The sequence below is a fragment of the Acomys russatus genome, chromosome 19 (genome assembly GCF_903995435.1).
Source record: "Acomys russatus chromosome 19, mAcoRus1.1, whole genome shotgun sequence".
Taxonomy (NCBI): domain Eukaryota; kingdom Metazoa; phylum Chordata; class Mammalia; order Rodentia; family Muridae; genus Acomys; species Acomys russatus.
The window spans coordinates 6,363,045-6,435,133 of record NC_067155.1 but is presented as its reverse complement, the minus strand read 5'-3'; the positions used below and the strand labels follow the sequence as shown (position 1 = coordinate 6,435,133).

Here is a 72,089-nt window from a genome sequence, read left to right as displayed (position 1 = left end):
GTGGGTGTTGGACACACAGCTTGTAAGGACACAAACTTTGTTTTTGTTGCTGTTCAGAAATAAACAGAGAAATGAGGGATACAGAGAGGTGATTATGATTCCTCTTTCTTTTCAATATATGTTTAATTGACCATACTCATGTGTGAATCATCAGAACTTGATATTCTGTTTGTCTGTAGTCATTGACACAAATAGCACAGTTAACACCACCCACTGGGTGATCTCAACATGTTCCCTGATGATTGTACTTTGGGTCAGTATTTCTTGATGGAGTGTGTTGCTCAGGAGTGGAAGGGGTAGGAGGAGTCAAAAGGAAGTGGTGACTGAGAGTGAGTTGAACTGTTCTACCTACACACATTTACACACAAAATCACAGAGGCAGACCCACACATGAAAATATCCACACCCCAACATATATGTGTACACAAATGTATGAATGCATATGGAGTAAGAGAATACTGTGAGATGCTATTTGTCAGTATCTTTGCCGCCACACAGAGTCAGGTTCAAAGATCCCATACCCATGCGCATATGATCAGCACTGTTCAGACTTAGACTTACAGAGCTATTATCCACCACAACAGTAATGATATAAAAAGGGAACATTGCTGAGCATTGTGGCACACACCTTCAACCCTGGTACTTAGGAGACAGAATTTTGTGAGTTCTAGGGCAGCCTGGTCAACATAGCATGTTCCAGACCAGCTAGGGACACAAAGAGAGAACCTATCACAAAAAAAGACAAAATCACCTTAAAAGACATGAAGTAGGAGTGATAAAAATCTTACAATGAGGATGATAATGGAGGAAACAAATAAAATTCGTAATCAAATGCAGGAAGACGCAGACAAACAGGTGAGAGACATAAAAGAAGCACATAGAGTGGAACTGGAAAAATTGCAGGAAAATGCAAACAACCAGATGAAAGAAATAACTAAAACGGTTCAAGCTCTGAAGACCTATAAGAGGCAATGGAAGAAACTCAGGAATATACAAAAAATCAGATGAAAGAAATCAAAAAATCAGTTCAAGATCTGAAAATGAAAATGGATTCAATGATAAACACACAGACAGAAGAAAAACGAGAACGTGAGACCTCAGAGAAGAAGGCGAGCAACACAGAGGTGAGCTTTTCTAACAGAATCCAAGAGATGGAAGAACGAATCTCAGGGCTAGAAGATACAATCACAGATATTGAATCAACCATTAAAGAAAATGCCAAATCTGGAAAACTCCTGACACAAAACATCCAAGAAATTAAGGACACCATGAAAAGAAGAAATTTGCGGATAATAGGCATTGAAGAAAGAGAAGACATCAGACTCCAGGGCCCAGAAACTATTCTCAACAAAATCATAGAAGAAAATTTTCCCAATCTAAAGAAAGAGATGCCTATAAACATACAGAGGCCTACAGAACACCAAATAGAATTGACCAGAAAAGAAAAACTGCCCGCCACATAATAATCAAAACACAAAACATGCAGAACAAAGAAAAAATATTAAAAGCTGCAAGGGAAAAGGGCCAAATAACATTTAATGGTAAACCTATCAGAATTACACCTGACTTCTCAGCAGAAACCATAAAAGCCAGAAGGGCCTGGACAGAGATCCTGCAAACCCTAAGAGAACACAGATGCAGGCCAGACTACTTTACCCAGCAAAATTATCAATAACCATTGATGGAGAAAACAAAATATTCCATGACAAAAACAAATTCAAACAGTACCTATCCACAAACCCAGCTTTACAGAAGGTACTAGAAGGAAAACTCCATCCCAAAGGGTCAAGCTACAACCAAAACTACCCAGGAAATAGATAACTATCCCATGGCAAAAACACAACTACACAAACGCTCGACTGGAAACAACATCAAAATTAAGACTCTTAACAGTCACTGGTCATTAATATCTCTCAACATCAATGGCCTCAATTCTCCAATAAAAAGACACAGACTAACCGAATGGGTACATAAACAAGACCCAACATTCTTCTGCATCCAAGAAACACATCTCACCCATAATGAAAGGCATTACCTCAGGGTAAAAGGTTGGAAAAAATATTCCAAGCAAATGGTCACAAGAAGCAAGCAGGTGTAGCCATTTTAGTATCGAACAAAATAGACTTTCAACCAAAATTAATCAAAAGGGATGAGGAAGGACACTTCATACTCATCAAAGGTAAAGTCAACCAAGATGACATCACAATTCTGAACATCTATGCTCCCAATACAAGGGCACCCACATATGTAAAAGATCTCCTAAAAAAGCTTAAACCACACATCGATCCCCACACAATAATAGTGGGAGACTTCAACACCCCACTCTCACTGAAGGATAAGTCATTGAAACAGAAACTAAGCCGAGAAATAACATCATTAACCAATGCCATGGGTCAAATGGATCTAACAGATATCTATAGAACCTTTCACCCAAACAAGAAAGAATACACCTTCTTCTCTGCACCCCATGGAACCTTCTCCAAAATTGATCACATCGTAGGTCACAAAGCAAGCCTCAACAGATACAAGAGGATTGAAATAATACCTTGTATCCTATCAGATCACCATGCTCTTAGGCTGCAATTCAACAACAACAGAAATAACAAAAGCCTACACGTTTGTGGAAACTAAACAACTCTCTGCTAAATGACACCTGGGTCAGGGAAGAAATAAAGAAAGAAATCAAGGAGTTTCTGAAATTCAATGAAAATGAAGAAACAACATACCCAAATTTGTGGGATACATTGAAAGCAGTGCTAAGAGGAAAATTCATAGCACTAAGTGCCTTTAAAAAGAAATTGGAAACATCGCACATAAGCATCTTAACAACACAACTGGAAGCCCTAGAAAAAAAAGAAGCAGAAACACCCAAGAGGAGTAGACGCCTGGAAATAATCAAACTCAGGGCTGAAATTAACAAATTAGAAACTAAGAAAACAGTCCAAAGAATCAACAAAACCAAAAGCTGGTTCTTTGAGAAAATCAACAAGATAGACAGACCATTAGCCAAACTAACTAAAAGGCAGAGAGACAGTATTGAAATCAACAAAATCAGAAATGAAAAGGGAGACATAACAACAGACACTGAAGAAATTCAAAGAATCATAAGATCCTACTTTGAAGGCATATACGCCACAAAATTTGAAAATCTAAGGGAAATGGACGATTTTCTTGATCAAGTTCACTTGCCAAAGTTGAATGAAGAACAGATAAACAAGTTAAATAGTCCCATTTCCCCTACAGAAATAGAAGCAATCATCGATGGTCTCCCAACCAAAAAAAGCCCAGGGCCAGATGGTTTCAGTGCAGAATTCTACCAGACCTTTAAGGGCGAGCTAATACCGATACTCTTCAAGCTACTCCAAAAGATAGAAATGGATGGAAAATTACCAAATTCATTCTATGAGGCCATAGTCTCATTGATACCTAAACCTCACAAAGACTCAACAAAGAAAGAGAATTTCAGACCAATTTCTCTTATGAACATAGATGCAAAAATACTAAATAAAATACTTGCAAAACGAATACAGGAGCACATCAAAGATATCATTCATCATGACCAAGTAGGCTTCATTCCAGGCATGCAGGGATGGTTTAATATACGGAAATCCATCAATGTAATCCACCATATAAACAAACTGAAAATAAAAAACCACATGATCATCTCCTTGGATGCAGAGAAAGCATTTGATAAAATTCAACACCCATTCATGTTTAAAGTTTTAGAGAGATCGGGGATACAAGGCACTTTCCTCAACATAATAAAGGCTATATACAGCAAGCCAATAGCCAAAATCAAAGTAAATGGTGAGATACTCAAGGAAATTCCTCTCAAATCGGGAACAAGGCAAGGCTGCCCACTCTCTCCATATCTCTTCAATATAGTACTCGAAGTTCTAGCCAGAGCAATAAGACAACAAAAGGAGATCAAGGGTATCCAAATGGGAAAGGAGGAAGTCAAATTATCCCTCTTTGCAGATGATATGATAGTGTACATAAGTGACCCTCAAAACTCCACCAGAGAACTCCTAAAGCTGATAAACACCTTCAGCAAATTGGCTGGATACAAAATTAACTCAAAAAAGTCTGTAGCCTTCCTATACACAAATGACAAGCTTGCAGAGGAAGAAATTAGGAAAACCACACCCTTCACATTAGCTACAAGCAATATAAAATATCTAGGAGTTACCCTAACTAAGCAAGTGAAGGACTTGTATGAAAAAAATTTCAAAACTCTGAAGAAAGAGATTGAAGATGACCTGAGAAGATGGCGTGATCTTCCTTGCTCATGGATCGGGAGAATTAACATAGTAAAAATGGCCATCCTACCAAAAGCAATCTACAGATTCAATGCAATCCCTATCAAAATAACTACACAATTTTTTAAAGACATTGAAAGTTCAATTCTGAACTTCATATGGAAAAACAAAAAACCCAGAATAGCTAAAACAATCTTGTACAATAAAGATGCTCTGGAGGAATCTCCATACCTGATCTCAAACTGTACTATAAAGCAATAGTACTTAAAACAGCATGGTACTGGCACAGCAACAGGCTGGTTGATCAGTGGAATCGAATCGAAGACCCAGATATGAATCCACACACATATGGTCACTTGATTTTTGACAAAGAAGCCAAATCCATTCCATGGAAAAAGGATAGCATCTTCAACAAATGGTGCTGGTCTAACTGGAGGTCTATGTGTAAAAAAATGAAACTGGACCCATATTTGTCACCTTGCACAAAACTCAAATCCAAGTGGATTAAAGACCTCAACATAAAACCAGAGACACTAAGCCACTTAGAAGAAAAAGTGGGAAAGAGCCTGGAACATATTGGCACAGGAGACAACTTCCTGAACAGAACACCAACGGCCCAGGCCTTAATGTCAACCATTAATAAATGGGACCCCATGAGGCTGAGAAGCTTCTGTAAGGCAGGAGACACTGTCAAGAGAACAAAGCGACAGCCTACAGACTGGGAAAAAATCTTCACCAACCCTACATCTGACAAAGGTCTAATATCCAAAATATATAAAGAACTCAAGAAATTAAACACCACCAAACTGAATAACCCAAATGAGAAATGGGGCTTGGAACTAAACAGAGAATTCTCAACAGAGGAGTATCAAATGGCTGAGAAACACTTAAAGAAATGCTCAACCTCCTTAGTCATCAGGGAAATGCAAATCAAAACAACTCTGAGATTCCATCTTACACCCATCAGAATGGCTAAGATCAAAAATTCAAGCGACACCACATGCTGGCGAGGATGTGGGGAGAGAGGAACACTCCTTCATTGCTGGTGGGAATGCAAACTAGTACAGCCACTTTGGAAATCTATCTGGTGCTATCTCAGAAAAATGGGAATAGGGCTTCCTCAAGACCCAGCTATTCCACTCCTTGGAATATACCCAGAAGATGCTCCAGCACACAACAAGAAAATTTGCTCAACCATGTTCATAGCAGCCTTATTCATAATAGCCAGAACATGGAAACAGCCTAAGTGTCCCTCAGTAGAAGAGTGGATAAAGAAACTGTGGTACATATACACTATGGAATACTACTCAGCTATTAAAAACAAGGAATTCCCGAAATTTGTGGATAAATGGATTGAGCTAGAAATGATCATAATGAGTGAGTTAACCCACAAGCAGAAAGAATCAAATGGTATATACCCACTTATATCTGCATACTAGCCCAAGGGGCATGCCTTCACTTACCAGGAAACTGGGACAGAGGGGAAGGCATCCTATTGGGACTCTAAATGAGAGACGCATGGGAGAATAGCAAAATAAAAGGATCCAGAGGGTCCTAGAAATCTACAAGTAGAACAATATGATAGGCAGATTTGGGCCCAGGGGTCCTGCTCAAACTAAGGCACCAGCCAAGGACAATACAGGAGGTAAACTTTAAACCCCTTCCCAGATCTAGCCAATGGTCAGAATATTCTCCACAGTTGAGTGGAGAGTGTGATATGACTTTCTCACGTACTCTGGTGCCTCACATTTGACCATGTCCCCTGGAGGGGGAGACCTGGTGGCACTCAGAGGAAGGACAGCAAGTAGCCAAGAAGAGACTTGATACCCTATGAGAATATATAGGGGGACATAATCCCCCTCAGGAACAGTCATAGGGGAGGGGAATAATGGGAAAATGGGGGGGGGGAGGAATGGGAGGATACAAGGGATGGGATAAACATTGAGATGTAACAAGAATTAATTAATAAAAAAAAAAAAAAGAAAAAAAAATCTTACAATGGTAGGACGTGAGGGTAGTTGGAGAGAGGTATTGGTGAGGTAGACCAGTTCCAAACATATTTTCACAGAAGTGAAACATAAATTTAAGAATATTAAATATTAAGAATAAATCAAACATAGATTTAAAAAATATTAATTAAAAAAGGAAAATACTCATATAAACTTACAGAGACTGAATGGGCAAGAACAAGGCCTGCACAGGTCCATACCAGGTCCTCTGTGTATATATTATGGCTTTCAGTTTAGTGTTTTTATGGGATGACTGAGTGTGTGAATGAGAGTCTCTCTGATTCTTCTGCCTTCTCTTGAGTTCTTTTTTTCCTGTTAATTTGCTAAGTTCAACTTTGTTTTTTTTCCATTTACTTATTTATTTTTAATTTATTCATTTTACATCCTGATCATAGGCCCTCCCTACTCTCCTTCTAGTCCCACACTCCCTCCCTCTTCCCTCTATCTGCCTTCCTCTACTGCTCAGATAAGAGGAGCCCACACCAGCACTCAAGTCACATCAGTACTAAGTTCCTCTTTTCCCTCTGTGTCCTGGAGAGGCAGCGCCACCAGGGGGATCATGATTGAAAAAACAGGCAACAGAATCCACATCAAAGATAGACTCCTCTCCCCTTTCTAGGAGACTAACATGAAGGGCAAGCTACCCATCATCTATGTATTTGTACAGGGCCTAGGTCCAGTTCATGCATGGTACTTGGTTGGTGCATCAGCCTCCGAAAGCCTCCCTGGGCCCAGGTTAGTTGGCTCTGTTGGTCTTTGGAGATTCTATTCTTTCCCCCACTCTACCACAAGACTCTGTGTCCTACTCCCAGTGTTTGACTGTAAGCCTTAGCATCTGTTATTTATTAGGCCATAGTCTTTCGTTTTGTTCTCTATGAAGCACAACCATCTCCATTGCTGTGGGAAAACAAGGGATCATGGTTCTAGTGGGTCACAAAAGAAGGCGGGGCTGAAGGTCCCCAGATGCATGATGTTTGGCTGTCCTGACTATGTCAGGTTGTGCTTCTTTTGCTGTGAGCCAGTTGAGGATCAGACGTAGGTACCCAGCTCCAAAGAGTTTATGTGCACTGGGCTGGAGAGATGGCTCAGTGGTTAAGAGCACTGACTTCTCTTCCAGAGGTCCTGAGTTCAATTCCCAGCAACCACATGGTGGCTCACAACCATCTACAATGTGATCTGATGCCCTCTTCTGGCCTCCTGGTGTACATGCAGACAGAGCACTGTATACATAATAACAAACAAACCTTTTTAAAAAAAGAGTTTATGTGTGCCAAGTGTTACTATATTTTGCAGCCAATGTTTACATTATCTGAGTACCTGCTTCTCTACCATGGCTATTTTTTTCTTCAAATTGTTCAGGGATGTCAGCCTGATTCACAACATTCATCTTCTTTCCAAGTCTGTATTTATCTATTACTTTTCAATAAGATCCCCATGGGTTCTTCCAAAGTCATGTGGGCAGAGGTGCTCAGGTGGCATAGTTACTCTTAGCAGAGGCAGCCATATGGACAGCCAGAACCTGTGGAGCCACAGGTCCTTCTATTCACTGCCTGCCATTCTTTTTAAGACTCCCTATCGTCCTCTCAATGTTTGGCTGTGAGTCTCAGCACTTGTTTCAATCCTCTGCTTCATGGAGCCTCTCAGAGGAAAGCTATGCTAGGCTCGCATCTGTAAGCAAAGCCGAGTATCAATAGTGTCAGGGGTTGGCTCTCTCCCATGGTGTGGGTCTCAGACTGGGCCAGGATCTGGTTGAACATCCCCTAAATCTCTGTTCCATCTTTTTCCCTGCACATCTTTAGGAAGAGTAAACTTTTGGTGGAAGATTTTGTGGAGTGTTTTGTGTGCCCCATCCTTCCCTAGGAGTCCTGCTTAATTAGAGAATGGCCTCTTCACTCTCCATGACCTCTGCTACTACAAATCTCAGCTATAGTCACCCCGTATCCTCCCAGGATCCTACCTTGTCATAGGTCTCCAGCATCTATACCTCTGGAACAAAGTGAAATGAAGGTCCACCTTTTGAGAAATGTGTCTAGGGTTGAGGGAAATGAGAGAGAAAGAAAATAAACTACTATACAGAGACTCAGTGAAGGAAAGCATCACATCCTAGTAACAACCTTAACACCCCAGGCATTGTGGACATGAGGACCATTGGGAGAAACAAGAAGAGGTAGCTCAGAAAAGAAAAAGCAGTATTTGACTGGTGACTCAATGTTGCTGGGGATGAGATTATAACGTCATTCTCATGTGTACACTGAATTCCTGTTCTGTGACATAAATGGACCACTGTTGGCTCAGCATGGTTGTAGGTAAGAATACACCACTAAATGGGATCTATCTGGGTGTTTGTAAACTGGACAGTACAAATTTTCATTCCATCATAACATGCCCAGTGGAGTCTCAGTGCATTTGGGTCTGTAGAAAAAGGCTTGATGATGGCAATGCCCAGTGCTCAGTTTCTGAATAGAAGTGAGTGAGAAGCTGTGCTGTAGACTCCAAAATGCCAGAGTTTGTGTTTACCAGGTGACAGGAGAGCCCACAGATGCCAGGAATAAGTTGTCCTAGTCTTGGGCCACTTGGCAGTTCCCACCTTCCCAAGGAGAGCTCTTGAGTTCCAGGGAACATGGTCCCAACCTCTGGCCACATGACTCCCAGGATCTAGGGAAAAGGTCCAGCTTCCAGTCCATAGCTCTACCCATCTCCCCTGAAGATACTGGCCAGAACTCAGAAACTTATAGGATCCCTTTCCATGATGGCAGCTTGATCTCAGAGACCATGGAGCAAGTGAACAAGTGACGAGGCTTCTGACTCCAGGAGTTGCCCCTATTGAGAGGAGGATACCTGGGTTCCCACAGAAACTCATTGTTCCCCACGATCATAAAAACTAGACACCCCAACTCCAATCTCCTGTCTGTGTGTCTACCTGGGACACAGTCACCTGAGGAGAATGGTGTTGTGGTTAAATTATCAGTATGGCCTAATAATGTTTATTATCAGGCCTACAATTATTATTATGGCAGCATTTTCTAAACTACTAGGAATCAATCAAGACACAGACACCTGTTATATTTTAAAATAGCCTTAGTTAACCTGGGGCAGGGCAGATATTAATCATCTAAACTACTTCCCATAGTGGGGCTGGTATAGGATACCTACCCCAATCCCATGCCATCTTCTTCTAATAATTTATATTCCATAATCCCAAATACTTGCTAATTATCACCATCTGGGACAAATATCCATCCAAGCCAGCCATGTGTTTCTCCTCCACCCATGATGCAACCTTCTTCTCTCTTCTTTCCTCTAGTCTCTTCTTCTACCAAGATTCTTTCTGTCTGCCAAAGCCTGAGGACCTTAGCCACACCTATCCCATTTGCCCTGCCCAGTGTGATGGCCTTTTATTGGTCAAATAGATTAGGCTCTTAGGCAGGGTATAAGGTGGGGCACAGAGAAAGCAAGCAATAATTAGCATCAAAATATATCAGACCAACCTCCAACAGAATGGTGGACTCATTCCTAAAATCCAGCAGCCAGTCCACTACCACACTTACAATCCCAAGGAGGTAATGCTCCAGGAACACCCAGCCTCCTGTCTAGGACTCTTTCCACACCCTCGAGAAATCCAGAGGGCACCAGGAACAACCAGCCAATGGCAGAGACAAGCAGATGGCTAACGGCCTGCATTAGCACACAATCAACAAAACCAGGACAATATGGCACATCCAGAACCAGTTATCTGATAGCAAACAGCTCTGGGTATTCCAACACAACTGAAACACAAGGAAATGACTTTAAGTCTATGCTTATGAAGGTCATAGAGACATTAAGGAGGACACGGATTAATCCTTCAAAGAAATACAGAAAATATAATCAATCATATAGAGACCCTTAAAGAGAAAATGAATAAATCACTTAAAGAAATACAGGAAAAACAAATAAATAGGTGAAGGAAATGAATAAAACAATCAAGACCCAAGAATGGGAATAGAATCAACACAATCTGAGCAAATCTTTGAGATGGATGGATCCAGAGGGTCCTAGAAACCTACAAGAAGAACACTATGATGGGCAGATCTGGGCCCAGAGGTTCTGCATGATCTATGGCACCAACCTTGGACAATATGTGCAGTCATCATCAACCCCTATTCAGACCTAGCCAAGGTACAGACTATTCTACACAGTTAAGTGGAGACTGGGGACCGACTTTCACATGAACTCTGGTGCCCCTTATTTGGCCATGTCCCCTTGATGGGGAGGCCCAATGGCACTCGGAAGAAGGATAGCAGACTACCAGGAAGAAATTTGATACCCTAGCATCATATTCAAGGGGAGGAGATCCACATAGGTCACAGTCATAGGGAAGGGGAATGGGGTGAAAGTGGGAGGGAGGGAGGAATGGGAGGATGTACAGGATGGGATAGCAATTGAAATGTAATACAAATGATTTTATTTTTCAATAAAAAAATTTTAAAAAAAGAAAATTTAGGAAAGAAAACTACAGAGGTAAACATCACAAACACAATATAAGAGATAGAGGAAGGAATCGCAGATGTAGAAGATACAATAGAATATTTTGATACATATGTCAAAGAAAATGTCAAAAATGAAAAATTTCTGACACAAAATATCCAGGAAATCAAGGACACCACAAAAAGACAAAATTTAAGAATAATAGGAATAAAAGAAAGAGAAGATCTCCAGCTCCCAGGCTCAGAAAATATTTTCAACAAAATCATAGAAGAAAAATTTCCCAACCTGAAGAAAGAGATGCCTATAGACATACAAGAGGCCTACAGAACAAAAAATAGATTATATCAGAAAAGAAAACACTCCTTCCAAGTAATAAGCAAAGAACTAAATGTACAGAGCAAAGAAAAAATATTAAAAGGTGTAAGGGAAAAAGGCCAAGTATCATATAAATATAAGTTAATAGAACCACACTCGACTTCTCAAAAGAGACTCTAAATGCCAGAAGGGCTTGGATAGACTTTTTACAGACCCTAAGCAATGACAGATATCATCTCAGACAGCTACACACAGGAAAACTTTCTTTCATTCTTTTTGTTATTAGTTTATTTATTCACTTTACACTGTGATCGTACTTGTTCCTCCTTTCTACCCAGTCCCTACTCTCCTTCCCTTTTCCCTCATTCCCCTTCCAATGTCCCTCAGAGAAGATGAACCTTACCTACTGACCCACCTCAGCTCATCAAGTCACATTAGGACTGAGCTTGTCATTTTCCTTTTTGGCCTGGCAAAGCAGTCCTTTCAGAGGAAAGTGACAAAAAGCAGGTCACAGAATCCATGTCAAGCACAGCCCCTGATACCCTTACTAAAGGTTTCACATGATACCTGAGATGCCCATCAGCTACATCTGTGTAGCAGGCCGAAATCAATAACTTAGAAACAAAGAGAACAGTAAAAGAATGAAAGAAACCAAGAACTTGGTCTTTGAAAAAGCAGCAAGATAGACAAACCTCATGCCAAACTTACTAAAAGGCAGAGAGACAGTATCCAAATTAACAAAACCAGAAATGAAAACAGGGACGCAACACACTAATATCCAAAATATGTAAAGAATTCAACATTAAACACCACCAAACAAAATAATACAGTTAAAAATGGCATTCAGAAAACAGAAATTCACAGCGTAAGATTTTCTTTTTTTTAAGTTTAATTTTTTATTAACTTATTAATTTAATCACTTTACATCATGGTCATAGCCTCCTTCCTCCTCTCCTCCAAGTCCCACTCTCCCTATCCCTTAACCCTCAAAAAGGGGAGCCCCCTTACCCACCCACCCCCTCATCAAGTCACATCAGGACTGAGTTTGTTCTCTTTACCTGTGGCCTGGCAAGGCAGTCCCATCAGGAAGGAGTGTTTGAAAAGCAGATGGCATAGTCTATGACAGAGACAGGACCCACTACTCTTACTAGTGTACCCACATGAAGCCTGAGCTGCCCATCAGCTACATCAATGTAGAGGACCTAGGCCCAGTTCATTCATGGTTCTTTTTCTTGAACATATATATTTCTTTTTATTACACATGTATAAAACAAACTACAGGGAGAACCACGAGACAGTCATGAGTTATATAAATGTTACATTCATAGTGATTTGGCTATTTGTAGAAGCACTTAAATAAGTGCTTAACATCATTAATCATCAGTGACATGAAAATCAAAACAACGCTCACATTGTCTTACACCTTTCGGAATCGCTAACATGAAAACTCTAGTGACAGGGAATGCTGGCAAAGATGTGGAGAAAGGGGAACACTACTTTACCTCTGGTGAGAGTGCAAACTTGTACAAATACTTTGCAAATCAATCTATTGCTATTGGAATCAAGCTATTGGAAAAAGCTTATGACTCAGCTATATCACTTCTGGGAATATATCCAAAAGATACTCCACCATACTGCAAGGACATTTGCTCATCTATATTCATAGCAGCTTTATTCATAATAGGTAGAGACTGGAAACAACCTAGATGTCCCTCAACTGCAGATTTGATAAAGAAAGTTCAGTAAATTCACACAATGGAATACTACTCAGCTATGCACATGGAATGATACATCTCTAAACTGTCATCAGAGAAGCTTGTTTATTCAGAGATCCACAGCTGTCCAACTTTCAGAGAATAAAAGACTGAAGAATGCTCAGCTGTACATGGCTTATTTGCATACAGCTCCATCTTCTCAAGACTCAGAGATAGGCATGGAAGAGGAGAGTGGAAAGATTAATGCAATCAAGAATTTTTTAAAAATGGCCCACAGAAATTCCTACAGGTCAATCTGATGTACACAATTTCTCAGTTGACATTTCCTCTTCTTGCGTATGTCTGAGATCCTTTAATGTTGACAAAACAAATTTATTTAAGCTGGTAAAGATCTTTACAAACCAGGATAAAAGATGTTTTAAATATAAGTAGAAAGGAGGTGGGGGGAAACTATAGGTTTTTCTTCCTTAGGCTGGGACTTCTCCCTGCACACTCCCTTCCACCCACCCAGTTTGCCAGTTTTCTTGTTTTTTGTTTGAGAGCACGTGACTCTCCAGTGTTAGCCCCAGCTTGTGTTTGAAATGTTTGGTCTTTTCAAGGATGTCCCTTCTGTAGGCTTAGTGACCACAGCACACAGAGGGAGACCTACAGATGTCTATGTTTTCACCCTAAGTACCCTTTTGAACCATTCATTATCACTGAACATAGTGACAGGGGAGGGAGCATCTATCCTGAAAGATGCTCAGTGACCCAACATTTCCCACCCTGTATCTAGTCAGCACATTTTTAGTGAAACACAAGGAAAAAACCCTAAATGTTTTGTATTATAGAGAATTCAGTACATGGAATTGTGTACTGTGGCAGGCAGGGCAAGCAGCCTCCAATGGATAAGCACATTCTTAACTGTGGCCTGTACATAATTATGTCACATGATCTAATGTTGAGATGTAGCTTATGTCCCAAACATGATAAACAGAGTGATTGGTCTCTAGTGTGAACATTTTGAAATACAATATTATGTAAGAGTTGAGGACTAATGCTTCATGGCTGAGCTAATAGTGGAATTGTCTTAATAAAGTACCTAATGTAATTTTCATAGGCCAATGATTTGTTCTTGCCATTTTTTCTTGTTAGACACCAAAGTCAATGATGCAATGGGTTCTTTCTGTACCAGAGCAATGAAGCATAGACACATTATTGGGCTTAAAGGGGCTACAGACACTGAAAGTTACATGGAGACACTAAGTTACTAAGGAGAACAAAATGGAGGAAGGGATTCCCTGTTTTTCTAGGTCACACTGAGCTGGGTGAGGAAGAACAGCTCAGCTCATAACAATCTACTTTCCAGGAGTCTACAGAAAGTCCTCCCTCTTGGCCCTACTAGCTCCCTATGAATTCAGGAGGGAGAACGACAGTACTATACTGTTCAAATACAGTATTTAAGGCTTTCATTCTTTTTATGCAGATGGAGGGGGTAAATAAAGACTGACCATCTGTACCTTGTGGATAAACCTTATGTTGGGGGCTTTTAGGCCGACATCTCCATGGCTCCTGAGATTGCTTCACATGTTGACTTTACAGTTATTTCAGTCACCATCCCTATGCATGGCCAGACCCAAGTACTCCCCTGGACATCAAGATCACAGGTCAGAGTGTCCACATTTGTCCTTCACTATGGTTAGGAGACAGACCATGTGCTGTAGAGCATGGAAGTCCTGGGAGGTGATAAAACGATGACAAGAGGATTTATGTGGGGAAAGTGAAAGCCCTGGTGAATCTTTATCAAGAAAGACATTGAAAAAGGAGGCTCGAGTACAGAGCATTTAACATAAAGAACAGTGCATATACAAAGGAAATATAAAGGTGTCATACTTGGGTATAAGGTTCAAGGAGAGACATGGTGATGGAACATATGGATCAGCAAATGGTATCCTTTCTGTACCTGATAAGAAACCTGAACAGTTCAGAAGTTTAGTTTTCACTTTACTATTATTCTCATTTTCCTGTTAGGAGAACTGGACACATCACATGTCTAAATTGAGTTACAGTGTTGAGCTTGCCTTGTCTCTGGCTGATTACTCAGGGATCCCTAGATTTCTCTTCAGTTTTATATCAATAGGTGTAGCTAGTCTGTTTCCTCCTTTTTTTTTTGTTGAGATATATGCATAATTTGTCCTTGTTAAAGTTAATATACGGTACCTGGAGGATGTAGGTTCAATCTTCTTTGTGGTCCTTGGTGAAGTATCCATTCTACCAATAATTGAAGTCAAATAAACAAATATAGAAACACCCTGCACACACACACACACACACACACACACACACACACACACACACACACACACACACACAGTGAACCAGATGCTGAAAAAAGAAAAAGGGTCTCAGAACAAAAGTGAGCATAAAATTGGAGATGATGATTAGAATTGGCAAGGAAAATAGCTAAAAACTGGAATCCATAAGGTAAAAAAAAAAAAATAAAGACAGAGATAAGCTCAGATCCCAAAACAGCTAGAGAGATTCTGAGAAACACTAGACAGAAAATAATGCTCATCAATGTTAACCTAGAATAACACACAGTTTGTGTGCAGAGAAAACATAGTAATGAATGGAAGTTTGGTGTACAGTTAAGTGGCTAAGGAGTCATCTTCTAGATGCCTTGGGATTGGTACTCAGAACTTTAAAGATGAAGGAAACAAAGAAGCAAATTACCTTGAATAAATACATCCATATAATTGGAATATATATGAATATGCTTTTCATTTAAATCTATTGATGAATGAAGGTAATAAAAGTGCAGGTAAAGAATCAGAAATTTAACTTCAAAAATAGCTTTCCATACTTCTACAAATCAATCAGTATATAAAAACATAGTTGTTCACAGTAAATATTAAGTACATAATTTGATTGTCAATCTACAAAAAATCTGGGTAAAATATAATGATCACAATCCTTAAAATTGTAGGTTTCCAGGGAAGAAAGTGAACAGGATCCCCCTAGTCTGCTGGCAGCCTGAGGTGGCTGGGGCATGAAATGGGGGGTGGAGTGGGGTGGGGGGGAGGTGGGTGGCAGAGATCAGGGAGGAAAAGGGAAGGGGCAGGGGAGAAGAGCAGAGAAAGGCAGCCAGGTGTGGGGCTGGGGTGTGGGGGAGGAATCTGGCAAGGGTTAGAGTTTTAGCGAGAGTTTGTGGAAGATGGCGCTTGTTGTGACAGGGAAGTTTGGTAACCGGCCTCCAACTAAACGACTCACTAAGGAAGCTATGTGAGATTATTTAAAAGAACAAGGAGACCAAACAGTGCTCATTCTTCATGCAAAAGTTGCAAAGAAATCTTATGGAAATAAAAAACGATTGTTTTGGTCTTCCTCCTTGTGTGTATCTTATGGGCAGTGGTTGGAAGAAAAAAAAAAAAGAATAAATGGAACGAGATGGTTGTTCTGAACAAGAATCTCAACCCTGTGCATTTATTGACTAGTGACCAAGAAATGCAACAGCTAAATTTGGAAGGGAAGAACTACTGCACAGTCAAAACATTGTACATCTCTGATTCAGACAAGAGAAAACACTTCATATTGTCAGTAAAGATGCTCTGTGGCAACATTGATGACACTGGCTTATTACTCAGCAAATGGATCAAAGTCATCTCCAAACCTCCCAAAATTAAGTGGTTATTGAAAAATGCTGACTTGTGTATTGCCACAGGAACAAAGGGGACTTTGTTCAATCGACTCTGATCACAGACAGTTAGTACCAGATACCTGCATGTAGAAGGAGGAATTTTTCATGCCAGGTCACAACAGTGGGGGAGCATCTTATATTCATCTCTTGGATGGTGATGAATGAGGAGAGGCATTCACAGTTAGGGAGGGTTACATCCATTATAGACAAACTGTAAGACATGTGTGCTCAGTTACTGGTAGGGCACTCCCAAGATTGATAATTATGAAAGTTGATAACCAGACAACATAGCTGGATGCAGATGACCCCATATCACAACTCCATAAATGTGCACTTTGCCTTAAGGGTACAGAAAGAACGTACTTGTGCCTTTCTCAAGAAAGAATAATGCAATTTCCAGCCACTCCATGTCTGAAAGAACCAAATAGAGAAATGATAAATGGTAGAGCTTCCTGGACAATCATTAGCACAGATAAGGCAGAGTATATATTCTATGAGGGAATGGGCCCTGTCCTTGCCCCAGGCACTTCGTGCCTTTCATAAAAATCTTCATTTGAATGGTGTCGGGGATGTAACAATGCTTGAACTCACAGGAAAGAACTTTACTCCAACTTTACGAGTGTGGTTTGGGGATGTGGAAGCCAAAACAATGTACAGATGTGGAGAGAGCATGCTCTGTGTGGTCCCAGACATTTCTGCCTTCCGAGAAGATTGGAGATAGGTCAGGCAGCCAGTCCAGGTTCCAGTAACTTTGGTCCGTAATGCTGGGATTATTTATTCCATCAGCCTTACCTTTACCTACACACCAGAACCAGGGCCAAGGCTACACTGCGGCATGGCAGGAGCAATTCTCAGAGCCAGCTCAAGCCAAGTGCTCACCGTTGAATCAAACACAGCAGGGAAGTTACACAAATGCTAGCACAAATTCTACCAGTGTCACATTGTCCATAGCAACTGTGGTGTCCTAATTACCACCTTTTTGCTGGCACTTAAACTGACTTGAATGTGGCAAAAAGTTGACAAGAGAAAGAAAGAAAGAAAAGAAAAGAAAGAAAGAAAAAGGAAAGAAAGAAAAGAAGAGAAAAGGAAAGGCAAGGATAAAATGAAAAATCTTTTGTGATTTCTTGAGAAAACGTTTTGTAGCAGGTGATCTATTAAAAAAAAAACAAACCATTACCTGCAAACACTGATGTGAAGTGCAGAAGCCACATAAAATGAAAAACATCAAAATGTATAAATCATTGGAAATGAAGGTTTTCAGCTGTCTCTCTCACACTCCCCTTTTTAATTGTTTTTTTGTTTGGTTTTGATTAAATGGTCAAGAAACAGATATGTGATTGAACCCCTACTCAGATCTAGCCAAGGGACAGGTCATTCTCTACAGATGAGTGAAGAGTGGGGACTGACTTTCACATGAACTCAGGTGCCCCATTTTTCACCATGTCTCCTCGATGGGGAGGCCAGGTGGTACTCAGGGGAAGGATAGCAGGCTACCAAGAAGAGATTTGATACCCTATGATCATATACAGGGGGAGGAGGTCCCCCTCAGTCACAGTCATTAGGGAAGGGGAATAGGGTGAAAGTGGGAGGGAGGGAGGAATGGGAGGATAGAAAGGATGGGATAACAATTGAGATGTAATATGAATGAATGAATAAATTAATTAAAAAATTATAAAAAAAGAAATAGATACGTGGCTAAACTATAGGTTAGGCTAGAAGACACACATCTAACATTTTTTTATGAACCAAGGAACTTGCATGAGCTTTAGTAAAAGGCACACTTCACCATGCCTTTTTTATACCACAGTGTGGAGTACACCTTGTTACCAAATAGACTGTGTTCCCCACTCTTTGAGCGTTGGCTCAGAAGTATATTCAGGATCGAGCCTGACTATGCTTGTTCAATCTGAGTACCGAACACTACCAGGTTCTTTCGGCCTAAGGCTGGAACATTTTAAAGCTGAAGTCTTAATGACTTTTTCCACACGTTGGAATTGTTTGATTTCAGCAAGTCAAATTTTGTAAAGGCCTGCATATTTTTTAAAAGATTATATGAAGTCTGCAAAAGCTTTCAGTATGCCTCTGCCTTGCCTGTAATACATGCAATGTATGTTAACTTAGTCTATTCTCAGATACTATGGGTAGGTATTTCTGTATTTTCCTTTTTTTTAAAAAAAAATGTATTTATCTCAGCCATTTGATACTCCTCTGTGGAGAATTCTCTGTTTAGTTCCAAGCCCCATTTCTCAATTGGGTTATTCAGTTTGGTGGTGTTTAATTTCTTGAGTTCTTTATATATTTTGGATATTAGACCTTTGTCAGATGTAGGGTTGGTGAAGATTTTTTCCCAGTCTGTAGGCTGTCGCTTTGTCCTCTTGACAGTGTCTCCTGCCTTACAGAAGCTTCTCAGCCTCATGAGGTCCCATTTATTAATGGTTGACATTAAGACCTGGGCCGTTGGTGTTCTGTTCAGGAAGTTGTCTCCTGTGCCAATATGTTCCAGGCTCTTTCCCACTTTTTCCTCTAAGTGGCTTAGTGTCTCTGGTTTTATGTTGAGGTCTTTAATCCACTTGGATTTGAGTTTTGTGCAAGGTGACAAATATGGGTCCAGTTTCATTTTTTTACACATAGACCTCCAGTTAGACCAGCACCATTTGTTGAAGATGCTATCCTTTTTCCATGGAATGGATTTGGCTTCTTTGTCAAAAATCAAGTGACCATATGTGTGTGGATTCATATCTGGGTCTTCGATTCGATTCCACTGATCAACCAGCCTGTTGCTGTGCCAGTACCATGCTGTTTTAAGTACTATTGCTTTATAGTACAGTTTGAGATCAGGTATGGAGATTCCTCCGGAGCATCTTTTATTGTACAAGATTGTTTTAGCTATTCTGGGTTTTTTGTTTTTCCATATGAAGTTCAGAATTGAACTTTCAATGTCTTTAAAAAATTGTGTAGGTATTTTGATAGGGATTGCATTGAATCTGTAGATTGCTTTTGGTAGGACGGCCATTTTTACTATGTTAATTCTCCCGATCCATGAGCAAGGAAGATCATGCCATCTTCTCAGGTCATCTTCAATCTCTTTCTTCAGAGTTTTGAAATTTTTTTCTTACAAGTCCTTAGTCATCAGGGAAATGCAAATCAAAACAACTCTGAGATTCCATCTTACACCCATCAGAATGGCTAAGATCAAAAACTCAAGTGACACCACATGCTGGCGAGGATGTGGGGAGAGAGGAACACTCCTTCATTGCTGGTGGGAATGCAAACTAGTACAGCCACTTTGGAAATCTATCTGGTGCTATCTCAGAAAAATGGGAATAGGGCTTCCTCAAGACCCAGCTATTCCACTCCTTGGAATATACCCAGAAGATGCTCCAGCACACAACAAGAAAATTTGCTCAACCATGCTCATAGCAGCCTTATTCATAATAGCCAGAACATGGAAACAGCCTAAGTGTCCCTCAGTAGAAGAGTGGATAAAGAAACTGTGGTACATATACACTATGGAATACTACTCAGCTATTAAAAACAAGGAATTCCCAAAATTTGTGGATAAATGGATTGAGCTAGAAATGATCATAATGAGTGAGTTAACCCAGAAGCAGAAAGAATCAAATGGCATATACTCACTTATATCTGCATACTAGCCCAAGGGGCATGTCCCACGAAAGCCTTCACTTACCAGGAAACTGGGACAGAGGGGAAGGCATCCTATTGGGACTCTAAATGAGAGACGCATGGGAGAATAGCAAAATAAAAGGATACAGAGGGTCCTAGAAATCTACAAGTAGAACAATATGATAGGCAGATTTGGGCCCAGGGGTCCCGCTCAAACTAAGGCACCAGCCAAGGACAATACAGGAGTTAAACTTTAAACCCCTTCCCAGATCTAGCCAATGGTCAGAATATTCTCCACAGTTGAGTGGAGAGTGTGATATGACCTTCTCACGTACTATGGTGCCTCACATTTGACCATGTCCCCTGGAGGGGGAGACCTGGTGGCACTCAGAGGAAGGACAGCAGGTAGCCAAGAAGAGACTTGATACCCTATGAGAATATATAGGGGGAGGTAATCCCCCTCAGGAACAGTCATAGGGGAGGGGAATAATGGGAAAATGGGGGGGGGGAGGAATGGGAGGATACAAGGGATGGGATAAACATTGAGATGTAACAAGAATAAATTAATTAAAAAAAAAGAAGTTAAAAACTAAAAAAAAAAAAAGTATTTATTATGGTAATCTAAGAGATTCTAACATTTACATGGGGTTCGGTGTAGCCATTTAGTCATTTCTGAGGTTAACTGCACCTAGCATCACTATTGGAAGGGTATGCGCCTCTGCGTGCTCATCAGTTTGTCCCTGTTCCAAGATTCGTTCACATTTCCTTCCTCCTCCAAATCTTGTACATAACTTGTATTATGTGTAGGTTAAACATTTTATCTTTAACTTGGAATGTTCCCAGTGATTACGTTCAACAGGGAGTTTCCCACCTTGTTGGCAAATGACAAAAAAATATCATGAGAATTATTTGCTACCAAGATGGTGCCCTTAGGGTAAACTGAGGAAAGTCTCTGCAGGATCATTTATTGTACTGCTTTTCCTTTTTTTTTTTTTAGCCTAGGCCAGAACATCATTATAATTTTAAATATAAGGCCATAAAATGTGTTTCTCCTACACCTAGCCCATGGCCCAGTCACCTTCTCCTCCCCCTCTAGTCTGGTCTCTCCTCCTAAGAGTCTCTCTCTCTCTCTCCCCCAGCCTGGGAACCTTAACCATGCCCGTCCCATTTGCCCTGTCTAGGTGTGATGGCCTTTTATTGATCAAATAGGTTAGGCTCTTCGAGAAAGTACAAGGTGGGGCAGAGACAGCAAGCAATACTTAGCATCAAAATACATCAAACCAACCTCTAACACCTAACTATCTACTTTTGGTGGCCAACCAGGAACAATGGCAGCAAATGATATATTTTGAGCCTTGGAAGTACCAGCAACCTCCCTGACCAACAACTTGAGTTGAAATATACCACACCTGGTACTTTGCAAGCTATTTCATTTTCAACTTGTTTTCAATACTCTAATTAGCTTGCAAAAACACCATGTGGATTTTTTTGTGCCTCGTTAGTTTTTATTAACCCCCACTTACTCTGAGGATTGCAATCCAGATTCAAAACCTTCCAAGTTCCAGGACTGAGTGTTCCTCAGACTATTTCTGAAAGGCAGTACATTACCTTCACCCTTCCCTGTGGAAAGCTATTACATGTTTGAGATCGAATAATGGTAAACGTTATTCCTTATATCCATGGAAACAAATACATTTCTTGCAGCAGGTATTAGTGTCATGAGAACTAGGACTGAGTTTCCACTGTTGACACATCATGGTCTCCTGTGGTCAGGAGAAAAGAGGTACTAAAAAGAAACCATGAGGAAGTTTAGACAGGGTACTGTCACCGACAGTAATGAGGATGTAAGAGGAAGAAAACTATAAGCAACCAAAGCAAAAGACGGGTCTGGAGAAGCTTAACTTTTCTCTGTAAGAAAATAAAGTCTTGTTATTACCTTTGACTTCCTCCTGGTACCATCAGTGGTGGCTACATTGGATTCCCCGATCAAGTCAGACAGAGGGTAAGTTCAGTTCTTCCATGTTTTTTTTTCCATTTTTTTTTGCATCAATTATAAAGAAATCCCATCTCAAGCCCCAGATAAGTTTTTTGTCCACATTCAGTGAAATTCTAGTTGACATGTAGTAGCATTTTCCCTAATGCAAGCTCCTGTGACCACACTAGCCCATTTCTCTTAACACTTCTTGTAAGGACCCATGCTCTCCTCCATTCCGAATGGAGGGCTCTATCTCAGCAATATATCACAGAGTGCTTTTTTTTTGCCATAAATGATCATTTAAATTAGTCTACTTCCTCACAGACCCATATCATTCTTGTTAGAGGGGGAATTCAACACAGGTCACCATCAGTTCCTGACAGACATACATTTTCAGTCACTAATTCATTTGTGTCTTTCAGAGTCAGCCACTGGCAGCAGCAAGAGACTATCAAATACTTTAAAAACTTCCTCAGTGTGATAAGGACAGAGAACCAACTCACTCAACTGAAAGTATATTCATTAGGTAAAATTATGTTAGGGATACACAGAGACCCTACACAACTTACAATACTAATGGGAACATTGGATAGATTCACAATGTTGTGGCTTTTCATCACTATTTTCTGTTATTTACAATTCTTTAACATTCATTACCCACTTACTGGTGGTATTAAAGATTTATAATTTCTTTAATTTATCGGATACTTGTGGGTAGAATAATCTAGGCTGAGAGTTGTGGTCTTTCAGGATGTGGAATATATCTCTCCAGGTAGTTTAAAGATTTCTTTCAAATAATCCAGTTTCTAATGGCTTTTATTTGTCAGTGGCCTTTGTCACGGCTATTAAAACCCAAGTGGCTAGGTAGACATATGAAGGTTTTTTTCCTTAATTAAGTCATTTGGAGTAGGAAGGGACACTTTTAATCTGGATCTTTTCCGGTGTGAAGATATACCTTTAATCTAGATTTTTTGAGGTGGGCCACAATTTCTTATGGCAGCCTATATAAAAGACGTGAAAAAGGAAACTCTTTCTAACGGCCTGCTTGCCCAAACTACCTACAAGGTCTATTCCTTCAGTGTCATTGGACTTTAATGCTTCATGATTGCAGAGTATACTGAAGACCAGCTGAGATATCCAGCCTATGAAACTGCACAACTCATGACTAATCCAACCTTTCACTTTTGCAGCTTGTAACACTATGTTTTTAAAATAGTTTGCGGTTTTAATTTTTAATTGAAATACAGCATGTATAATTACTTTCTGGTTCTGTCTGCTTAGTGTTCTGCAAGCCTCTAATTACCTGTTGAAAAGCCGTAGGAAACATACTCCTCTAGAAGTTTTCATTTAGACAGAAAAACAATATAAAATGGAGTTACCCTATACAGTGAAACATTATCCCTACTTGATACCACAGAATAACAAATAAACCCATTTTCAATGCTGGGAATGGGTTGCTTCTTTTGAATTGTTGGCCAGAGATATTCCATAGGTTCTTAATCACGCATGCTACTTCCCCGTGGTTCATCTCCAGAACTTAATAGCAATACCTTGTTGCCGAATATACCACACACTTGAGTATGGAACACTAATAAATCTGTTACTAGCCATGAAGCTTATCTCTAACAGCTAAATTTCATAGCTGTAAAGCACTATTCACACTACTGAAGGAGAAAAGTAGTGATCAATTTACCCAGTTATAAACAACGCAAACTACAGTAATGGCAATCATGGAAAGATAGGCGCACAGGTGCAAAGTGGCACAAATTCCATGGGAGTCATCAACTATTTTCTATGAGGATTTATGTCCTGATCCACATTATGAAACTCATTTTTGGCACCATTTTTTCTTTTTACATACCTTTATTAATGCTTCTTTTTAAAATATTTTAAAATTAATTTATTCTTGTTACATCTCAATGTTTATCCCATCCCTTGTATCCTCCCATTCTTCCCTCCCTTCTAGCCAAGAACCTATGGTCATTGACCCAAAGAAGAAAATTACTACTATTATTCTTATAAGTGAACATAATCTTAAACTTACTTTTCATGATTTATTGTTATAAACAGAGATGAAAACATATCTAAAACATAATAAGAGAAGATTATTTATGGAGTAAATAAATGGTGGTTAGCACAGAGATCACCAAATGTCCATGTTTTGAAAAATAAGAGACTGGGGAATGCTAAGGTATAAATGGCACATCTGTATCACAGACTCATCATTTCAAGTCTCAGAGATAGATATGAAGGAAGGTATAGAAAGGTGGTTAGAGCCAGCCACGGCAGATAACTAGAAGGAAACAGTGTCGTCTGGACACAGCACAGCAGCTTCATACATAAACTCAGAGTAGTGGTCACTGTACGTACAAGAACTGTACAAGCTCAAACTAGACCAAGTCCAAGCACAGATATGAGAGAATTGCACAAATGATCACTCCTGGACATGGAGATATTGGTAATCAATAGTTTCCAAGAAAGGGAGAAAAAAAATGTAGATTCTTATAAGTCAACCATGCTCACGTGAAAGGCCACACATCCAAGCTTAAATTGAAGAAGATGTGTTTTGAAAAAACAAAACAAAACAAAACAAAACAAAAAAGACACAAAGTTGATGGATTAGGAATGGGAGTAGATCTAGGAATCATTCGGGGATGGCTGAATATGATCAAAACATATCCTATGAAGTTCTTAAGGAACTCATAATATTTTTAAGGTTTTCTGTTGAATTATTTATGAACTTCTGGGTTCATACATTCTTCAAGAGTGAGATGGGGCTTCAGAACTCAGTTGGTTTCACTTTTCTTTTTTTTTTCCAGAGGCAGACCCATTCATTCATTCTTCATTCATTCATTCACTCATTTGTTCAATCAATCAATCATTCATTCATATGCCTTTTCTGCCATTTATTTATTCAAATCATATGAGTTGAGCTACCACCATTCTATACATTATATTATGTGTTTTCTATACACTATCTTTTTTTTTATTCATATTACATCTCGATTGTTAGCTCTTCCCCTGTTTCCTCCCATTCTTCCCTCCCTCCCACTTCCCCCCTTCTCCCCTCCCCTATGTCTGTGATTGAGGGAGACCTCCTCCCCCTATATATGCTCTTAGAATATCGAGTCTCTTCTTGGTAACTTGCTATCCTTCCTCTGAGTGCCGACAGGCCTCCCCATCCAGAGGACGTGGTCAGAAAAGGCACCAGAGTTCATGGGTTTCACTTTTCAAAACAGCTGATGATCCTCTTTACTGTGTAACTATGCTATTGATATCCATGACATCTGTTCATGCCTGGGTCCTTCCCTTCTCTAATGGGCCTGCAACCTAATGATTCAGTTCACGGGTTTAAAAAAAAAAACTAAACAAAAAAATAAGGGACACTAAGTTGATTGGGTATGAAGGGGGTGGATCAAGGAAGTGTTGGGGGAAGGGCTGAATATGATCAAAACCTATTGTATGAAGTACTTATGGAACACATAAAATTAAGACTTTCTACTGCCTTAGCCATGAAACCTCAGGACACATATATTTAGCAAGGGTGAGACGGGGCCTTAGAAACCGGTTAGTTTCACTTCTCTAAATAGCTGATGATCCTCTTTACTGAGAAACCATGTCCATGTTATCCATGACATCTGTTCCTGCCTGGGTCCCTAACTTCTCTATGGGTTTTTGTCATAAGGACTCAGCTCGTTTAACTTTTTTTCCTGGGTGCCAACTTCTCACTTTTCTGTGACCTTGTTGTATAGAACATTATAGAACTATTCCCAATGTTTACCTGCCTATCTTCATCCTTTGAGATCCTTGAGCTCACAGAAGCAACTTACAGATGTTAACAAGGACATTTATTACATGCCTGGTACTGCACTTACATAGTGAGGGCAGAGTAGATAGTGGGTTGGGGCATGGGGAGTGGAAGAAAAGAGCAATTCTTACATTCACAGGGTGTCTGGAAGAGATGATACTTTGTTTGGCATGTAAAAAAAATCTATAAGAATTTCAGAATTATCTCTACAGGAACTACACAGAGATATCCTTGGTGTCTATCTGCTGCTTTGAACCCACCCAATAACGTCAGTTTCCATATTCCTCAGTGTACCTTCAGAGGTGTAGATATGAATGAGGATGGTAAAGGCCCCATGATATTGGAGCTATGGACAGTATGAAGTAAAAAGTCCTTGTGGAGGCTTCTATTCCTCACTCACTGAATGGAGAGTCATTTTTCAGGAAGAGATGATATAAGTTTGAAATTATTATTTGAACTTAGAGAGATAAAAAGACCTGAACCTGAGTGAGGCCCTGTTACTCAGAGTCTCTAGTGTCAGTATTAGAGATTAGGCTCAGTCTTGTGCAAATAGCATAATGACTCATGTGGAGGGCATTTCCTCATATTTCTGTTTCCAATGCTGTTTGTGCAATGTAGGGCTTTGTTCTGGCTCAGCAAGCCGTTGTATAGGACTTCCTCTTTGTGTTTCAACAGTCTATACATAAAGCACAGTATGTACAGTGGTCACCCTTTTTCCTGATTTGTCTGGAGAGTCACAGGAGTCTCATTCTTCTGCACGGAGAGGACCCATGGAAAGACACATAACGATCTCTACATTCACAGTGCTGTTCCATCTTGGTGAGATTTGAAGGATGGAGGGAACACTCAAATCTGGGAGATACCTCAGGCCATATTAAAGGTCTGGCTTGTCAGCGTGGCATTGTAAAAGAGAGAATCGACTCAAACTTCAGGAGGAAAATCTCATGAGAAATCTTTTTCAGGGCTTAGCCTGGAACCTAGGACCACAGTGATGGCAGGTGAGTCAGTCCCCCTATCTTACCAGATCCTGTTTCCACCTTGCAACCAGAAGACCACTCCTGAGCACTGGATATGGATCACAGCATATGTGGGTTGATACTGGGGACAGCTGAAGGATCATGGGACTCAGAGGTGGACTATGAGGTATGAATACCCAAGGAAAGAATGTTTTATTTCCTTGCAGGAGTACTCCCCATACCCACTTTATGGGCTGACCCAAGCTCTGTGGTCAGCAAGGGACAGTCTGTTACTATGTGGTGTCTTGGGACCCAGGGAGCCCAGGAGTACTCTCTGTACAAACAGGGAGATTCAACAGCCTGGAAGACACAGACCTTTCTTGAGCCTGGGAACAAGGCAAACTTCTCGATTTCATTCACGACAGAGTATCATGGAGGACTATACCACTGCTATTACTCCAGCCCAGAGGGCCAGTCAGAACACAGTAACATTCTAGAGCTGGTGGTGACAGGTAAGAGGACTGTCAGGGATACGCAGAGAGCATGCCAGCACAGTCCGTGGTGCCCCTGGAGCCAGCCCCAGAGACTGCAACACCGCCACCTCAGCCACCACCGGAGGAGGAGGAGGGTGCAGTAGCCTTGCTGGGCGGGGCACTGCAATGCCAGACCCGTGGGATCCCGGGCCTTGATATGGAAGACGCTGAGGAGGAGGAGGAGGACGAGGAGGAGGAGGGCGGTGGGGGTGCCCCATAACTCGTACCAACAACAGGCAGGGCTCACATGGTCAAGGCTGGAAGCACAGCTTAATAAAGTACTTTCCCAGCCCCCCAAAAGAGGACTGTCAGGGGTTCCAAACTCAGGTTATTCTGTGAGTAAGGGATTCTACTCTCAGGGCCCGTTTCTCCCATAGTCCATTCTTTAGACAATGTGGAAGGTCTTTACCACTCAACATGCTTATCTCCTCTTTTAGGATTCTACAGAAAACCCAACATCTCAGCCCTGCCAAACTCTCTGGTCACCTTAGGAGGGAATGTAACCCTTCAGTGTAGCTCACATCAGGGATATGGAAGGTACATTTTGATCAAGGAAGGAGAACAAAATGTGTCCTGGATTCAGGACTCACAGAAACAACCCAATGGACATTTTATGGCCCTGTTTTCTATGGGCCCAGTGACTTACAAAGACAAATGGGCATTCAGATGCTATGGATACTACAAGAGGACTTCCCAGGTGTGGTCAGTACCGAGTGATACCCTGCAGCTACTTATTTCAGGTGAGCAATTCCACCGTAGCTATGTATTTGAAGCCAATGAACTTGTTGCTTTGAGCCCTGTTGCTATGGGAGTCTGAAGGAGAGTTGAGGCAAGACTTTGAAGAAAGTATGGGAGAAGAAGGTGCTTGGCGTGAATTACTCCCTCAATATCTGGCCTATATTCTTTTTGAGAACATCTAGGGATCTATCCCCTTTTCACTGTCTTGTGTGAATACTTGGAGAGATTCTGACCCTCCAATGTCATGGTAAAACTGCCTATGTTAGATTAGTTACATTTAATGAAGGGACATATTACATCCCATACTGCCTTAGCCAGCAGCCTCAGACTTAGCTCTCTCAGGCTATTGTCACATGTATCCCTGCTAGCAGCTCTCAAATTGATCAGTACACAAGCTATGGATATACCACAACCTCTATGTGGATATTTGCCAATGGCCTCTGGATATCTGAAACAGGTGAGGATCCCTGGTCCTGTAAGGGACCCAGATCTTCAAAAGTCATTTTGGGGAGCCCATATGGTCATTACTAAGATAAAGTGTGATGTCTCAGGAAAGATGAGAGATAGAAAGATAGGAGTTTTGTAAATCTAAATTAGTGACAATAATAGGCAGAAGAGGCTTGTCTTTTGTGGAGTCATAAAACAGATAGACCCGGAAGCTTTATGCCTTTGTTTTAGAGACAGAATATCACCTGGTATGGTGCTTACCATGTAGCCAAGACAGGCTAGCCAGTGAGTACCAGGCATCAAACCATCACTCTTCCCCAGTGCTGGAATTACAGGGGCCACCAGCACACACAGATTTTGTTTGTTTTGTTATTACTTAAGTTCCTGGTTTCGGGGGTTGTGTTTTTATATAATATTCCAAAATTTTTCTTTATTTTTATGGTTTAAGATGTGAAATATGATCACATTTATTCACATAGCGTGCCTTTCCAACTCTTCACATACCCCACTCCTAACTTAATAGAGGTTTTTATAACCCAGTTGGTCAGTTACTGCTGCCCATATGGGCACAGTTCTGGGCCCACTGGAGCACGGAAAAATTAACTACTGGACATACCTCCAAATAATAATGATTCTACATTTCCTACCATCTACCAGCAGCCTTTAACTCATCAGTAGTAAAGTCATGGAACCCAGATATGACCTAGCCTTCTGTGCCAGAATTTTGGCAGCCTTGATCTTGTGTAGATAGTCTTTAATTTTTGAAACATTCATGCATTCATAAAATGTATGTTGATTATATATTTCTTCCACTACTACCACCTTCCAACTACTTCTAGCTTCTCCACCCAACATCCCAATTTCATGTTTAAAATTATTAATATCCCATATCCTTATGTGTATGGGACCACTCGCTAAGGCTTCTTCAACCTATCAATGTTAACATCTGCAAAGAAGATTGAGTCTCCCATCCCCAGCAATCATCACTGACAATAGCTTCACAGCTAGGGGTGAAGCTGTGAGGTTCCCATTCCTACACATGCTGATCTTTTCTTACTGGATTAGTCTTGTGCAGGTATCATTGAGGTAACTACAGTTTCTACGAGTTGATTTGTGCAACAGTAGATATAAGTCAAGAACCAGCATTCCATAGCTTTTCTCCCTGTCTCCTGGTTCTTACCTTCTTTCCATTCCCTCTTCCATGATGTTTGCAGAATCTAGATTATAAGGACGTTGGTACTGATGCTACAAACGAATAAGCACAGTTAACTGGCACTTTGACCAGTAAGGAGTCTCTACCTTAATCATTACCCACCTAGGAAAGATGTGTCTCTGGCCAAAGTTGAGAGTAGCACACGTAGTTTGACAGTGTCTAGACTAGAATATAGCTTGACAATATGATCATTTATCAAAAGAACAAAAGTGAGCTTTCCAAGCCCTATGATCTCCACAGCTATAGCCTTTTGTTCGTGTTTACAGTGCTGTGCATGGCACCATTTCTACGAATCAAACCTTGAGTCTAATTACAGAGCCGATTACACTCATGACTGCCGTGTACATACTGTACAGTAGACATTCTTACGAATAAGGTCACTATTAGAGCATGCAGGATGCAGAGATAGATAAGACCACTGATGTCATTTCTCATCTTTCAGGCTGCGTAGCACTCTATGGAGTTATCAAGGAGAGCTGGCAGGAAGGGATATGCCTAGTCAGTTTGAAATTGCTTCCTTTATATGCTGCTACCCAAGTGAGTGGTATCTTTAGTAAGAGGTAGTTACAATCTAGTTATGATGAAAAACTAAAAGCAATAGCTCTTGTTTGGTTTGGGTCCTTTTTGTGTGTCCATAGCCAATAACACATAGGGAGGTATTGTGTGCCAGGCAACAATATTTTCATTTAAGAACCATATTTCTTGAAAGTATCATTATCCATTGATGCAGGATGCTTCTTTTTAAAAGTCCCCATTAAATATATTATACACAAACTACAGATTTCCTTAGGATGTCTTCACATATCTTTAATTTTGGTTATCTTACCCTTTACTCTCATTTTTCCTCAGCCCCCCATTTGTAATTAAACCTTTAACCCCAAGTATTTTTTTCTCATCCTTGTTCAGGAATTACATTAGTGATTGAACTATGTTCTCAGCCTATACTGTATATTATTTATGAATGTATTGTGTATTAATAATAATACAATATTTTGAAGTTGATGATGAATACACTCATAAATATTAATGAAATTTTCAACTACTTTAATAACTGGAACATAAAGATTTCCATGACTTTATATTTACCAAATATTAAATATACTCAGAGGAAGGACAGCAGGTAGCCAAGAAGAGACTTGATACCCTATGAGAATATACAGGGGGAGGTAATCCCCCTCAGGAACAGTCATAGGGGAGGGGAATAATGGGAAAATGGGGCGGGGAGGAATGGGAGGATACAAGGGATGGGATAAACATTGAGATGTAACAAGAATAAATTAATAAAAATAAAAAAATGAGTAACAGAATAAAAAAAACTTGACTCGGGTATATTATTGTCTCTTATTGATACAGGTGACTGATTCTTCTACTTTTTTTTTCAATTTGAGACTGTACTAACTTATTGTCTTGATCATCCAAATACCCAGATTCACATACACAAGATCATACTGTGGAGAATCTCATCAGACTGTCTATTGCTGGCTTGGTTCTGGTGTTTCTTGGAATCCTTCTCTGTGAATCTCAAAACACGTATAGAAAGAAGACCTTAAGATGTGGAGAGGAGGTTAACCAGAGAGTTTGGAAACTTGGAGATGAAACCAATAAATAGAAGATATTATGGGTGAAAGTTGTGGCACAAGTGTTTGAACGGCCATGAAGACCTTGAAGAGAACAACGTATTTAAATGCAGGGGAAATTTCCAAGAGATTTGCAAAGAGACACATACACACACACCCATTCGGCTGATACAGATATGGTGGCTTGAATGAGATGGCTGCCACAGTCTCAGTCATTTGAATACTTGATCCTCAGTCGTGGTGGTGTTTGGAGAGACTTGGGAGGTGTGGTCTTGTTGGAGAAATTGTTGCGACTAGAGGTAGCCTTGGAAAGCTTAAACTTTTCATTTCCAGAACACTCTCGTGTATTCCTTTCCTCCAAGATTGAAATGTTCCATGGTGTAGGAAGTCTTCTTAAGCCAAAAGGTAAGCAATTCAAAATAACTCCAGGAAGCCCCCTGAGCCTGATCAAATTCACTAATTCTTTTCTTCCCAAGAATAAACAAGAAAAGTTTATAAGAGTCACTCTTAGACTAGACAAGCTGCAGAGAAGAATCTGAGAACAGAGCAGATGCCTGGAAGAATTAAAAAACTGGCCGAAGACACAAAGAAGAGGTTTATATCACAGTCACTTGAAAAGCACATACTAGACCTATTGAGCTTGTTGAAGGCTCTGCAGTGTACTCTTTGATAGATGCCACCCATACTGGAGTGAACGTTTGTGATGCAGCTGTCTTTGAGCCAATTTTTCTCCTGTAAGTAGCCCTAATAAATCTCATTGGTATGGCAAATTAGACTTTGATGGCATCTGTATTTTTGTCTGTCTTGGGCTCACTATCTATAGTGAGTATACATATTTATTTTATGTCCCAGAAAAATTTTTACCACCCAACAATTCTTTCCTTTTAGTGCATGTGATTCAAGATGTGATCTGCCAGCTTTCTGCTCTCTCCACCATGCCTTCACTCTACTACCATGGACTCTAATCCTCAGGAACTGTAAATGCATATAAACTGCTTTCCTTCTATAAGTTGCTTTGGTCATGATGTTTTGTAACAACCAATGAAAAGTAAATAATGCTGAAGTTAGTATCAGCGTTGGGATAGTGCTGTGACAAGTAACCCCACCTTGCTTTTTAGAGGAATGTGGAAAACCTTGTGATTTTGCAATAGAAAAGGGGTCCTTTGATTTCTATAAGCATGGATTAATGGGCCATCCTAGTGGGAGCCCTGAAAGACAGTTGTAAAAACAAAACAGACTATAGGGGCCTGGATGAAGATATTTTGGAGGGAATAAAGGACACTAACACCAACCTGGCTAGAGGCTATTTCTTTGATATTTGGGCAAATGATATGTCTGACTTCTCCTCTTCCCCCAATAAGTTGTCTAAGCCTACACTGAGACTTAATAGATAGCATGCATGTGAACACACTAACTGGGAAAGATGGAAGGTAACTGAAAACCTTCACAACTCAACTCTCCACTTGAAATTCAATTCCTCAGTCTCATTCCTAGTTTTGCAACAGAACACCAGGTTAATCCTTCCGCACTCACTGTGCACATCTCCTGTGGATCCCAGAGGTCTCCCCCTTCTGAATTCCACTCCCCATTTGTTGCTGTATAGCATCCTCCAACTACAAAAGGCACCCCTGCAAACCCATTTTCCCTGCCTGTCTGAAAGCTGGATATGATAACTGCAGATGTTATCACCTCCATTAACCCTCAGATCCAATCCTAAGTGTCATCCCCAGCTGTGCAGAAGATCACTTGTGGCAGCCTTCCCTGTGCCCTGTTTCCATCTCCCATGAAACCTACAGAACCTCTATGTCTATCCAGCTTTGCCTACTCATTGCTTTGTAAAAGAGCCCATCCCCAGCAGGCAACCCCTGCTAACTCAAGGTTCTTTCATGCCAGGAAAATTAAGTTGAAGGAGGAGCTACTGCTGTCCTGCCCTTCCAGAACAAATCCCCAGTCTTACCTCTACTTCTGTAGCAGAAGCTCTGGAGTGAAGTCTCTTCATTGTCTCCCCCCATTCCAAGAATTCAAAATAAGCAGATACTGGTTGAACACTCTTCTATACTCCCCTAGACTATCTCATTTCTAAGCATCACCTCCTTGTACTGAGAAACACATTTGATATGGAGCCTCCAGTGGTCACAACTACTGGTACAAAGAAAATTTATACAAGGCAACACACAACTGTCACATTGTTTAAAAATAAAGATCGAAAACAAAAGCCAAAGAACAAATAACCCATCAAAGATAATTCCAGGAATCAGCACCTAGACCTATAGTCATCCCAATGTCAGATGCATAGACACCTAAAAATACACAGTCATGACAACATGTCTCAAAAAGAGTGCAGCTATTCTGCAATGTAGCTGAAGCACAAGGAAAAGAGCTTAAGAGGTTCATGAAGGAGAAATGAATGAAGTCCTTAAAGAAATTAAGAAAAACAAGTAAACTGTGAGGAAATGAACAAAACTGTTGAAGAACTGGAAATAAAAATAGAGTCAATAAAGAGAACTCAAACTTAGGGAATTTGGGAAGTGAAAAATTTAGAAATACAAACAGGAACAACAGAGGCAAGCTTCACCAACAGAATAGTAGAGATGGAAGGGAGAATCTCAAGCAGTGTAGGTAAGATAGAAGAAATGCATTTATTGGTCAAACATATTATATCTAAAAATTTCATTACAAAATATTCTTGAAATATGGGACACCATGAAAAGACCAAACCCAAGAAATATAAAATGAGAAGAATTCCAGCTCAAAGGCCCAGAAAATCTTTTTCTTTTTTTAAATTTTAATTTTATTAATTTATTCAGATTACAGCTCAATTGTTATCCCATCACTTGTATTGTACTATTCCTCCTTCCCCTCTGCTTTCACCCTATTACCCTCCCCTAGGTCTAAGACTGAGGGGGACCTCCTCTCCCACTATATGGTCATAGGCTACCAAGTCTCATCTTGGTAGCTTGTTTATTCTTTCTTTGAGTGCCATCCAGCACCAGAGATCATGTCAGAGTCAGTCCCCGCTCTCCACATAACTGTGGAGGATATTCTGTCCATTGGGTAGATCAGAGTACAGGTTCAATGTTTACTACTTGTATTCTCCTTGGTTAGTGAAACAGTTTGAGCAGAACCCCCCTGGTCCCCAATCCATGATGTTCTTCTTGTACATTTCTAGGACCCTGTGGGTCCTTCTATTTCCCCACCTCCTATATTTCTCTCACCTAGAGTCTTAGTAGGATGGCCTAACAGCTATCCCAATCTCCTGGTAAGTGAAAACTTTCATGGGACATGCCTTTTGGGCTAGTGCCCAGTTATAAGTGAGTATATACCATTTGAATCTTTCTGCTTCTGGGTTACCTCACTCAGTATGATCATTTCTAGTCCCATCCATTTGTCCACACATTTCGGGAATTCCTTGTTTTTAATAGCTGAGTAGTAGTCCATAGTGTAAATGTACCATAGTTTCTTTATCCATTCTTCAACTGAGGGGCATTTAGGCTGTTTCCATGTTCTGGCTATTATGAATAAGGCTGCTGTGAACATGGTTGAGCATATATCCTTGTTGTGTGGTAGAGCATTTTCTGGGTATATTTCTAGGAGTGGAATAGCTGAGTCTTGAGGAAGCCCTATTACCAGTTTTCTAAGAAAGTGCCAGATAGATTTCCAAAGTGGTTGTACAAGTTTGCATTCCCACCAGCAATGAAGAAGTGTTCCTCTTTCTCCACATCCTTGCCAGCATGTGGTGTCGCTTGAATTTTTGATCTTAGCCATTCTAATGGGTGTAAGATGGAATCTCAGAGTTGTTTTGATTTGCATTTCTCTGATGACTAAAGACATTGAGAATTTCTTTACGTGTTTCTCAGCCATTTGCTATTCCTCTGTTGGAATTGAATTAAAGACCCAGAAATGAATCTGCACACATATGATCACTTGATTTTTGACAAAGAAGCCAAATCTATTCAATGGAAAAAAGATAGCATCTTCAACAAATGGTGCCGGTCTAACTGGATGTCTACATGTAGAAAAATGCAATTGGACCCATATTTGTCAACATGCACAAAACTCAAGTCCAAGTGGATTAAAGACCTTAACATAAAATCAGAGACACTGAATTGGTTAGAAGAAAAAGTGGGGAAGAGCCTAGAATACATTGGCACAGGAGACAACTTTCTGAACAGAACACCAACAGCCCAGGCCTTAAAGTCAACAATTAATAAATGGGACCTGATGAGGCTGAGAAGCTTCTGTAAGGCAGGAGACACTGTCAAGAGAACAAATTGACAGTCTAGAGACTGATTTTCTTTTTTTGTTTTTTTCTTGAAATATCCTGGCAATATTTTCCTGCGGCACTCAAAATTGACTACTTGCAGTTTTATCTGGCAAAATTATGCTAGTGTGAAGTGGGAAAGTATTTACTGTAAAGTATAAACAGAGAAAAAGAGAGGGTAGAGACACAGAAAGAAAAGAGGAAAATAAAGAATAAGCAGTGGATCCCTAGGTCATGAAATGATTTTCAGGTGATGCTGCAATGGAAATTTACATGATTTGTTTTGGACTTTGATTCAAAGGGCGGATTTTATTATTCTAAATAATCACACAAGTTATTGACTTGAAAATGAAATAATTATAAGCTTACCCGATCTAAAAGTATCAGCATAAATCTCATGCTGATCTACAAGTTATAATTATTCTATCAAATGTATTCCTTCAATGTGAATTCCTTAATTTCTTCTAAAAATACAAATAGGTACAGATTTGATATAATTAACCCTTTTGATGACTCTGAAGTGAGGAACTGAGGTAAAGACATGATCTAGTACAGCCAGGGTAAAAGCCTCCAAAGCAAGACTTGTAGTATTGAGAATTTTCTGAGAGCCACCTTAATTTGTGAGCCACATACACCATGCAAGGAGCACACCAGCACCAGCTTTCTCTTTGGCTGTGGTCAGCTGGTGAAACAGATGAGTTGGGCCCCTCAGGAAATCCTGTGTGGTTGGGGATCTGCCTCCTGTCAGCAGAAGCAGCAACATGCTGCCCATGTTCCTTAGCCTGGTGTGTCTTGGTGAGTTCTGCTGGGAACTAAGGGTGTGGAATAGCATGCTGGGAATATCAGCCTGGGAGGATAGATATTTCCACATCAGAGAGCCTGGATTCCATATGATGTTGGATGTTGGTGCATGTGGACATAGTCACTGAGTGGACTCTGATTTCTTTTTTTCTTTTCTTTTCTTTTTTTAAATGTTATTTTATTAATTTATTCATATTACATCTCAGTGGTTATCCCCTCCCTTGTATCCTCCCATTCCTCCCTCCCTCCCATTTTCCCCTTACTCCCCTCCCCTATGACTGTGACTGAGGGGGACTTCCTCCTCCTGTATATGCTCATAGGGTATCAAGTCTCTCTGATTTCTAATTTACAAAGCCCATTAAAGTCAGGGGGACAGAGGGCTGGGTCATTGGGAGGATATAGATTAGCTATTATCTGTCTTTCTCTCCAGGATTCTTCCTGTACCAGAGGACGTGGGCAGAAGTGGGTGAGTCTGACCCCAAATCACTGAGTATTTTCCATGCTACAGAGAAAGATCTTCCTGTAACAGTAAAGAGAACAGCAGAGGGATTTGGTTGTTATATAGACTAACAGGAAGACCTCTTTTAAATGGAAAAGTAGAAGACCTGGAACTATGCTCTCTGACTCTGTTCTGGAAATCCCCAGATATGCTCTCCTTAGTTGACTCAATTATCACTTAAGACTGTAAGACACTATAAGAGTTCTGAGTGTCTAGGAAAGGTGAAATCATCTATATGATGAATAAGGACATATAGCTTGGAACAGCAGTCCCTCTCAAGACCAGATGTGGATACAAGACCCCCAGAACATCTATGATGGTGGAGTACGTAGAAGTCACCTGTTATTGTACCAGAAGAGGTATGGGAGCTTTGTACTGTGCTCTTGTACTTACAGATTATTCTAATGCAGATTCAGCTGCTAATTGCTTTTCTGAGGCAACCTGATGTCCTTAATTCTTCATTAACGGCTACATTACTATATGTAACTGATTTTCATAATGCATTTGATCCATTATGTAGTATTTGCTGAAATGTTTCAGTAGGGTATGGCGCTGCCAGGAATTATGGGTTTACAGGCTTGAAAGGAACCCCAGAAACAAAAACAAGGAGAGATACTGAGCACCATGAAGGAGGTGCTGCTCCTTTTTCCTCTCTAATACTGAGCCATTTTCTCTTCACAGAAGTTTCTACCAAGGTCATTCTGTCTGCCTGGCCAAGTCCCATGGTCCCCATTGGAGAGAATGTGACTCTGCATTGTCATTCTCAGCTTGGGTTTGAAATGTTCCGTTTGTTCAAGGAAGATGTGGTCAATATTCGAGAGTTCCAAGACATCTTATTCCAACAGTACTTTGATATGTACCCTGTGACCATGGCACATGGGGGGACTTATAGATGTCAGGGCTTTGATCCTAAAGCCCCATATGCATTGTCAGAAATCAGCGACCCTCTGTTGATAATAGTCACAGGTGAGACAGCTCCTCTTAGAGGTTTTCTTCATTATCTCAACATTTCTATTGACATCGTGAATCTGACTATTAGATTAGGCATCCCTAAGAATAGCAGTTATATTCTCAAGTTTCTCAGGATTCAGAGACATAATTACAGGTAGTCAGGACAGTGTTTTCCTAATAATATTCATACCTCATCCCTACTTACTATGATTATTTTTCATGTGGTTTGATGGTTTGTTTTTTAACCTCTGCCAATATATCATGTGCAAAAAAAAAAAAAATTCTTAGTTCCAATGTTGGATGTGTTGTGACAGAGATAACTTTTAAGAGGTGGAGGTTAATATGAGATGGTTAGGTGATGAGAGATGCTGTATTCAGAAGGAACTAATATAGTTCTCCTGAGACTCTGGTGAGTTCTCATCAGATAGCTGGTACAAAAGAACTCCCATATGGAAGGGGAATGGAGTTGAGGATGCAATGCATGTTTTAATCAGTTGATTTTAAGATGAATAAAATGCCCTGGATGACCACGGTTGTTACAATATCTCATAAAGTAGGAGGAGGATAGTGAAAGTGAGAGCAAAGAGGCTTCAGACATACTCCGTTTTTCTAATTCTGAAAAATAGATGCGCAAGTCAGAGAATGCAAGATGCTTCTCCAGTTGGGAAGAGGAAATGAAATACATTCTCCTCCTGGGGCCTTTGGAAGAAATGCAATCCTTAAGCCATGGGACTCATATCAGTGAAGTCATTTTAGACTTCTCACCTCCAGAACTGTAAAATATTGCATGTGTGCTCTCTTCCTGTGTCATCTTTGTGGTCATTTCTAAGATCTAAAAAACATACCCAACTAGTACCTAAAAAAAATACCCAACTCAAAGACAAACAGGAAGAGAGTTACCAAATGGCCAGGGTAATCAGGTTGAAAGGAGGTGGGGCCTCATTGGATTCAGACTCAGGGCTGTTCTCTGTGAGCAGGGACCACAGACAGGTCCCAGAAACACTAGGTGAAGCAGTCCAGGAACAGGAGGGAGATGCAAGATACACCCTGTCAGCTGTTAAGATACAACAAGCCAAAAATTCCACTTTTCCAAGAAAAGAATCTATGGAATGTGTCCAAATGTGTCCTGAAGCCCAGCATGTTATGTTTTCTACCATGACCCATCTTGGAAAATGGATAAGAGGTCTGCGGTAGATAATTGTAACAGTCGCCTGTGTGTGGCAATTCCGGTAGGGCGGAGTCTGAAACTATTAATGAATTTGAACAAAAGACAGAAAAAAAATTGATATGTATGTGGGTAGGGACTCATAGCCAGAGAAGAGAACATGGAGATATCAGTAGGAGGAAAAAATTGAGGTGGGAGACCCTCAGTTATTTCAGTTTCCATTAGGTGACTCCCAAACTTACAATCATTTTGTTTTTAGGCGCCTACAGAAAGCCCTCCCTCTTGGCCCTACCTGCTCCCTCAGTCAAATCAGGAGAGATGGTGACATTGCAATGCTGTTCGGAAACCATGTTTGAAACCTTCATTCTGGTTGTGGACAAAGAAGGGGTAAATGACATCAATCTATATCTTGTTGGGCAGCCTTATGCTGGTGGCTCCCAGGCCAATGTCTCCATAGCGCGTGTGACCGCCGCACATGCTGGGACCTACAGATGTTATAGTGCTCGCAGACGGCATTCCCCTGTGTGGTCAGAGCCAAGTGACGCCTTGGAACTGGTAGTCGCAGGTGAGTGTCTCTAGACATATTCTCTAAACTCTGGTTTATATAATATTAAATATTCTAGAATTGGGAGGTCTCAGGAGACCGGGAGGATAGTGACTGTTGGGCACTTACGGAGAGGAGTCACATTGAGAGCTTTAATGACAGGAAGGGAAATGTAATATATTGTAATATCAATAGTAAAAGACATAGGATTTCAAAACATAGAAGTATTAGAAAAACTATGAGCAGGGACTGAAAAAAAAAAAAAAAGAGAAACCAACGTTATACAACATCTTGGTGAGAAAAGCTCTTTTTAATCTTACCTTACAAAGAGATCTGGGAAGTTCATAAATTGAGTTTCTACTTTACCACACCTCTCTTCCTGACTAGGAAAAGCAGGCATGTCCTGTATCGAATGTGGTCCTCACCTGATTCTTCACCATGTTTCCTCACACTGCATTTAGTTTGATACTTACTCTTTTTTTAAAAATTTATTTATTTATTTATTTTATTAATTTATTCATATTACATCTCAATTGTTATCCTATCCCTTGTATCCTCCCATTCTTACCTCCCTCCCATTTTCCCCCTTACTCCCCTCCCCTATGACTGTTCCTGAGGGGGACCTCCTCCCCCTTTATATGCCCATAGGGTATCAAGTCTCTTTTTGATAGCCTGCTATCCTTCCTCTGAGTGCCACCAGGCCTCCCCATCCAGGGAACGTGGTCAAATATGGGGCACCAGAGTTGGTGTGAAAGTCAGACCCCACTCGCCACTCAAACTGTGAAGAATGTCCTACCCATTTGCCAGATCTGGGTAAGGGTTTGAAGTTTACTGTACGTATTGTCCTTGGCTAGTGTCATAGTTTGTTGACACTCACTCTTTTCAGTGGCTGAGTAATAATGGTCTTACATTTTGGTCCTGGGTGACGTGGCTGAACTCCAATGCCTGTGTGTTTGTCTTTCTTCCCTACATCTCAAAACTAGCTTTTGAAGTTTACATTCTAAAGTGATCACTGTCTCTTTAGGAGAAAACCACATGTTTTCATTCAGAAGAGATAATTGGAGTCAGGATAAGAGCACTCTGCTGCTCCTGCAGAGGACCTGGGTTTGGTTCCCTGCACCCATATAGTGGTTCAAAACAGATTGTACCTGTTGCTCCAGAAGCAGTAATGTTCTCTATGGCCTCTTTATGTGTAAGGTGTGAATTTGGTACCTGTACATACATTTAGGCAAAAGACACAGACACACAGTAAACAATAACTATTTATTTGTAGTAAAATGCAAGTGTCTTGGGAATTTATCTCCTTTGTACAGCATCTGCCTAACATTTGAAGGCAAGACAAGACCCTAGATTTGATCCACAGAATAAATATTTTAATATGATTAAATATTTAAATGTATACAGCATAAAAATACTCGGAAATAGTGCTGAAAGTCGAGTGCCTGTATCTGTCGTAACTCCAAAACAGTACTTCAAGCTTTCATAAACAAAGAAACTCATTGACACATAAGTTGTTTACAGAAAATCCTTAGAATACGTTACTCCATTAATTCACAAACTAAAGTAGATAGAGTAGTTAAAAAAATAGCATGTTTCACTTCTTCAAAAGTGATAATAAATGTATCCTTTCTCAGCCTGTCCTGGCACAATATTGCTACCAAACCCATCACAATATTAAAAGTCAGGGACTAAATTACTATCCAAGAGAATGACAGCATGAATTAAACTCAAAAGAGGGTCACTAGTATATGGCACAAGTATAATTGAACACCCTTACAGAGAAGTGACTTTACATAAGGAGCTAGGCTGAAAACTGCATACAAAGAATCAAGAGCCCATCTTCTCATCCTCTGCTTCTTAGGTCCCATTGCTGCCAACTCTTCATATCCTTTTAACCTTACACAAGGTAAGTAAGCACTATGAATTCTCAGATCAAGGGATGGGGTCACAGGAAGTCTATGAATACAGTGGGTAGTCAGCATGCACAAAAGACTACAAGATTCCTCACAGCTGATCTGCCCTTTAATCTCTCTCTCTCTCTCTCTCTCTCTCTCTCTCTCTCTCTCTCTCTCTCTCTCTCTCTCTCTCTCCCCTCTCCCCTCTCTCTTCTCTCTTCTCTCTTCTCTTCTCTCTCTCTTTCTCTCTCTCTCTCCAAGTTCTTGTCTCTGTTTTCCATTTGAATATAGCTAGTGGAAGGTTTTTTTTATTGTCTTATTGGTCTCATTTTTAGGAGGAAAGGAAAACGAGTCCTTAATGTTCACAAGGAAAATATTTGAGCCTAAGGACCATGGTCCCCAGTGACCTAGCAGCATGAGCTACTGTAACTCTAGGGTACAACAAAGGGCTTTCTGGAGATCAGATACAGATCCCTTAAGGGTCTCAAACCCTGAGTCCAGCAATAAGAGCCTCATACCTAGCACAGTTGGTGAGGAAAAAGGTGACAGTCATGAACAGGCTCGTGCACCAACTCAAAGAACAGAAAGTGAAAAAGAATCTTGTAAGGATGAGTGAACATGGTCGACACTGAGAGACTTATCGTGACATTAGGGCAGAGGACAGTGAACACATAGAATTATTTTAAGGTAGACATGAAAGAGCTGCATTTTGAAGTTCTTGTGACAGATGGGACTGTTCCACTCATAAATGTTTCTGTTCTTCTCCCAGGCTCTGTCATCCAGAACTACACCCTGGGCAATTCAATCAGAATGGGTGTGTCAGGCTTGGTCCTGCTGATTTTGTTGATTCTATTGTGTGGTTCCTGGTGGAACCATGAGAAGTCATCACAGGTTGAAATGAGGGAAACTTCTGCAAGAACCCAGAGAACAGATGACCTAGTGGAATGAACAGTGGAAAGAAATCGATCACTTTGATATCCCCAATGGATATGGAATACACTCAGGATTGAGTTTTAGAAGGTTTCTAGGGTTATTTGGAAGAATAGGGAAGGAAAACACCAGAGATATTAGGTGAGCTCATTAGAGGTACCAGAGAAGAGTACTGACAAGCTTGAATGAATTAGCAGAAAGCATGTGAGTTTTCTTTTGGCTTGTAGAATATTCATGAAATATTTCCCTCCCATTTGCTTGTAACAGAATGTATCGTTTGTGTTTGTTTTTTGTTAATGCTGTAGTTATATTTCTGCACCTTTAAATTTCATTCTCCTTTTACTTTTCTTTCACATTTATTCCCCTTCTCCCTATTGTTATTCCTACGTTAATTTCTTCTTATTTTCACCTCATTTATGTTTTCATTAATACCCTCATAAATTTCACTTTTCTCTTTACTGACTCTTGGTTTCTGCTCTTAAAAAAAAAAGACAGTATCTCACTGTGTAGGTCTGGCTGTCCAGAAACTCACAGAGATCCCATTGCTTCTATCTCCCAGGTGCTGGAGTAAAGGCATGTGCCGTTATGTCTGGTGTTTCTGTTTTTTTCTAAAGCATGGATCCAAATGTGTAAAATAAATCAACATTTTTTTTTCATTTTACCCTCATTATCATCTGTAAACAAACTGGAAATGTTGCAAAAATATATAAAAAAAATACCATTTTTCTGAGTATACCCATCAAAACTGAAGTCTTTCAGTGTAACATTTTGTTTGTGGAATAAATGATTATGAAAACAATTAAATTTGTATTTAAATCTGTCATGTGAACAAATTATCTTTAACTTTTAATTTATTAAGATAATTTTGTTCCTAGGTGATGATTAAAATGGTCACTTTTCTTTGTGATTTCTCTAATTTCTTATGGAAGTATTACCTGTTCTTAATACGTCAAATTGCCTTATGTCTTTTTAAAATTGAAATTTCCAAAGAGGATCTCATAGATGAGAAAGGGAGCAAGGGGGAGAGCAACTGACTAGTTTGCTTTTGAGCCAAATTTTCTTATTTATTGGTTATTGTAAACACTTTGGAATTTAAAGAATCTAACTAATTGTTCATCAATTATAGAAAAAAGTGTTTAGTACTTCCCAACAGAATGCTATCTTTGAAAATATTTGACCCCACTCTGATAGGAATATTAGCTTAATAATGTAGTTATGAATTAGTTGATTAATAGGATAGATTTTCTTATTTTGTATACAATTCTTAGAGCTTAAAAAGATAAGACATGATATTGAGCAACTTACTGAGGAAATAATTTTCAATTTTTTATTAATGTATATTTCATGTTCAAAACAATGTATTTCATTATGTCATTTTTATGAAAACAAACTGGCTACCTTGAAAACACTGGCTTCAGCACGTCCCCTGGATGGGGAGACCTGGTGGCATTCAGAGGAAGAATAGCAGGCTACCAAGAAGAGACTTGATACCCTATGAGCATATACAGGGGGAGGAAGTACCCCTCAGTCACAGTCATAGGGGAGGGGAGTAAGGGGAAAATGGGAGGGAGGGAGGAATGGGAGGATACAAGGGATGGGATAACCATTGAGATGTAATATGAATAAATCAATAAAATATATTTAAAAAGTAAAGTACGCTTCAGACTCTGTGTCTTTATTTAGCGTCTTAGGCTGAACCGGTACATATTTAATGTAACAACTGGTCCTCATTTTTCTACACTTTACTTTGCAGAGAGAAACACTCCAGTAAACTTCTTGTGGCATTCTGGCTGAGTCTTGCCACTTCAGCTGACTTGTGCCATTTTAGCAGAGTCTTGCAGTTTCTGCTGAATCATGCCACTGCTGCTGATTCGTGTGGCTGTTGGGTGTTTGTTATTTGGCTGGACTCTTGGTATCCCGCCAATGAAGAGTGAAATCTCCCTAAGGATTATGTCAAAAATGTTTCACAACCCCCTTTCCTACTAATCTTATTCCCCTGTCTCAAGTCAGTGGGTTCCTATGGAGATAGAAGCATTTAAGAACTCTAAATAAAGTGGGTTTTTGGAAAATCTAAGCCTACAACTCACCTAAAGAAAATTTACTCTCTGTTCTCCAAGGACCATCTCTGTCTCTCTACGTTTCTCTATCTCTCTTTGTCTCTGACTCTTCCCCCTCTGTGTGTGTGTGTTTGCACATGTATGTATGTACATGTGCATGTTTTAATTATCTGAAAAAGCCAGAAGAGTACATCAGATCTCCAGAAGCGAAAGTTATAGGTGGTTGCGATACACTTTATATGGACACTAAAACTTGAATTTTCTCCTCTCTATGCAAGAGCAGTATGCACTATTAACTACTTACTAAGCCATATATCTATATTTCTAGTATTGAGAAGAACATTTGGAACTAAGGATAAAGATATTTTTAGAGTCCATATCAATACCAAAGCCATCTACCATTTCCATATCAGCAGATAATTCAGGATATTTTCATGCTTACAATGACTTTGAGTTAGACATAAACTCAGCAGTGCACAGCCTCAGGTTCTATCCTATGCCCTATGTCCAGAGAGAATGCAATAGTTTTAACTGTTGACCAGACACAGCTTAGAGTAACTTGGGAAGAGACTCTCATTGAGGATCTTCTACATAAGGTTGGCCTGTGTGCAGGTATTTTGGGGATTGTGAAGAATCGGCTCACATTGGGTGGCGCCATTCCCTAGTCAAGTAGGCCTGAAGTGAGCACGAATAGGTAATTCAAACAACATAAGCAAGCAACAAACACTCACATATTAATTTTTCTCTGCCCTTGAGTGTAGATATGAAGTGACTAGGTTCTTCAAACTCATGCAACTGTCCCTTCTGGCCTGTGGTAGACTGTAAAATGGATCTGTGACTTAAATTAAAACTTTCCACCTAAGCTGCTTTTTCAAAATTGATCTATCACTTTTTTAAAATTTTATGGTTTTTTTTATTAATTTATTCTTGTTACATCTCAATGGTAATCCCATCCCTTGTATCCTCCCATTCTTCCCTCCCTCCCATTTCCCCTTATTCCCCTCCCCCATGACTGTGACTGAGGGGGACCTCCTCTCCCTGTATATGCTCATAGGATATCAAGTCTCTTCTTGGTAGCCTGCTATCCTTCCTCTGAGTGCCACCAGGTCTCCCCCTCCAGGGGACGTGGTGAAATATGAGGCACCAGAGTATGTGTGAAAGTCATATCCCACTCTCCACTCAACCGTGGAGAATGTCCTATCCATTGGCTAGCTCTGCGTAGGGGTTTGAAGTTACAGCCTGTATTGTCCTTGGCTGGTGCTAAGCTGCTTTTTGTTGAGGTATTTTATCAAAGCAACAAGAAATGAAACTAGAAAAGATAACAAAATAAACCACCATGTAGAAAACGTCCTGTGTCAAAGACCAGAGCGAAGGCATTGAGAGAGAAGGCAACAGCCTGCACACACATTGTAGAAGTGTGCAGCAGGTTTCTGGGAATGTTTTCCTTTAGTGCTACTTAGAGCTTCATGTTGTTAAGTTCTCACTGAGTAAAGAAAGGGTCAAGCTTGTTTGCCAAGGCTACAGCACATGTTTCCTGTGGTGTGTATATGAAATGGCCCAAAAGAGCTCATGTTTTGAGCACTTTGTGTCCAGTGGGAAGTTTGTGGAATCTTTGGGACACATGTCTAGTTGGTGTGTCTATGAGAAATATAGCCTGACCTTGTTCCCAGCCATGATCCCAGGCTCCTGATCCACTAAAGTATGAAGAACATACACTGAAAGCTCTTGTGCCCACTGACCTTTATGTGAGTCTTCAATTTCAGGAACTGAGCTCCTGATGTACACCTGGTAAATGTTTAATTTCTAAGAAAGGAGTTTGCCATGTCTAAGCAAGTCTACAAGGGGAAGTGACTCGGTCAGGTCACTGAGGCTGTGGGAAATTGAACCAGAGGCGGAACTTTCCCTAACACCTGAATTTGCTGCCTGTGTTCTGAATCTCTTCAAAAAAAAAAAAATCTCAAAGCAGGTTTTCACTGAACCCTTGTAAGGATGTCAGATCAGTGGAAACTGTGGACACTGGCAAAGTTGGGGGGTGGGGTGGGAATGTGGTTATTGGATGTGGGATGTGGTTATCAGTGTGGTGCAGCTGCTGCAGTTACAGTGTGCCTAGTTCTGCTTTTAAAAGGCATTATAGTTTTATAAGGCCCAACAATCTTGATCTTTGCTATCTGCTGACAGGAATTGAAAACCACCATTTACATAAATGCCTTGCTCGTGGAAATGGGAAATACATGTATCACTAAGTAAAAGAAGCTCATCCCAAAAGACTATGGATGGTCTGATTTCAAGTGCGCAATGTTCTAAGGAAGACAAAACTCATGGAGGCAGCCAGTTGTTGGGCTTGTAGCCCAGTATCAGAGCACTTGCCTAGCACGTGTGAAACCTTTGGTTCTGTGATCATTACTCTTCATTGGCAACTTGGTGAGACTTAGTAACACTATGGGATCATAGCCCTGGGTGTGTCTACAAAGCAACATTTTTAAACCTGTAGCTACTTTCCCTGAATGGTATCCTAGACTGTATAGACAGAGAAAGTGAGCTGAGATCCACAGGCATTCATTATCTTCTGCTTTCTGCTTGAGGATGTGGTGTAACCAGGTACTTCAAGGTTTTGCTATTGTGACTTGCTCACCAGAATTGATTTTACTTTGAACTGTGAGCTAGATTGAATCCACTTAGTTCTGTTTGCTAAGGAATGCTATCTCAGCAACAAGAGGAAGAAGTGACAATGTGCTTATATCTTCTCTCTTGTGTCTGCTTCTTGTTAATAAAATATGAATAGAGCCGTGCATGTCATTCTTCAGCTGGTAGCTTTATTCCCCCTGAATCTTTAGTGAATTGTCATTCATACAGTGGTTTAGAATAAGGCAAATTTATTGACTTTCAATTTGGAGATCAGAGTCCCAACTGATGCTCCTTGTGGAAGAATCCAATATAGAGTCACTTTACTCTGGTATCTTCAATGGGATTTTTAAAATGTTTGTTTCTCGGATGCTGAGATTCAGAGCCAAACACTGGGTGATGTTTAGGGTGTCTTATGGAAGCGTAGACTTGCTTTGTAGGCCAGGCTGGCCTCAAACTCATAGAGATCTGCCTGCCTCGGCCTCCCCAGGTGCCAAGTCAATATTATTTCATAGTCAAAGCCGTTGTCCCTAGCAGGGCACATTTAATGTGTGAAATATCTGGTTGAGTTTTTTACAAAGATCATAACATCAAACATTTAGGGGACTCATTTTGATTATCATTTTAAACATGAGGGAATATGAGCTTTGTGTGTTGAAATGTCTTGCCCAAAGATCGGTGACCCTCACTTTTTACATTGGAAAAGTGACATATATATTCTTATCATTCCATATTTACAAAGAGACAAACACCTGAGCTTAGGGGCCTGACACGTTCTTTAGAACCTGGCACCATTTTGTGAGGCCAATTACTATGGGAAAGAGTGGAATTTTGTGAGAAACTCCTTCTTTTTATTTTTATTTTTATTTTTTATTAATTTATTCTTGTTACATCTCAATGGTTATCCCATCCCTTGTGTCCTCCCATTCTTCCCTCTCTCCCCTTTTCCCCTTATTCCCCTCCCCTATGACTGTTCCTGGGGGGGATTACCTCCCCCTGTATATGCTCATAGGGTATCAAGTCTCTTCTTGATAACCTGCTGTCCTTCCTCTGAGTGCCACCAGGTCTCCCCCTCCAGGGGACATGGTCAAATGTGAGGCACCAGAGTACATGAGAAAGTACTCAACCATCTTTAGTTTTTCAAAATCGCAAGGGTTATTATGTATTGTTGAGTACCCTTGTTAAGACTTTTTTCTTTTTCTTTTTTATTCTTTACTTTTTTCTTTAAAAACCTGTTTTTTTAAAATGGAAAACCAGCTCATGTTTAATTGTCATATTTTAAAATTGTACAGTTTTTTTTTACATCTGCTGTCTCACCCCATATTTAGACTCTTAAAATGACAGGGGAAAACCACCAATCACAGGTTGAATGGTTCAACAAGTTCACCCCTTCACTCCCTATACGAAGCATGCAGTATCCCTTCAAACACCAGTCAGACCTGGCACTGGCCAACAGTGAATTTCATCTTCAGAGTTAAGAAGTTCAGATCCTCTGAGCATTCTATGACACAGTGGCACTTGTCCAGAGCTGGCACCTGCCCCATAGTTTGGGAACTTAAAATGTACCAGTGGGGGAAAAAAAGCTGTTTCCCCTTTAAGGGGAAGAAAGAAAATGACTCATCAAAACCCAACCATTTGGGATGAGGTCTATCTGCCTTGTCTCTTCAGGATCCTTTTTTTTTCTTTCATTTTCTACAGCAGAGCAAGAGAGACCAAAACCTAACCTGAGTTACAAGGAAAGAGGACAGTGATGGCTATAGAGGGGGTGACCTAGAGCACCTGGAATGCTCCTTTACACGCCCACATCCAGTGTATGTGCTTCACAGAAAAACAGTAACAACAAATTCACAAAACACAAGAGTCAAAATTACAAAGCCCATTCATCCAGGGATGCTAGAAGGCAGGAGGAAGTGGGGTATGACACAAGGAAAGAGGAAGAAAAAGAAAGTACTCACATCAGTTCAGGCACAGGAGCTGGCAAATGCTAAAAAAAAAAAACAAAAAACAAAACAAAAAAAAAACCTGCTGGAAAGCTCTGGTCCTTTCAGACCTAGGGTAGTGGTAAAAATCCACATATTGGGGTAAGGAAGATTCCAATTCAAAGAGAAGGAGACATGTAGAGGGCCCTTGGCAGTGGGTTCTGCCTTCCATGGCAGGGGAGGAAGACAAAGAAAAGAGCTGCCACATCCTCCACCCAGTCCCACCCATCCCCTTCACGCCAGGACTCAGTGACCTGCAGCACTTTTCAGTTTGGCAGGAGAAGGATGTGGCAAAGGGGATTTCTCTGCAGAGGTTCAACTGCTCAGGGCTGACTGCAGGAAGACTGTCTTGTGGAAAAGTCCATTGCTTAAAAAGACAACCAAGGAGAAGAGGCACAATGGAAAAATATATGCTTTTCCAGGAGCCTTTGCTTCATTGATGCTGATGATGAATAAAAAAAAACAGGATAGAAAAAAAGCCAGGCATGGTGGTGCACACCTATAATCCCAGCACTCAGGAGGCAGAGGCAGGTGGATCACTGTGAGGTCGAGGCCAGCCTGGTCTACAAAGTGGGTCCAGGACAGCCAAGGCTACACAGAGAAACCCTGTCTCAAAAAACAAACAAACAAAACAAAACAAAGAAAGAAAGAAAGAAAAAGAGGCAGCCACTCATAAGGGAGAAAGTTTGCATTGCTGTGAGAAAAGCCAAGGGCAATCCAAAGTAGTAAGGCCAATTCTTTGTATGTTTGAAAATCACTGGTCCATGTAAATTCCTTTGCTGAACCAACGGTACTCAAAGCAGTACAGTGGGTAGAGAAGAGACATGTGCAGCAGACTAACCAGCTGACCCACGAGATGGATGGGGAAGAGACTCGGAAACATCCCCTGAACAAGGAAAAGTGCCTGTAGCAAAAAGTTGAAAATTACGCCAGCCGTTATTTTGCTGACACTGGGGGGATGGATGAGGTTTCCTTCCCGATCCGTCAAGTGCCAAATCAGCTATATCTTGGAACCCACTGGCATTTGCAACTTTTGCTAAGTGCAAACAGGGGAAATACCCAAAGAGCACCAAAAATTGATGTGGGGAAGAGTTCTAGCCACGACAGGAACAGCTCCTTGTTGTGATGGATCAGCAATCATCCAGGCTGTTACTGGTTAAAGCATAGGACTAAATACTCGATAAAGCAAGAGGAGATTGAACCAGAATTACTCCACCATTCCAAGCATGACACTGGAAAATTCCACTAATGATGCACGGCCCACTCTATGGCTTCTGCTCTACACTCTGGGCTCTCCCCTGGGCCAAGATGCTACTTGCCCTTCTTCAATGCTGCTCCTCTCTTCTGCTGGATCCAAGCATCTTGCTTTGAGATGGTACAGAGATGGCCAAAATGAAGTCTTTGATTCCCCTGCCAAGGTCTTTCAGGGAGGTTTTGACACTGTCAGCCATCTCTTCCCTGCCCAGACTATCAATTACACAGAGAGGAAAGTGTCCCCAAATCTCTCATCATGGACGGCCACGCAGCTTACCACCATGTCTCCAGCCCAGGTGCTCACCGACTGAGGCTCGCCTGCTCCTATTATTAGCTCTGTGATAGTTGCTTTTTTTTTTAATTAATTAATTTATTTTTTATTATGTATACAATGTTCTGCCTACATGTGTGACTGTCCACAAGCTCTCATTACAGATGGTTGTGAGCCACCGTGTGGTTGCTGGGAATTGAACTCAGGACCTCTGGAAGAGCAGATAGTGCTCTTAACCACTGAGCCATCTCTCCAGCCCCATAGTTGCTTATTTTAAAAAAAAGATTATTTATGTTTATTTCATGTGCATTTGTGTTTTGCCTGCATGTGTGTCTGTGTGAGGGTGTCAGATCTTGGAGTTACAGACAGTTGTAAACTGCCATGTGGGTGGTGGGAATTGAACTTGGGTCCTTTGGAAGAGCAGTCTGTGCTCTTAACTGCTGAGCCATCTGCCCAGACCCTGTGATAGTTTCTTAAATTACTCTTCTTCAACTCTTCCAAGATCCACCTCTCTTCCACACCCTCTCAACTTTGTTCTACTTTTTGTAAGCCTTTTAATCCTAGCAGTCGGGAGGCAGAGGCAGATGGATCGCTGTGAGTTCGAGGCCAGCCTGGTCTACAAAGTAAGTCCAGAACAGCCAAGGCTACACAGAGAAACCCTGTCTTGAAAAACCAAAAAAAGAACCTTTTAATACCAGTTTGTACTGATGAAATATGTTTAATAGTGTAGTCTAGCACTGGAGCATATTTACCTTACCAGGAGCTACAATTTTTTATTTTATTTTATTTTATTTTATTTTATTTTATTTTATTTTATTTTATTGACACAGGCTCTTACTATGTATCCCTGGTTTTCTTGGAACTCATTACATAGACCAGGATGACCCTGAAGTCACAGATCTGCGTTCCTCTGCCTCCCAAGTACAGGGATTAAAGGTTTGAGTCCCTAAGACCAGCTCTAGGGCTACAATCTTAAAGAAAACCAACTCTACATCTCTCAACATACAACCATTACCAATAACTCCAAGGCTAGAAGCAATGGGTATGGGTCTAACTTCCCTTCCAGTTCTGGTATTTGGAATAGCTTGGCCTTGCACAAGCTTTGTGCATGTTGTCACATCTGCATTACATTTATATGTGCAGTTGCCCTCTGTGTTCAGAATACACTCTAGTCCCTGGAGTTATCTACTGCTTTTGGCTCTAACAATTCTTTTCATCCCCTGTTCCTAAACATTCCATGAGTCTTTGCAGGAGGATGGGTTTAGTATATATGTTTCCTTTAAGGCTGAGCATTCTGCAGTCTCTTTTTCTCAACATCTTAGCCAATTATGGGTCTCTGTATTACTCTCCATCTACTGCTAATAGAAACTTCTCAGATGAGCGTTGGGAGATACATTAATCAATGGGCATAATTATAAATAAGGTGTTACAAGACCTCTGCCCAGGCCCTTCTGGTTTTTATGGTCACTGCTGAAAAGTCTGGTGTGATTCTGATAGGTTTGCCATTATATGTTCCTTGGCCATTTTCCCTTGCAGCTTTTAATGTTTTTCTTTGTTCTGTATATTTAGTGTTTTGATTATTATGTGGCAGAAGGATTTTTTTTCTGGTGTTATTTATATGATGTTCTGTAGGCCTCTTGCATGCTTGTAGGCATTTCTTTCTTAAGATTGAGGAACATTTTTTCTTAAGTTTAAAATTTTTTTCTTTTATGATTTTCTTAAAAATATTTCCTGGGTCCTGGGGCTAGAAATCTTCTCTTTCTTCAATTCCTATAATTCTTAGATTTTATCTTTTCTTGGTGTCCTTGATTTCTTAGATATTTTGTGTCAAGAAATGTTTATCTTTAACATTTTTTGATGGGTTCATTGATTTCTTCCTTTGTGTCTTCTATACTTGAGATTTTGTCCTCTGTTTCTTATATTATGTTGGTGATGCTTATGTATGTAGTTCCTGTTTTCTTCCCTAAGTTCTCCCCCTCCAAGATTTCCTCATTTTGTCCTTTTTTATTGTTTCTATTTCCATTTTCAGATCTTGAACCATTTAATTGAAGCATTTCACATATTTGTTTTTATTTTCATCTCATTTCTTTATATTTGTTCAATTCCTTCACCAGTTTGTATTTTCCTGTAATTCTTCCAGTGATTTATTCATTTCCTCTCTTAAGGCCTCAAAGTGTTTGCCTGTATCTTTCTGTATTTCTTTTCTTTTTTTTATTAATTTGTTCTTGTTATATCTCAATGTTTATCCCATCCCTTGTATCCTCCCATTCCTCCCCCCCCCCATTTTCCCATTATTCCCCTCCCCTATGACTGTTCCTGAGGGGGATTACCTCCCCCTATATATTCTCATAGGGTATCAAGTCTCTTCTTGGCTACTTGCTGTCCTTCCTCTGAGTGCCACCAGGTCTCCCCCTCCAGGGGACATGGTCAAATGTGAGGCACCAGAGTACGTGAGAAAGTCGTATCACGCTCTCCACTCAACTGTGGAGAATATTCTGACCATTGGCTAGATCTGGGAAGGGGTTTAAAGTTTACCTCCTGTATTGTCCTTGGCTGGTGCCTTAGTTTGAGTGGGACCCCTGGGCCCAAATCTGCCTATCATATTGTTCTATTGTAGATTTCTAGGACCATCTGTATCCTTTTATTTTGCTATTCTCCCATGCGTCTCTTTCTTTGTTTTCTCCATTATTACTTTTATTTTTTCATTATTACTTTTAAAAGCATAGATTTAATGTAAGTTTCTTGAGTTTTTGTTCTTAGGGAATCCAAGACTGCTTGCTGTAGGATAACAGGTTTCTGAAGATGCCATATTACCTTGGTTGTTTCTGGTTGTGTTTTTATTCTGGCCTTTAGCCATCTGGTTGTCTATGGCATTGGTGGGTAGATCCCGTTTCCCACTTGAGTTCTTGAAACGGGGGTGCGTGGAAAGCCCCGGGCAGGAAGCTGGGTGTTTCAATGGCACCCTCCTCAGATTGTTTAGAGTAGTCTTGGACTGGTGGGTGGTTCTCAGGGACTTTCCAGAGGATCTCCTCAGTGTATGATCTTGGGGACCAAGAGAGCTCCTCAGGAGTCCAGGGACCTATCTCACGCCAAGAGGAGTCATGGAGTTGGCTGTCCTATTACTCATTTCCTTGCTCCAAGGTTAATGAGGTCCTGCAGCCCAGACACAGTGTTCAGTCACTGTGCTTAGACATTGTACTCACGGAGTCAGGAAGCTGAGGTTGGAGCTATCTGTCCGATTCCAAGGGAAGGCCCAAGGATGTAAAGTCTCTTCACAGTGAGAGTGTCAGAGGCACCACTGATACTAGAAAACCTGAGGCTGAGGCAGGACCAGTGGGAGCCTAGAAGTTTTCCCAGGATTTAGGTGATGATTTGGGACTGGACCTGAGAGTTTCCCATAATGTGGGCTCCTGTCTCACCTGGGAAAGATAGACCTTTGGGGTCTAGGGGTCTGCCACACTGCCTGTCAGTTGATTTGCTCTCACTGCTATTCAGATATGGTGCACACTTGGAGTGGCCATCTTGGATTATTCTTCAGTGGAATTTTCAAATATTTTTTTTAAACAAATATGTGTGTTTGAGAGGGAAACAGACATGGTACAAGGGTAGTTTACATTGCATGTGTCCAGATGCTTGTGGATGTCAACAAAAGTTGCTGAATCTCTAGAGCTACAAGCAGTTTTGGGCTGTTCCACATGAGTCCACTGAAAAAGGACCAAGCAGACCTAACCACTAAAAAGCTTTCCATCCCCAAAATGATAGGTTTTAAGTTGTAAGGTTTTATACACAAGTATTCAATTTATAACAAACCATAAAGGTGTAGACTCAATTTTCTTAACCAAAAGATTTTATTAACAACTTATTGACCAAGCCTACATCAATTATAACCAGATTAACCAAAACAGTAGGAAATGAAGATTAATTGACACAAAAACAAAACCTTAAGGATATCAGTCCTGAGGAACGATTCTCAGATCGGGAACCGCAGGATTTCTTCCACTGGAACAGGGGGTAATAAGACCTCAGAGCCTCAGCAGGAGCCAGAGCTCTGAAGCCTTCCCTCAAGCGGATTTCTCTAGGAGCATCTTGAAGGGCAGCGATGAACAGCCAAATCTATCCCAAGTCTCCAATCTGTGCTGCTGCCAGTTCTTGGCTCATTGATACAGCTCCTCCCAGAGTCTGTTCACAGGATCTTTTACATCTGGTAGCAATTAAGCTCCTGCACAAGGTGGTTGCCCTGCTAGTGAATTAACATCACCTGTTCTCTTACTAGACCGTTCGATCCCACACTTGGGATCCTAAAGAACAGGTTTCTCTCCTTCATAAAGGAGTGTGTCATTTGAGGTCTCAAGGAACTCTTAAGGTCTGGAATCTTATATTTGGCTCCAGAATTGTGATGCTGGTATTCAGAAATGCATAAAATCCTTCCTTATGCCATTTATTTCTATTTCACAAAGGATTTCTATTGGTCAGGCAAAGCAGGGCAACAGATGCATGAACAAAGAAAATGTGTTGTCTTTACACAGTAATTATATTCAGCCACGAATATCAAGGAAGTAAAATAAAACAGACCCAGAAAGACAGATATCCCATGTTTTCAGTAATATATGTAACCTATGACCCCTAAGCAAATAAAACAAGTCATTAAACACCCAGTTCCAGATGGTTTTAGCACAGGATTCTACCAGACTGTCAAAGAAGAGCTAATACCAATACTCAAATTATCCCACAGAATAGAAGCAGAAGCAGCACTGCCAAACTCATTCTATTAGGACACAGTCAACCTGATACCTAAATCACACAAAGATAAACAAAGAAAGTGAATTTCAGACCAAGTTCCTTTAAGAAATTTAATGCAAGAATACTAAAAAAAAAAAAAACTCAATAAAGTACTGACAAACAAAATTCCAAAACATATCAAAAACATCATCCATCATAATTAAGCAGGCATCATCCAGGGACAAATATAAAACACTATCATGAAAACAGCACTATAATCCACTATATAATCAAACTAAATAAAAAACCTCACATAATCATCTCATTAAATGCTGAAAAAGCCTATGACAAAAATCCAACAACCTTTCACGTTAAAAGTCTTGGAGAGATCAGGGATACAAGACACATACCTAAAAACAGTAATAGCAATACACAGCAAGGTAATATCCAACATCAAATTATATAGAAAGTAACTTAAACCAATTCCACTAAAATCAGGATCAAGACGAGGCTGCCCACTCTCTCTATAGATTTTCAAAATAGTATTTGAAATTCTACCTAAGACAACTAAAGGTTACCAGAAGGAAAAACCGGAAAGGAAAAAGTCAAAGTATAGATATCCACAGATGATATGATAGTATACATAAGTGATTCCCAAAATTCTACCTGACAACGGCTACAGCTGATAAACACCTTCAGCAACGTATCAGGTGGTAAAATTAATTAAAAAAAACTACTAGCTTTCATTTGTAATAGTGATAAACGAGCTGAGAAAGAAACCAGGGAAACAACACCATTATAATAGCCATAAATTAATAAAAAAAAAACATATCCTGTAACTCCAACCTAGCAAGTGTAAGGCTTTGATGACAAGAACTTCAAGTATCTGAAGAAAGAAACTTAAGAAGATATCAGAAGATAGAAAGATCTCCAGTGTTCATGGATCGGTAGGATTAGCATATTACAAGTATCCATCTTACTAAGAGAAATCTAAAGATTCAATGTAATTCCCATCGAAATTTCAAAGAGCACGCATAGCCTAAACCTAGACTCCCTGCACATATGTAGCAGGTGTGCGGCTTGATCATCATCTGGGTCCTCTAACAATGATAGTACAGGCTGTCTCTGACTCTGTTGCCTGACTTTGCATTAGTTTCCCTACCTGTGCTGCCATGGGTGGCCTGATTAGGAGAGGACGTGTTTAGTCCTCCTGCAAGTTGAGGTGCCAGAGTGGGTTGGTACCCATGGGGGGGGGGTGGTTCCTCTTCTCTGAGAAGAAAGAGAAGGGCAAATTGGAAGAAGGGTCATGAACGCGTGACTAGGAAGAGAGGAGAAAGCAGGCTAGGATCAGGTTGTAAAGTAATTAACCTTTAATCCCAGCACTCGGGAGGCAGAGGCAGGCAGATCGCTGTGAGTTCGAGGCCAGCCTGGTCTACAAAGCGAGTCCAGGACAGCCAAGGCTACACAGAGAAACCCTGTCTCGAAAAAACCAAAACAAAATAGTAATTAAATCAATAAATAACAAAATATTTTGTTATAATTGGCTAGTCCTCAGTGCATGACCATTACTTAGCTTGTGGTATAGACATGTTATTTTCATGTATCAATTTACTTAACTAATTAAAACATTTTCTGAAGCAATCCATTCAAAAAACAATATTCCAATATAGTTTGAAGAGGGGGCTCCTGAGGGCCCACCCCTAGATGAGGAGTTATTAGCAGTTGATATCTGCCAGTGGAGAAATAGTCAGTTTTCTTTTGATAGTTTTCTTCAAGGATGTGATGCTGGGTGCCCACGTTCCTTTGGATATCTCCCCAACCATGTACATACGGGCAGCAGTATATGCTCTCAGAGGAAATAACATTGAGAGAAAACAGATGTGTTGGAATGGTTATAGAGGAGGAGTTGTATGAGAGAATAGGGGTGGATATGAACAAGTTAAATTTTCTACACGCATGGAAATTTCAAATAATAAAAAATATTTTTAAAGATTTATTTTACTTTTATTTATGTTTACTGTGTTTGCCTCTGTGTGTGCATGCAACTGCACAAAGAGTCCCGAAGCCACCAAAGCTCCTGGACCTGGAGTTATAAGTTATGAACCACTATGAGGGTACTGGGAACTGACCCCCGGTCCACTGCAAGACTAATAAGTACTCTTTACCATTATGTCATTGCCAAAGACTTCTAGACCTCCCACAAAATGAACATTGAAAGGGAAAAAATTTAAGAACTTATGATAAAACTTTATAGATTTGAATGCTTGGATGTTGCTATGCTCTGATTTTCTTTTTAGTATTTTTTCTTGAATTTTTCTGAAAAAAAATATACTGTGATATAAAAAATTGATTTCTTACAATTTTACTTGGCAAAATTATGCTAGTGACTAGTGGGAAAGTATGTAACATAAAGTAATAAACAGAGAGAAATGAGAGGGTAGAAACAGAAACAAAAGAGCAAGAAAAAAAATAATGAGATGACCCCTGAGGCTTAAAACAATTTTCAGCTGTTGCTGTAATACAAATGTACATGCTTTGTTTTTTTTTTTTTTTTGTTTTTTTTATTTATTTATTTATTTATTTATTTTTATTAATTTATTCTTGTTACATCTCAATGTTTATCCCATCCCTTGTATCCTCCCATTCCTCCCCCCCCATTTTCCCATTATTCCCCTCCCCTATGACTGTTCCTGAGGGGGATTACGTCCCCCTATATATTCTCATAGGGTATCAAGTCTCTTCTTGGCTACTTGCTGTCCTTCCTCTGAGTGCCACCAGGTCTCCCCCTCCAGGGGACATGGTCAAATGTGAGGCACCAGAGTATGTGAGAAAGTCGTATCACACTCTCCACTCAACTGTGGAGAATATTCTGACCATTGGCTAGATCTGGGAAGGGGTTTAAAGTTTACCTCCTGTATTGTCCTTGGCTGGTGCCTTAGTTTGAGCGGGACCCCTGGGCCCAAATCTGCCTATCATATTGTTCTACTTGTAGATTTCTAGGACCCTCTGGATCCTTTTATTTTGCTGTTCTCCCATGCGTCTCTCATTTAGAGTCCTAATAGGATGCCTTCCCCTCTGTCCCAGTTTCCTGGTAAGTGAAGGCTTTCGTGGGACATGCCCCTTGGGCTAGTATGCAGATATAAGTGAGTATATACCATTTGATTCTTTCTGCTTCTGGGTTAACTCACTCATTATGATCATTTCTAGCTCAATCCATTTATCCACAAATTTCGGGAATTCCTTGTTTTTAATAGCTGAGTAGTATTCCATAGTGTATATGTACCACAGTTTCTTTATCCACTCTTCTACTGAGGGACACTTAGGCTGTTTCCATGTTCTGGCTATTATGAATAAGGCTGCTATGAACATGGTTGAGCAAATTTTCTTGTTGTGTGCTGGAGCCTCTTCTGGGTATATTCCAAGGAGTGGAATAGCTGGGTCTTGAGGAAGCCCTATTCCCATTTTTCTGAGATAGCACCAGATAGATTTCCAAAGTGGCTGTACTAGTTTGCATTCCCACCAGCAATGAAGGAGTGTTCCTCTCTCCCCACATCCTCGCCAGCATGTGGTGTCGCTTGAATTTTTGATCTTAGCCATTCTGATGGGTGTAAGATGGAATCTCAGAGTTGTTTTGATTTGCATTTCCCTGATGACTAAGGAGGTTGAGCATTTCTTTAAGTGTTTCTCAGCCATTTGATACTCCTCTGTTGAGAATTCTCTGTTTAGTTCCAAGCCCCATTTCTCAATTGGGTTATTCGGTTTGGTGGTGTTTAATTTCTTGAGTTCTTTATATATTTTGGATATTAGACCTTTGTCAGATGTAGGGTTGGTGAAGATTTTTTCCCAGTCTGTAGGCTGTCGCTTTGTCCTCTTGACAGTGTCTCCTGCCTTACAGAAGCTTCTCAGCCTCATGAGGTCCCATTTATTAATGGTTGACATTAAGGCCTGGGCCGTTGGTGTTCTGTTCAGGAAGTTGTCTCCTGTGCCAATATGTTCCAGGCTCTTTCCCACTTTTTCTTCTAAGTGAGTTAGTGTCTCTGGTTTTATGTTGAGGTCTTTAATCCACTTGGATTTGAGTTTTGTGCAAGGTGACAAATATGGGTCCAGTTTCATTTTTTTACACATAGACCTCCAGTTAGACCAGCACCATTTGTTGAAGATGCTATCCTTTTTCCATTGAATGGATTTGGCTTCTTTGTCAAAAATCAAGTGACCATATGTGTGTGGATTCATATCTGGGTCTTCGATTCGATTCCACTGATCAACCAGCCTGTTGCTGTGCCAGTACCATGCTGTTTTAAGTACTATTGCTTTATAGTACAGTTTGAGATCAGGTATGGAGATTCCTCCGGAGCATCTTTTATTGTACAAGATTGTTTTAGCTATGCTGGGTTTTTTGTTTTTCCATATGAAGTTCAGAATTGAACTTTCAATGTCTTTAAAAAATTGTGTAGTTATTTTGATAGGGATTGCATTGAATCTATAGATTGCTTTTGGTAGGATGGCCATTTTTACTATGTTAATTCTCCCGATCCATGAGCAAGGAAGATCACGCCATCTTCTCAGGTCATCTTCAATCTCTTTCTTCAGAGTTTTGAAATTTTTTTCATACAAGTCCTTCACTTGCTTAGTTAGGGTAACTCCTAGATATTTTATATTGCTTGTGGCTAATGTGAAGGGTGTGGTTTTCCTAATTTCTTCCTCTGCAAGCTTGTCATTTGTGTATAGGAAGGCTACAGACTTTTTTGAGTTAATTTTGTATCCAGCCAATTTGCTGAAGGTGTTTATCAGCTTTAGGAGTTCTCTGGTGGAGTTTTGAGGGTCACTTATGTACACTATCATATCATCTGCAAAGAGGGATAATTTGACTTCCTCCTTTCCCATTTGGATCCCCTTGATCTCCTTTTGTTGTCTTATTGCTCTGGCTAGAACTTCGAGTACTATATTGAAGAGATATGGAGAGAGTGGGCAGCCTTGCCTTGTTCCCGATTTGAGAGGAATTTCCTTGAGTATCTCACCATTTACTTTGATTTTGGCTATTGGCTTGCTGTATATAGCCTTTATTATGTTGAGGAAAGTGCCTTGTATCCCCGATCTCTCTAAAACTTTAAACATGAATGGGTGTTGAATTTTATCAAATGCTTTCTCTGCATCCAAGGAGATAATCATGTGGTTTTTTATTTTCAGTTTGTTTATATGATGGATTACATTGATGGATTTCCGTATATTAAACCATCCCTGCATGCCTGGAATGAAGCCTACTTGGTCATGATGAATGATATCTTTGATGTGCTCCTGTATTCGTTTTGCAAGTATTTTATTTAGTATTTTTGCATCTATGTTCATAAGAGAAATTGGTCTGAAATTCTCTTTCTTTGTTGAGTCTTTGTGAGGTTTAGGTATCAATGAGACTATGGCCTCATAGAATGAATTTGGTAATTTTCCATCCATTTCTATCTTTTGGAGTAGCTTGAAGAGTATCGGTATTAGCTCGCCCTTAAAGGTCTGGTAGAATTCTGCACTGAAACCATCTGGCCCTGGGCTTTTTTTGGTTGGGAGACCATCGATGATTGCTTCTATTTCTGTCGGGGAAATGGGACTATTTAACTTGTTTATCTGTTCTTCACTCAACTTTGGCAAGTGAACTTGATCAAGAAAATCGTCCATTTCCCTTAGATTTTCAAATTTTGTGGCGTATATGCCTTCAAAGTAGGATCTTATGATTCTTTGAATTTCTTCAGTGTCTGTTGTTATGTCTCCCTTTTCATTTCTGATTTTGTTGATTTCAATACTGTCTCTCTGCCTTTTAGTTAGTTTGGCTAATGGTCTGTCTATCTTGTTGATTTTCTCAAAGAACCAGCTCTTGGTTTTGTTGATTCTTTGGACTGTTTTCTTAGTTTCTAATTTGTTAATTTCAGCCCTGAGTTTGATAATTTCCAGGCGTCTACTCCTCTTGGGTGTTTCTGCTTCTTTTTTTTCTAGGGCTTCCAGTTGTGTTGTTAAGATGCTTATGTGCGATGTTTCCAATTTCTTTTTAAAGGCACTTAGTGCTATGAATTTTCCTCTTAGCACTGCTTTCAATGTATCCCACAAATTTGGGTATGTTGTTTCTTCATTTTCATTGAATTTCAGAAACTCCTTGATTTCTTTCTTTATTTCTTCCCTGACCCAGGTGTCATTTAGCAGAGAGTTGTTTAGTTTCCACAAACGTGTAGGCTTTTTGTTATTTCTGTTGTTGTTGAATTGCAGCCTAAGAGCATGGTGATCTGATAGGATACAAGGTATTATTTCAATCCTCTTGTATCTGTTGAGGCTTGCTTTGTGACCTACGATGTGATCAATTTTGGAAAAGGTTCCATGGGGTGCAGAGAAGAAGGTGTATTCTTTCTTGTTTGGGTGAAAGGTTCTATAGATATCTGTTAGATCCATTTGACCCATGGCATTGGTTAATGATGTTATTTCTCGGCTTAGTTTCTGTTTCAATGACTTATCCTTCAGTGAGAGTGGGGTGTTGAAGTCTCCCACTATTATTGTGTGGGGATCGATGTGTGGTTTAAGCTTTTTTAGGAGATCTTTTACATATGTGGGTGCCCTTGTATTGGGAGCATAGATGTTCAGAATTGTGATGTCATCTTGGTTGACTTTACCTTTGATAAGTATGAAGTGTCCTTCCTCATCCCTTTTGATTAATTTTGGTTGAAAGTCTATTTTGTTCGATACTAAAATGGCTACACCTGCTTGCTTCTTGTGACCATTTGCTTGGAATATTTTTTTCCAACCTTTTACCCTGAGGTAATGCCTTTCATTATGGGTGAGATGTGTTTCTTGGATGCAGAAGAATGTTGGGTCTTGTTTATGTACCCATTCGGTTAGTCTGTGTCTTTTTATTGGAGAATTGAGGCCATTGATGTTGAGAGATATTAATGACCAGTGACTGTTAAGAGTCTTAATTTTGATGTTGTTTCCAGTCGAGCGTTTGTGTAGTTGTGTTTTTGCCATGGGATAGTTATCTATTTCCTGGGTAGTTTTGGTTGTAGCTTGACCCTTTGGGATGGAGTTTTCCTTCTAGTACCTTCTGTAAAGCTGGGTTTGTGGATAGGTACTGTTTGAATTTGTTTTTGTCATGGAATATTTTGTTTTCTCCATCAATGGTTATTGATAATTTTGCTGGGTAAAGTAGTCTGGCCTGGCATCTGTGTTCTCTTAGGGTTTGCAGGATCTCTGTCCAGGACCTTCTGGCTTTTATGGTCTCTGCTGAGAAGTCAGGTGTAATTCTGATAGGTTTACCATTAAATGTTATTTGGCCCTTTTCCCTTGCAGCTTTTAATATTTTTTCTTTGTTCTGCATGTTTTGTGTTTTGATTATTATGTGGCGGGCAGTTTTTCTTTTCTGGTCAATTCTATTTGGTGTTCTGTAGGCCTCTTGTATGTTTATAGGCATCTCTTTCTTTAGATTGGGGAAATTTTCTTCTATGATTTTGTTGAGAATAGTTTCTGGGCCCTGGAGTCTGATGTCTTCTCTTTCTTCAATGCCTATTATCCGCAAATTTCTTCTTTTCATGGTGTCCTTAATTTCTTGGATGTTTTGTGTCAGGAGTTTTCCAGATTTGGCATTTTCTTTAATGGTTGATTCAATATCTGTGATTGTATCTTCTAGCCCTGAGATTCGTTCTTCCATCTCTTGGATTCTGTTAGAAAAGCTCACCTCTGTGTTGCTCGCCTTCTTCTCTGAGGTCTCACGTTCTCGTTTTTCTTCTGTCTGTGTGTTTATCATTGAATCCATTTTCATTTTCAGATCTTGAACTGATTTTTTGATTTCTTTCATCTGATTTTTTGTATATTCCTGAGTTTCTTCCATTGCCTCTTTATAGGTCTTCAGAGCTTGAACCGTTTTAGCTATTTCTTTCATCTGGTTGTTTGCATTTTCCTGCAATTTTTCCAGTTCCACTCTATGTGCTTCTTTTATGTCTCTCACCTGTTTGTCTGCGTCTTCCTGCATTTGATTACGAATTTTATTTGTTTCCTCCATTATCATCCTCATTACTAAGGATTTGAGGTCATTTTCTTGTATTTCCGTTGTATTTGAGTTCTCTGGGTGGTTTTCTTTGGGATAGCTGGAAACTGGAGACGCCATGTTGTTTTGGGGTTTTTTGCGTATGCTTTTTCGTTGTCCTTTAGACATCTTGCCGTCTTTGTTTTTGTTGGGTAGCTTCCAGAGTTGAATGGAGGGTGTCTGATGATAGATTCACTTGTTTTCTTACGATTTCCCTAGGCTGCGAGCTCAAAGCTTCACTGGTGTGGATGTTAGGAGGTTAGCCCTGTTGTTCTGGTCTCTCACAGCCAGTGATCCTCAGTCCCTCTCTGCTGTGGATCCTGCAATTGTTCTGGGTCTCTGAATGAGCGTTGGGTCAGGCCAAGGTATCCACAGCCTTCTGTGTTCCCTGCCAAGTCCAGCCAGGAGCACTGGGACCGAACCACGGGCAGAACTCAGCTAGATTCTCAGGGCCAGAACCATCTGCCAAGCTCAGCTAGGGATTTTGGGCCCAAAATGCACACAGGGCCCAGCCAGAATTTTTGGGCTGGGACTACGCACCAAGCTCCACTAGGGCCTTTTGGCCCAAAGTGCGTGCTGTGGTCAGTTATTGACTCAGGGCCCGAACTGACCACCAATCTCAGCCAGGAATTCTGGATTCAAACTGTACACTGTGTCCAACCAGAGTCTTAGAGCTGGTGGAACCGAGAGCTCTGTCCAGCCTGTGCCACAGCAGGAGAACTGCGGCTGCTCTGAGTTAGCGCCAGTAGTGGAACAAGTGCTCCACCCGGACTGTGTCACCGCAGGGGAGCTGCCGCTGAGCTGAGGTGGTGCCTAGGATGGAACCGAGCACGTCACCAAGCCTGCGCCACAGCAGGAGAACTGCGGCTGCTCTGAGTTAGCGCCAGTGGTGGGACAAGTGCTCCGCCCAGACTGTGTCCCCGCAGGGGAGCTGCCGCTGAGCTGAGGTGGTGCCTAGGATGGAACCGAGCACATCACCAAGCCTGCGCCACAGCAGGAGAACTGTGGCTGCTCTGAGTTAGCGCCAGTGCTGGAACAAGTGCTCCGCCCAGACTGTGTCCCCGCAGGGGAGCTGCCGCTGAGCTGAGGTGGTGCCTAGGATGGAACCGAGCACGTCACCAAGCCTGCGCCACAGCAGGAGAACTGCGGCTGCTCTGAGTTAGCGCCAGTGGTGGAACAAGTGCTCCGCCCGGACTGTGTCCCCGCAGGGGAGCTGCCGCTGAGCTGAGGTGGTGCCTAGGATGGAACCGAGCACGTCACCAAGCCTGCGCCACAGCAGGAGAACTGCGGCTGCTCTGAGTTAGCGCCAGTGGTGGGACAAGTGCTCCGCCCAGACTGTGTCCCCGCAGGGGAGCTGCCGCTGAGCTGAGGTGGTGCCTAGGATGGAACCGAGCACGTCACCAAGCCTGCGCCACAGCAGGAGAACTGCGGCTGCTCTGAGTTAGCGCCTGTGGTGAAACCAAGTGCTCCGCCCAGACTGTGTCACCGCAGGGGAGCTGCCGCTGAGCTGAGGTAGTGCCTAGTGTGGAGCAGCGTGCTCAACTACGCCTGCGCCACAGCAGGGGAGCTATGGCCACGCTGAGTTAGTGCCTCAGGCAGAATTGTTTGCTGGGCCGGGCCAATACCCGGGACTCTGGGGCCGAACTGTCCGCCGAGTCCAATCTGGGTCCAAAGGCTCCACGCGACCCAAATCCTGCCCCGAGTCCCCTCTCCCGCAGCAATTCCCACCAGCCACCACACCAATCGCCTCCACCGGAAGGCTATGAGCTGCAAACCTCAGCCGCCGCTGCTGGTGCCGCTGGTGCTGCCGCCTCTGCCGCTGCCGCTCCGATCAGAGAAAAACCACGCTCCTCCCGTGTGCAGGGGCACGCAGGTCCACCGCACCCTGGTCCCTCCGAACCGTGGAGCACTCCCGCTGCCGTGATGTTCGGACCTCGGTGTTCCTGGCTCAGAAATCTGTGCAATTCCCTGAATTGTTCACTGGAGCCTCCAAACGCGGTCCACACTGCTCGCCGCCATCTTGGATCCTCCCAAATGTACATGCTTTGAATATTGCTTCAGAAGTGGGGTTTTATGATTACAAATGGCCAAACAATTAATTTAATTAGAAATGAAATAATTATAACCCTATCCAATCTAAAATATTAGCATAAAACTCATGTTAATTTACATGTTATTATTACACTAAATGTACTCATGTGATGTGCATACACTACATAGAAAAATATTTAAATAATCTATAAAAGCATGTATTGATGCAGTTTTGCTATAATTACCTCATTTGATGGTTCCGAATAAGAAGAATGGATTTTAAAACATGTACCAGTACAACCATGGTAAAAATCTTCAAGTGTCTTATATTTCAGAGATAAATAGAGGTCACTGGGCACTGATTAGTTAGGACAGTATTTCCCTAATGCTATGCATATTCTCATCCCTACAGTCTGTAAATATTTGTCATGTGGTTTGATGGTTTGACTGTCTGAGGGTGGATGTACTGTGACGGAGAGATCTTGAAGCGGTGGGGCATAATATGAGATGGTTAGGTTATGAGGGACACTGCATTAAGAAAGTACTAATGTTACTCTCCTGAGACTCTGGTGAGTTCACTTCATAGAGATTGTACAAAATGTCTCCAAAATGGATGGGGGAAGAGGTTGATGATGCAGTTCGTGATTTAATCAGTTGGTGTTAAGATGAAGAGAATTTTCTGGATTGCCCACGTATGCCAGAGCAGCTACAGTATCTCATAAAAGAGGATGAGGAGGATAGTGAAGGTCAGAGCAAGGCAGCATGACATATACTCCATTTTTCTGGTTTTGAAAAGCATCTACAAGCCACAGAGTGAAGGAGGCTCTACAATCTGTAAAGAAAAAAAAAAATGTATTCTTTTACTGGAAGAAATGCAGTCTTTGAGACATGCAACTCATACCAGTGGGCTCATTTCTATCTTCTCACCTCCAGACTGTGTATATATATATATATGCACACACATATGTATAAATGTGTGTATACACACACACACACACACACACACATACACACACACACACACACACACACACACACGTGGTTTTTCCCTGTGTTATCTTTGTGGTCATTTTTAACTCCAGCAACTAGGAGCTAAAAAACATACCCAAGTCAAAGGCAAACAAGAGGAGAAGTGATGGTAAGATACCAGTATGGCCCAGGTAGCATTGCTGCCATCAGGTTGAGAGGGAGTGATACTCATTGTATCCAGATTCATGGCTTCTCTGTGTGAGCTGGCACCACAGCAAATCCCCAGACACATTAATTGGATCAGCCTAGAATCAGAACAGAGACACAGGGGGTCTCCTGTCAGCTGCCTGACTGCTGAGGCGCATCCGCCCGAGGATTCCATTTTCTCCAAAAGAACATAAAACATATCCAAAGTAGAGCCCAAGGCCCAGCATAACATGTTTTCTACCATCACTCATAGAAATTGGGAAAGAAGTCTGTGGTAGAAGAATGCAGCAGTGACCTGATTGGGACAACTCCAGTCAGAGTCTGAAACTATTCCTGAATTAAGCAAAACACAGAAAGAAATGGATGGGGTGGATGTAATATATTGTAATATAAAATTTAAACAATTTAAATAAACATAAATAGGAGTATCAGAAGAGTTATGAGCAGTGACAAACAGCAGAGAAACCATGGCGACACAACACATAGGTCAGAAAGGGACTCTTTCCATTCTTACCTTGCCTAGAGACCTGGAAAGTTCAGAAATCGAGTTTTCACTTTATTTCATCTCTCTTCTTGACTAGAAAAACCAGATGTACTTTGTGTCTAAACTGTCCCTGACCTGCTGCTTCACCATAGTTCCTCACACTGCCTTTGGCTTGACACTCCCTCCTTCCTATTGTTGCGTCATAATGGTCTTATATTCATGCTCCTTGGAGAGTCTGAACGCCAATACCTGTGTGTTTGTCTCTTTCCCCATATCTCAAAACCTACATTGTAAAATAATCACTGATGTTTTAGAAACACTCGGGGGAAAACTGCCATTTTGAATCCAAAGAGACAAGCCCAGTCAGGTTAATAGGACTATGACGCTGCTGCAGAAGACGTGGGCTTGCTTCCCTGAACCCACATAGTGGTTCTCAAGTGTTTGTAACTCTACAGACTCAGGAGTTCTAATGCTCTCTTCTAGCCTCTTTAGGTACAAGCCATGAATTTGATTACCTGTACATACATCAACAGAAACACAATAAACATTAACAAATCTCTTTTTATATAGTAAAATGCAAGAATTTCGGGAGTGTATCATATTTTTACAGCATCTGTCTAACATGTGAAGGCAAAACCAGACCCTAGATTTGATCCCCAGCATAAACATTATAATATATTTAAATATATACTAGTAAAATATATTGTAGAGGGCAGATAAGCGTCTTCATACTTGTGTAAACAGAGAAACTCGTTGACGCATAAATGGCCACCGACAAATAGAATAAACACAGGAAGAAGTTGAAGAGAAGGAGCAGGAAGGAGGTCTACCATAGAGGTCCACTGAAAGACTCTACTCCGCAGGGGATCCAAGCCGATGCTGAGAGACAGGGTAAAACTGAGTTGGACACAGGGAGTCTTATGGAAGAGTTGGGGAGCAGACGGTCTTGAAGGGTCAGGAGCGCCACAAGGAGACTAATGGAGCCAAAAAATCCAGGCAAAGGAGAGAGGGATGCTGCAGAGATCGATGCACCAGTCAAGGACCATGAATGGTCTATGGAAAGGGCATAGACCCTCTGCTCAGATGTAATAGATATGCAGCACAGTGGGTCCCATAATATGGGGAGTAGAGACAACTTCTGACATGGACGCTGGCCCCCACATGTTGATCACTTCCTCCTGGCTGGGTGGCCCAGATGAGATTTGATAGACTGAAGTGAGGTTTTAGGGCAGGAGGGCTTCCCTTTCCGAGGACTGGGAGAGGAAGGGAGGGGGTATAAGGGAAGGATAGTGAGACTGGAAGATAATAAGGAAGGGGGAAACAATCAGGATATAAAGTGAACAAAATAAAAATAAATTGGTCACAGAATATCCCCAGCATACTATTACTCCGTTAATCTACAATAAAATGTATATTGAGTCATTAAAACAAGACCATGCTTCACTTCCCCGAAGGTGATAGAAAATGTATCCTTTATTAGTCTGGTCTGGCACATTGTGTTGCTACCAAATCCATTACAGTGCTAAAATTCATATACTAAATTAATATTCTAGATAATGACAGCATGGATTAAATTCAACTGAGGTTCACTGGTACGTGGGACCAGAAGTATCAGTGAACATCATTTTTAAAAATACAAACTCAATTTTGTTTGTGCTCAGGTCTGTTTTGTTTTTGATACAAAGTAAACATTTTATTACGGCATGTCCCTCCAGTCAGATCCATACCTGCCTTCCTCCTGAGCACTGAACAGGGTGGGCCAATGACCAAGGAAGTAGCCCTTGTCCTGTAACTGTGGGAGTGAGACCTTGAGCATGGTCTACAGCTTTTCTCAGTTGTCTGAGCCTTCACTTACCAGGAAACTGGGAAAGAGGGGAGGACATCCTATTGGGACTCTAGATGAAAGAAGCATGGGAGAATAGCAAAGTAGAAGGATCCAGAGGGTCCCAGAAACCTACAAGTAGAACATTATGATAGGCAGATCTGGGCCCAGGGGTCCTGCTCAAACTAAGGCACCAAACAAGGACAATACAGGAGGTAAACTTTAAACCCCTACCCAGATCTAGCCAATGGTCAGAACATTCTCCACAGTTGAGTGGAGAGTAGGATATGACTTTCTCACATACTCTGGTGCCTCACATTTGACCATGTCCCCTGGAGGGGGAGACCTGGTGGCCCTCAGAGGAAGGACAGCAGGTTACCAAGAAGAGACTTGATACCCTATGAGCATATACAGGGGGAGGTAATCCCCCCAGGAACAGTCATAGGGGAGGGGAATGGGGGGAGAATGGGAGGGAGGGAAGAATGGGAGGATACAAGGGATGGGATAACCATTGAGATGTAGCAAGAATAAATTAATAAAAGAAAAAAGAAAAAAAAAGAAAATGCACGTCTGTAAGGCACAAGACAGCCTTGAGAGCTGCAACTCTCTCTCTCTCTCTCTCTCTCTCTCTCTTTCTCTCTCTCTCTCCACATGTTGCCTTGTCTCTGTTTTCCTCTTGAACGTACCATACCTCACTGCATCCCAACTTCCACTCAGACATAGACCCTAGATGTGGTAGTCCTTAATGGTCTACGTTTCAGAAGGGGAGAGAAATGAATCCTGATTTTTCACAAGGAAATTATCTGAGACTAAGGACCATTGTCCCCTGGGTTCCTCTAGCAGGCTTGAGAAAAGCATAGGCTATTGTAAGTCAAAGTGATAACAAAGGACTTTCAGGTGGATAGACACATACCCATGACTGGTCTCCAAGCCTGAGTCCAGCAACAGCACAGCATCACACCTAGCACAGTTGATGAGGAAAAGTTGAAAGCCATAATCAGGCTTGTGCACAGACCCAGAGAGTAGGAAGGGCAAAGAACTAATAAAAGGATAAATGAATATAGTGGCTACTGAGAGACTTATGATGACCAAAGGGTAAAGGACACTGGAAAAATAATTTTTTAAGAGAGGAAAGAGCTTCATTTTGAAGTTCCCACGAAGGATGGGTCTGCTCCACTCATAAATGTTTCTGTTCTTTCCCCCAGGCTCTGCCATCCAGAATTACACCCTGGAGAATTCAATCAGGATGAGTGTGGCAGGCTTGGCCCTCCTGATTCTGCTGAAAATATTGGCTGATGCCTGGTGGAACCATGAGAAGGCACCACAGGTCGAAATGAGGGAAACTTCTGCCAGAAGAGTGGATGTATAGTGCCCGCAGGTTGAGTCTTAGAGTGTTTCTTCTAGTGGTTCTGGAAGAATAGCAGAACCTCAGTTGACAAAGAACACACCACAGATACTAGGTGAGGTCCTTAGGTGTACCAGAGAAGAGTACTGACAAGCTTAAATGAACTAGTACAAAGCCTGTGAGTTTTCTTCAGGCTTTTGTTTATTGCTTTGGCTTTTAGAATACTCACATCCTTTCTTCCATTTACTTGTAACAGTGTGTCTCATTTGTGATTTGGATGCCAGATGCTGTGTGGCTGACACTGTGTTAAACCTTTGTTCTTGAGGAAAGCCACTCTGCTCCAGTTCTCTAAAGAGTTCAGTGTGCTCAGAGTTTTTGATTCCCAAGCCCATCGGAAAACCAGCCGGGTTGGGGAGGGGGCGGTTGGAGAGGAGGCTTTCCTTTTATCTTCTTTATTCATTTAGACTGAAGAGCCCCCAAGCCTGTGTTTTGCAAAGTGGCTCGCTGGTTCTCTCACCTGCTTTGCTGTGCTGAGCCATCTTGCTGGTAGCTGCTTCTCGCTGTCTGTCCATTTCTCCCTGCTGTTTGCAGCCCGCCCCTGAGCCTCTCCATCACCCACCGCCCTTTGCAGCCCGCCATGTTGCAGCCCCTGTAGATCGCCACTGCCCGCCACAGTTCCCTCTGGATGCCATGCCAATCAACTCTGCCTGCAGCTCCCCGCCATTCCTGCTACTCCCCTCCACAGCGGCAGCCACAGCCACCGCCACTGCTCTGCCACAGATTGTCTGTTCCCCAGGTGGTCAGTGATCTTCCCGTGTTCGGGGGGAGCACAGGCTTTCCGAATTTTGTTCCTTTTGAACTTAGGAGTTCTACTGCTGCAGTTGGGGGAAAGCTTGGTGTAATCTGGTTAAGAAATCAGTCCAACTCCCTGACTCAGTTACTCTGGCTCATAGACACGGTCCTCACAGCTAGGTGCCATCTTGGAAAATCCAAGCTTTTCTTGTTTTTAAAATTAAATTTATTATTCATTTTTAACATCCTGATCACAATCCCTCCCTCCTCTCCACCCAGAACCATCCTCCCACCCTCTTTCCCCTTTCCTCCCCTACCTTCTCCTCAGAAAAAGGGAGGCCCTCTTATACAAACCCACCCTGGCACATCAAGTCACATCAGAAATAAGCACATCCCCTTCTACCGAGGCCAGACAAGGCAGCCAGCATTGTGGAGAGTGATATGAAATCAGACGACAGAGTCCATGTCAGAGACCACCCCTACTGTACTTGCTAAAGGACTCACGTCAAGACCCAGCTGCCCATCAGTTACATATGTGTAGGGGGCCTAGGTCCAGTGCATGCATACCACAGCCCAGCCATGGGTGAGGTGAGGGCCTGAAGCAGGGTGCATGCAAGAGTGATGAAGAAGGGAAGGAATTGGACATGACGATGAAGACATATATCCTGACTGGCTGGCAGTCAGAATGCTTCTTTATTCATACAGAGTTCAGTAGGCAAGGGGGGTAGATGCATGTTGTTTCAAAACATAGATCATATCATTTTTGTCCCTGGACACATGTTTGAACTTTCTCTTAGTCATAAGTTGAGTCATCATTGATAAACCATGACAGAACAGAATTATCTTTGGCAATCATTTTCCATCATCAACCACAAAGCCCAACTTTTTAACAGTCTTGTAGTTTCTTTCTTTCTTTTTCTTTTTTCTTTTTTCTTTTTTTTTTCTTTTTTCTTTTTTTTTGGTTTTTTGAGACAGGGTTTCTCTGTGTAGCCTTGGCCATCCTGGACTCACTTTGTAGACCAGGCTGGCCTCGAACTCACAACGATCCGCCTGCCTCTGCCTCCCCAGTCTTGTAGTTTCAATGGCATATTGTGAGAAAGCATGACAGTCTGTTCTCAGTTTCTGG

General features: G+C 41.1%; 2 protein-coding genes and 2 pseudogenes across 3 annotated transcripts; 3 read left to right on the top strand and 1 right to left on the bottom strand.

The window, feature by feature from the left end:
• Positions 1-15,958: 15,958 nt before the first annotated feature.
• LOC127203464 (recombining binding protein suppressor of hairless-like) lies at positions 15,959-17,409 on the top strand (annotated as a pseudogene).
• Positions 17,410-26,496: 9,087 nt separating this feature from the next.
• LOC127203470 (leukocyte immunoglobulin-like receptor subfamily A member 5) lies at positions 26,497-28,286 on the top strand. Of its 2 annotated transcripts, none has more exons than XM_051162260.1 (3): positions 26,497-26,667; positions 26,900-27,316; positions 27,775-28,286. In XM_051162260.1, the coding sequence occupies exons 2-3, from the start codon at positions 27,013-27,015 to the stop codon at positions 28,152-28,154; spliced, it is 684 nt and encodes a 227-aa protein (XP_051018217.1). In that variant the 5' UTR covers positions 26,497-26,667; positions 26,900-27,012; the 3' UTR covers positions 28,155-28,286. The 2 variants fall into 2 exon arrangements, with proteins under 2 accessions (XP_051018217.1, XP_051018216.1); XM_051162259.1 differs by having other exon boundaries at positions 26,897-27,316.
• A 9,197-nt stretch (positions 28,287-37,483) lies between these two features.
• On the top strand, positions 37,484-42,283 carry LOC127203474 (killer cell immunoglobulin-like receptor 3DL1). The gene is made up of 4 exons (XM_051162262.1): positions 37,484-37,839; positions 39,249-39,376; positions 41,395-41,439; positions 42,198-42,283. Exons 1-4 carry the CDS (start codon positions 37,596-37,598, stop codon positions 42,264-42,266), a joined length of 486 nt encoding a protein of 161 aa, XP_051018219.1. The 5' UTR covers positions 37,484-37,595; the 3' UTR covers positions 42,267-42,283.
• A 6,979-nt stretch (positions 42,284-49,262) lies between these two features.
• Positions 49,263-50,512, bottom strand: LOC127203476 (etoposide-induced protein 2.4 homolog; annotated as a pseudogene).
• Positions 50,513-72,089: the final 21,577 nt, after the last annotated feature.

Coding starts and splice junctions, on each gene's coding strand:
- LOC127203470 (XM_051162260.1), top strand. CDS start 27,013: ATGTTTTATTTCCTTGCAGGAGTACTCCCCATACCCACTTTATGGGCT. Junction 27,317..27,774: donor TCTAGAGCTGGTGGTGACAG/GTAAGAGGACTG, acceptor CTCCTCTTTTAG/GATTCTACAGAAAACCCAAC.
- LOC127203474 (XM_051162262.1), top strand. CDS start 37,596: ATGGTCCCCATTGGAGAGAATGTGACTCTGCATTGTCATTCTCAGCTT. Junction 37,840..39,248: donor TCTGTTGATAATAGTCACAG/GTGAGACAGCTC, acceptor TTTTGTTTTTAG/GCGCCTACAGAAAGCCCTCC. Junction 41,440..42,197: donor TCCTTTTAACCTTACACAAG/GTAAGTAAGCAC, acceptor TTCTTCTCCCAG/GCTCTGTCATCCAGAACTAC.